Raw genomic sequence first — 72089 nt, 5'->3', positions numbered from 1 at the left:
CCCATCTCATTAAGTTTTGTTCCAGGGAACCATGGAATATTGTGTGTGAAATATACTGTATTCAATGATTTGCGCCACATTATCACGATTTCTCAATAACAGCAGATATACGGTGCCACGCTACAAGCTTGTAGATCTGCTATTTTTCAACAGCTAAAGTTTGAAATGACGATAACAGTGGTTAATAGCTAAGGTGACACGGATTGCGTTCCAGGCCTTGGAATGCTTGATTCTGATTGGTCATTCAAAGGTCAAATTCAGCTGTGTGTTATTCCTGGATAATGACCGCTCCACTCTATAACAGAACGATGCCTAATCAGACCCTAATGGAGCACCTGATTTACTCATGCTGTTTCCAGTGGTGTTTCAAAATCGAAAAAGTTGAATTTTATGTTATAGGTCCTTTAATATTGGTATCCGGTATCGGATCGGATTGGATCGGGATCGGATTGGGACATCCCTAATAAAAACCAAAATGCGTTTTAGTGTAACGTTACCGAGGCTCTGATCCAGTCCACGCGGCCCTTCAGGTAGCACGGCAGCTCGGCCAGGTAACCCAGAGAGGAGCTGTCTGGAGGGAAGCTGCCGTCCACAAACAGCTTCCCGCCGCGCAGGTAGCTCTCCTTCAGCAGGGTGTAGTCCTGGTTCAGGAAGGGCTCCGGGTTGGCCAGGCTGCCCACGGCCACGCTGGAGGAGATGACCGTCTCCACCACACTGGAGGACCCCTCGAAGACGCTGCTGGACATCATCATCTCAGACATGGTGAAGTACACTGGGGAGGAGAGGGGAGGGGAGAGGAGAGGAGGGGGGGAGGGGAGGGGAGAGGAGAGGATTATTGAAGTTTTTTTTTAACATAAGACAGGACAGACAACAGATACAAGACAGATACAGGACAAACCAACGGGGAGGAGAGGAGAGGAGAGGGGAGGGGAGGTGAGGAGAGGAGAGGCAGATTATTCTCTCAAAAGCATCAGTCCAAACATGTACAGTAACATGAACAATACAGTCTTATTTTATACTTATTGTATGCACGTAAAAAATAATAATAATTTTAAAAAAAACTCTACAAGCTCACAACACATCCTGATGTGACATTATCCTCTTAAACCCCAGGGGGGTCCAGGGGAGGGAAATCAAAAACATCGGAGTTGGAACCGGAGACCAATTGGGTCTCCATTTACCCGCTGAGAGCTGTTCATGAGGCCGGCGGGGGCAGAGGCTTCTTTGATATAAATCTTTGTTTTGATATAATCAGTCACATGGCCCAACAAACATCCCATGTTGGGATGCCATGGTATAGAAAGTTCAGTAGCACAACAGGGATGCCAGGTAGTTGAGAGACTATGCCCCTATAGAAGTATGCATCTTTGTGTTCTAAGAGAGCTTCAGAACACCCATAAATTACTGTATGACGGCTGAAATATGACTTTTAATCAGAGGCACGGTGTTGACAGCGGTTTGTCAGCATGCCAACGTGTGTCTGTCAGGGTGACGTGTGAGAGAAGAAATATGGATCACAATAATTTATTTGTTACAGCACATATTGTACTTTTGTTTTTATGTTTTTATATATTTTTATCCCACGATTTTGTAACCCATTTTTCACCCCTGTGTCAATCATCTACTGTGATCCTGGGCTCTACACACCCTCCACCAACCTAGTCCCCATATATGGGGGACAAGGGGAGAGCAACGGACTTGAACTCATGCTTCCTTCATGCCTGAGTGTCCAAGTTGCTCCTTTACACCTGACAGGGGGGAGTTTCCCTGGTTGGATGTAGCGCGTGGAAGGAACACGTTATTCCAACCAGTTCCTTTCCCCTCCATCAGGCGCCCCGGCTGGCCAGGGGGAGGCAGTTTCGCGGTACATATTGTACTTTTAACTGCACTACATTTGTTTGACCGTTGCAGTCATAAAAGTTAACCCATTAGCTCCTGTAGGAGGTGCTGTGGAGGTGCTGTACTTTTTGAGGTTTGGCTACTGGTGTACAGGTTCAGCCCCTCCTGCCGTTTTACCCGTCTGTAAAACCAACTGCCCTCTCCAGCAGTGTTGTTTTTTTCGACTAAAACTATAGGACCCAATAGAGATAATTCCGGAGGTCCTCGACATGACAAAGGTTGAGCACAACTGACATAGAATAGAAGCATGGGTTTTTCAGAAAACTATCATGATTTAGAAGCCTTTTTTGTTTGATCGCCATCAGTCCAAAATGGGTTAAGTTCAAACCCAAAAATCAGTGTACTTGTCCCAGACATTGAATCGGTGACTCTGGACCCAAAACAAAAAGTGTCTGTGAATGTTTTTTGTAGTCAGCCCAGAAACAACATAATGTGATTAAAATACTGGAATATTGGATTCTGACTTCATGATGACTCTGACTCATGAAACCAATTTAGAATCAGTGATCTGGTGTGACCGTTTAGCTCTGGTCCATAGCTATATAACTGACCAAGTTATGACAAACTGAATGGAAACTAATTGAATACTAAGCCATGATGGCTAAAACTAAGACTATACATACCGGTATACTGACAATTTCCTCAGCAAATAAAAACTAGACTAAAATGTTAGGAAGGCACAAGTAGATCCAGTAGAAGTAAAATACACAAGTCATTTTACACGTGGTTGCATGCTGAAAATAGCAGATCTACACACGTGTCACAACCTGTGACGCGTTGTGAGCTTGTAGGTCGGCTATTTTCAGCATGTGTAAATGAACTGTAGACACAAAAAACTGTAACACAAAAACATTCCGGATGACAAAAATGTGACTAAAACTAAATTAAATCTATTGAAATCAAATCAAATCAAATCAAATCAAATGTATTTATATAGCACATTTAAAAACAACTCTCATTGTACCAAAGTGCTTCACAAATGCAATACAATACAATACAATTCAGAAGACGTCAATAATAAAACAGGCATAAAGGACACAGTAATCTAAAAGGAAAGGTGTAAGATCATGTCGGTGATGCAAAGGCTTGTGAATATAAAAATATATATAAAAAGTTGTGATTTAAAAGACTCAACGGAGGGCACAGACCTAACGGCGAGGGGAATGCTGTTCCACTGAGTGTGGGGGCTGAGACAGCAAAGGCGCGGTCGCCCCTGAGCCTCTTATTTTTGTGTGCGGAACCCCTAAGAGACCCCTGTCTGCTGACCTGAGGGTTGTAGACGAGACAGGGATGACTGACTAATCCCAGTGTAGAGGGCATTACAGTAGTCTAACCGGGATGATATTAGCGTAGAGGGCATTACAGTAGTCTAACAGGGATGATATTAGTGCGTGGATGACTATTTCAAGGTCGTGTGTGGAGAGAAATGGTTTGATTTTGGAGATGGAGCCGGAGGTGAAAGAAACTGGATTTGACTATTGCACTATGGGTTTCACTGACAAAAACTAAAATGGAAACTAAATGAATACTAAGCCATGATGGCTAAAACTAAGACTATATACATATACTGATAATTTCGTCAACAAATAAAAACTAGACTAAAATGTTAGGAAGGCACAAGTAGATCCAGTAGAAGTAAAAGACACGAGTCATTTTACACGTAGTTGCATGCTGAAAATAGCAGCTCTACAAGCTCACAACTGTGACGCGTTGTGAGCTTGTAGGTCGGCTATTTTCAACACGTGTAAACTGTAGATTTAGTCAACTAAATATCGTATGATATTTTGTCGATTGAAACTAGAACAACACAAAAACATTCCGGATGACAAAAATGTGACTAAAACTAAATTAAATCTATTGAAGAGACTATAAATGATAGTCTCTTCAATAGATTTAATTTAGTTTTAGTTTTTTCATGTCATATGAAATCAGGGAATGATAGCTTGACATATTGGTTCTTCAGTTTGACCCACCGGTTTTGTAGATATGATTTATAGAGCAATGTCTTGCAGAGAAACAGCGAGTTGAGAAAACAGCATTGAAAGGTTCACTTCTGTGGAGTCTAACATTACACCTATATGCATGTTTAAGCATTTATTTCATATTAAATGTCGATTTCAGCTCTGACACTTAATTCAGACACGCTCTAATATGCAAAGAGTCTGCCTCAGACTCATTAAAAAAAAAAAATCTCCTCTGGTGAAAAGAGTCAAAAGTCAAATCTGGTCACATTATGACTAAAATTTAAATCTAAATTTGGTGTCAAAATCAACACTGCTTTAAAATTATCCTCTCCACCTAGTGTCCCTCAGATCCAGCAGATCTGCCTCAGACTCATAAAAAATAAAAATAAATCTCCTCTGGTGAAAAGCTGCAATTTGTGCGATGGCAGGCTCTCAAAAGTCAAATCCGGTCACATTATGACTAAAATTAAAATCTAAATTTGCTGTCAAAATCAACAGTGCTTTAAAGGTCTCCTTTCCACCAGCCAGTGTCCCTCGATCAGATCCAGCAGCGTGTGTGTCTTACCTGTCAGGAGGGTGGATTAGTTCCCTAGAAGACCGATCTGAGACTCAGTTAGACTCAGTGTGTTTTATTTTTAGATTCCTTTTTTAATTTGAATTCTGAAAATGTGTATGGGATGTAGGATTTTCTTATTCCGTAGCACTATTATATTGATTAGACAATAGTGATACTGAACACTGTATGTTTATCTATATTTTTGTATTTCTTCTAGTTCTCTATGGTGCCTTGCTGCCCTATCGCAGTGCGACAATAGGACTCCACGCCAGACCACTCTATACAGACTATACAGGCCCTACCCTGACAAGGAGTGGTGGTGAGTGAGTGTTTCTGCTCTATACAGACATGTTTGATGCCTGGCCCTACCCTGACAAGGAGTGGTGGTGAGTGAGTGTTTCTGCTCTATACAGACATGTTTGATGCCTGGCCCTACGCTGACAAGGAGTGGTGGTGAGTGAGTGTTTCTGCTCTATACGCCTATTTTAGCCTGTGACCCAAAACAGAGATTCAAAGATGAAAGTCATACGATTTGTCACACACGTTAACAGCAGTGACATTTGTTCTCCGCATTTGACCCATCCCTTGGATCGGTGAGCCGCAGCCAAGGAGCGGTGAGCTGCAGCCGTGCCGCGCTCGGGAATCATTTGATTAGTTGATTTGACCCCCCCAATCCAACCCTTTGATGTTGAGTGTCAAGCAGGGAGGCATTGGGTCCCATTTTTACTTTAGCTTGTGTTTCTCTGCATGTTTGAATGAAGTCTTTGACAAATCCATATACACACCGAACACCGGAGGGCACTGTAGCACACGAGAAGCTGGAAATTGCTCCTTTGTGTTATAACTTTCTCTCCCTTTTGAGGTTTATAAAATGTAGAAATGTGGTGTTCTATAAAGAGGTGGTGAATGGTGGAAAATAAATTCAAGAACAATGAGTAGGTTTTCTGTGTAAATATTTATGTCATGCTGTTACACAACATCTTGTAGCCTATACAGTCTCACTCATTCACTCTACTGTATGTAGGCCTACCCCTCCCAACCTGGAGTCCATGCCCCCCCCCCCCCCCCAATGATCAAAAGGAGGGGCGTGAGGCCTCGCTGCGTGTTCTCATCGTCAATAATGTGATATTAGTCCAACTTTATCATAGCTAACTCCCAAAAGTAGGCTACCATTGTGTTTGTGACTCGTGAAATACAGTAATGACATTGTTGGATTAAAATATTATCTAAGAAACTTCAGCTTTTGTCAGATGTATGTCAGGTTGGGAACCACTGCGTGTACACTATCATTTGTTTTTGGCACAATTTAATAAAAAAAGTATATTATATATAAACAGTATACTAAAAGATAATCCACTCTGCTCTGGCATTTAAAAAAACGTGCTCTCAGGAGTTCATTCATATTATGTCCAAGCCTTGTCTGTCTGTCCCCATAGAACAATGGTTCTCAAAGGGGGGTCCTGGTGAGGGGGTTTTACAGGAGGCCCCCAGCTATATTATTGATAGTTATAGGAACTAAATGGAACTAAATGAACCATTAAACACTACAGGTTGTCAAAGTGGGGTCCGCCCGGGTACCCCCGACGGTCCTTTGATGGCGTTCCATAGCTATAAAGGCCGATACATGCATACACCCATGGCCTTCCGACGTTGGGAAAATCCTCCGGTCCGGACAGGCTTTCCGAACTATAGTTCGGAGAGTCTGGACATCTGGGCTGAGACCAGTCGGAAATTACGTCAATTTGTATTTTTTGTAGGACGTCGGAAAGGGGCATGCATGCACTGGCTTGAATAAATCATATTTAGGAACCAAAATGGACCCTTACAAGGTCTGTGTAACTCTGAGAGTGTACAAATGGAACCAGAATAGACTCTTACCTATACTGTACTTTACAGGTCCAAATTGGTTCCACCTGCACAAAACGAACATTAACCCATTTTGGGGCGGAAACCCCTTTTGGTGTTAGCATCGTGTCATGCTTTAGCTATTGAAAAATAGCAGATCTACAAGCTCATAGTGCGCCACCGAGTGGCGCGCTACAAGCTTGTAGGTCTGCTATTATTTTTTTTAATCGAAGAACGACTGACATAGAAAACATAGCTTTTTCAGAAAACTGTCAGGATGTAGAAGAAGACATTTTTAGAAAATCTGATCTCAGGTCAGAATGGGTTAATAATAATAGTTTGTAGAACCAGCGCTAATCATAGCACTCCCTCGGTGCGTTTGCTCCTCCACACCACCAGGGCGGTGACGAGCAGCGTGACCAGCACCGGCACGGCGATGAAGGGCCCGAGGATGGCGACGGCGGGGTCGCGGAGCAGACGGCCGGTCGGCGCGCAGTCGCGGAAGTAGAGCCGGTGGACGTCAATACTCTATGGTGGACGTCCGTGAAGAAGCGGTCGATGACGTGATTGGGCCAGAAGCAGTCCATCCCCAGGGCCACCACGTACGTGCAGTTGGTCAGTTCCTCGTAGGGCCTACAGGGGGGGACAAAAAGCATGATAATTACCGTCATTATTATTATCATTTTTATACTGTATAGTTATAGCCTGGGTTCCATGCAGCCTGAATCGCTGTGTTTTCCGTGAATCTGTTTTTGTCACTCTGCTACTCAGCCAGCAGTGTTGTTTTTGGCAGCAAATTTTGATTTTTTGTTTTAGTCATAGTCTCTCCTGAATGGTTTTCACTTAGTTTTAGTCACATTTTAAGTCACCTGGAATGTTTTAGTTTTAGTCGACTAAATGTCATATAAGATTTTAGTCTACAGGTGATTTAGTCGACTAAAATGTGCTTTGGTGGGCCTTGATGCCGTCGTGATGACTGATTTTACACTTGCTGAAAATAGCCGATCTACAAGCTCACAACGCGTCGCGCTTGTATACTGGATCTTATACTGGATCTCTTGTCCACTAGTCCCTTCCTAACATTTTTGTCTAGTTTTTATTTGTTGACGAAATTGTCAATATATTTAGTCTTAGTTTTAGTCATCATAGCTTAGTTTTCATTTAGTTTCCATTTAGTTTTGTCAGTGAAAAAAGGTAGTCGACGAACATTTTTCGTCTTAGTTTTAGTCGACGAAAACAACACTGGCCAGCACGCAGCAGACTCACCCGTTACGTATAGCCACGTTGTTGCTGATAGCCAGCGCCACTCTGTCCATGCTGTTCCTTTTCTCACTCGAGAATCGAGAAATAAAAACAGAAGAAGAGATTATAAGGTTAAGTTGCCTCTCACAATCGCTGCGGTGCATTGTGTGAGCTTGTAGATCAGCTATGTTTGGCTCAAACATTTGGTGTAGGGAGAGAAATTGTGGTCCAAAGTACAGTTACAACGATGTTTCACTAAGAATAGAGAGGGTTCAAGTGGTTAACTGTCTGACTCAAAGGAATACACACAAGACAAGAGGGTCAGATCAATTTCTCCTTTGGAGATGACCTATATGCTATTTTAAAACCCATTCTGACCTGAGACCAGATTCTAACGCACAGAAGAATGGTGGTTCTTTAAAACCAAAGAGCTCTAATCTGTAACTCACAAAAAGCAACACTATCTGCCCAAATTAGGTGCTCTCTCTCTCCCATGACATGAGTGGTCTCTATAGCATACTCGTATAGTTTCATTGTACAGATATTCTAATTTTAGACGTGTTAGGTTCTTAGCTTATGATTCTCGATGACTATGTATTTGATGTATTGCCATGTGTTGTTCTTGCTTACTGTAAGCCGCTCTGGATTAAGAGCATCTGCTAAATGCCTAAATTGTACAAACAAAATTGTAAATTGTAACCTTTGTAATAATGGACCTGCTCCACGCATGCTGGCAATTCCATATGTACAGTACTATAAGGCATTCTGAGTTCAGACTGAGAGCAATCCCTTAAAACGTGATGAGAACTCACCTTCTTCACACTGGAAATGTCATATGTTAGGCTAGTATATAGGCATATATATACTAGTTATGTCTTCGGCACATTTTTATGTGATATTTGTAATATGGTATATGTATAGGTATATGTATCTATAACTATTTTATAGGTGTATCATGTGCAACTGTTTTGTGGGTGTTCCATACACAGTATGTCAGGCTTCTCCTAACATTGTTCTGTGCTTTCCTTCCAAACCGAGATAACCGCACTATCACATAACGTATAGCCTCGGAAACCCAGACATCATTTATAATCACAGCAGTGCCGGATTTACAGTATATGGGGGGCCCCCGGGCTAGACAAAATTATTTACAGTCAGTATTAGGGGCCCCCGGGCTATAGAAAAAATGTCAGAAAAATATGTCCCACAACACAGCAGGCACTGCAGAGAAGAAGCTCTCAATGTTTTAACCATAATACAACAAAATATACGTAGCGCGTGTTCCAACCAGTTCCTTTCCCTTCCATCAGGCTGACTGGGGGGAGGCAGTATAGAGACCAGGATTACTGCATGTTTTTTGTGAGGGGTACCATACCTACCCTAGAGCCAAATTCCAATACCCAAAATCTCGGCCAATTTCACCATAATTTGCCATGCTGGAGTGACCGAGTGGGAGTGAGCGAGTGGCCGAGATTTTGGGTATTGGAATTTGGCTTAGGGGACACGGGGAGAACATGCAAACTCCACACAGAAAGTCTCTTTCGCCCGACCCCACCTATAGGGTATGTGCGCTGATGACGCGGAGGAGAGAACACACCCCCAGTGCCCACAGCGCCCTCGGCGGGAATCGAACCCAGGAGCTGTGAGGCGACAGCGCTATACCGACTTCGCCACCGTTCCCCCAGGTTGGTTATGGCATCCCAATAAAACAAAATACATACATTTATAATTTAATGCAGAAGAAGGGGTCATATTGCCGCTCCACCCCCCCTTCCAACATGCATACCCAGTGAAGTAGTTTGGGAAATCCGACTTCAAATCAGTGGCACGATTATTTCACATTTTTGATTACTATTAATTCATGATTATTTAAAGAAAATTAAATGCCGGTATGCCAATCTACAAGCTCACAACGCATACACCACCGCATGCTTACCGTGGTGCTTAATCTGGTAATCAATGTAATTGATTGTAAAATATAATAATAATAATAATCACACCTGTGTGAAGTGAAGGGCACTCTTATCATCATACATCATCTCATTCTGGCCAATCACCAAGACAATTTGCACCCTCACTTTTGTCTTCAATGTTTGTGTTTACACAAAGCTGGACCCTCAAAAAAGGAAAAGAAAAAAAAGATATAGGCCTATATCACAAAAAAGCCTACTTTAGCACCACTTTGATTGATTGAATATGGAGTTTTGATATGCTTTCAGTTAATTGTCTAGTGTTGTAGCCTACAGCAGTGGTTCCCAATCATGTCAAGGACCCCCAAATTGACACTAATTATCCCCACGGACCCCCATTTGAAAACACATGCCAAGGACCCCCATAAGAGAAGCTTTGTACGGCTCTAGTAGAGATTCTCAACTCGTTTACTTTCAAGGACCCCCATTTAATGGCATTTCTCTCTCTGGGGCCCCCAATTTATATCTTAAAATCAATGTTAATTTACAGTAAACTCTGAGAGTGTACAAACGGGTCCATTTGGTTCTATTTGTTATACACTCAGAGTTACAGACCCATAAGGGTCCATTTGTTTCCAAACTATCATTTAGCTGGGGACCCCCTGGAACTCCCTCAATGACCCCTGGGGGTCCGGGGACAGTTTACTCCTCCCATGGACATCTCTCACAGTTGGCCTTTTAAAGGGATAGTTCAGATTTTTTTAAACTTTAGCTGTATGAAATACTTGCCATCAATATAGTGGTTGCAACTGTATTCATTGATTGCCCGATTGAGTCCCGTGGTGGGAGTTCTGCTCTGTTTTTGTGACATATTAAGTTCCGGTCATTTTGTGTGGGGGGCACTGCAGGGGCCACGCATTAAAAGTAAATTAATCCACAACATAATTTCTATTGTTCTAAAATATTAGTGCAAAATTGTTTACCCCTCTATCACACGGAACTATGTTTTTTGTGTCTGTATCACTACGCCCAAAAGATAGTTCCATGTGATAGAGGGGTCAAAGTCAAACTAATATTTTAAAAAGGTCAACAATACAAATTATGTTAGTTTTGTGGATTAATTTACTTTTACTGCGTGGCTCCAGTGCCCCCCCACAAAATGACCGGAACTACTTAATATTGACAAACCAGAGCAGAACTCCCACCACGGGACTTTAAAATCCGCATTAAGGAGAAACCGCTCGAGAATTAATCTTCATCATTTCATCAATGAACAGCGAACAGGTAAGGTGCAAACTGCAAAGTGGGACGCTCATGTTAGAACTTCTTAACCAAGTTAGCATTGATGTTTCAGTCTGCATTGATTACAGCAACGATGTTATCAGTATGTTTAGTTATACATTTAAAACATGAAAACCTTTAAAGTCAGTTGGATTTCCATCGACCAGTTATAACGTACTGTAATAAATGTGGGTTTTCTATAGTCCATAAATATCAGCCCTGGAAGCACCACAGACAACAAGGTACAAATAGCAACCTTTATTATAATGCTGGATGAATACATAGAAATAGTATGCAGAATATAACGAATACAGTGAATACATGAACCCATCTGTTGTATTATAGTGTTCTGATACTTGGTGCTGTGTTCGGATACTCGGTACTGATACGTGCAATGTACTTATATGTATGGTGTACTGCCTGCCTGAATGGTAACATACTGTGGAGCTGTGTTAGAGCACGCTGAAGGCCGCTGCTGGCAGGCAGTGATTGTGATGTCTAGTCTGTGACGTCATTAGGACATGAAGTATCCAAGCTATATGCTGCTGTAAGTGTAATAAACCTTGTGAACGATTTAATGTGACCAGGTCTCTGTGTCATGTTAATCTCTTCTCCCGGGCCGGCCTGTCTGTCTGTCTGTCTGTCCTCCGCCGAACCATGGAAAAGCCAACCGGGTCGTCACACACCAGAACCAGAAGGGTCCAATACGTAGAACACAGTTAATCATTACAGAGAGTGGAGACAACAAACCGGAGTCCGGAGATAGCCGATAGGCTGTAGAAGTGTAGATCGACCATTTTCGGCATAGCGACACCGTCGTACGACGACGGAGAGAAGCAGCCACGCACGCGCGCGCACGCGCACACACACAGACACACACACACGCGCGCACCAACCTGGAGACTGCGCAGTGTTGCGCACAGCGGAGAGCATCGAGAAAAGTGCGTGTGCAGCAGACTGCAGAAGTGACGGAGAACGGAGAGAACTTTCATGGAGCTGCTGAGGTGCAGGATGTCCCGTTAAAGAAATAAAGACAAAACTATTGCAGTCAGAGTAGGACTTCAGAGCGCACGGCATCTATCCTCCTAACCCTTCCCCCAAAAATCTATTTCCAACCTGACAACAACTATGGGGTGTTTGACGATATTTAGCGTGTTTTTATTGCAATTCATCGCTTTTCAGAAAAGCTATGCTGCCCCCTCGCCTATTATCAAGTTTCCCGGAGACGACACCAGCCCCAAAACGCCCCAAGAAGTTGCCCTGGTAAGTTGTATTTGTTTGTTTATTTTTTCTTCTCTTTTTACTAATCACTAGAACACCCAATATACCTAAATAGGCTACTGCGGTGAAGTTGCAGTTGATCAAATCAAATACTTGCGAGTTTTTATTGCATTCTTTAAAACATATTTAATATTGTTCATATGAATGTGGAAAAAATATACCTTTGTCATCGTCAGGAGAACGGAAACCCCCCACTTCATCAAAGCTGCACACATGTATATTATATATTTATTTATAAAGGCCATTAACTACACGTTTCTCTTTCAGCAATATTTGAACAAGTTTTATGGATGCCCACAAGACAGATGTAACCTAATGGTGCTCAAGGACACTCTGAAGAAAATGCAGAAGTTCTTTACTCTGCAAGAAACTGGAGAGATTGACCAGAAGACTGTGGAGATCATGAAGAAGCCTCGTTGTGGAGTACCAGATGTGGCCAATTACAACTTCTTCCACAGGAAACCCATGTGGCAGAAGAAAGACATCACCTACAGGTCAGCACAACACAACACTAAACATACCATAACACAAATGACCATGCAGTTTCAGATAGCCTACAGTAGGACTATAGTGGTTCCCAGGGTGTCACCAAATTCCCTGCATGATTAGCTTAATGTGCAACATTGTTCTCTCACTGTAAACAAACCCATACAGTATAAGTATATGCTGGGTATCTGTGCAGTTCTAAAGTTACAATTGAATTATCCAAATGATAAAATAGCCTATTACATAAGAAAGAGGCACACATTATGAAAATAACAGTACAATACACAATATGTATCTATTGAACTGAGTCAAACAAAAATGTAATGCCTACAATTCCGAGTGCTTGTCAGGGTGTGTGTGTGTGTGTGTGTGTGGGGGTCCCCCAGTTAAAAAAAATATTTATGGGCGGGCGGTCAAGCCCCTAAATGTGATGTATGATGATAAGAGCGCCCCTCACTTCACACAGGCGTGACTTTTTTCTTTTTTTGTGAAAACATTAATTAATGTACAGACAGAAAAGTGATTCAAAGTCCAATTTGCAGATCTAGTTTACTAAGTCTAGATGAATGTGAAATAAAGCATATCCATCTTAAGCAGGGCAAAGAAACACTAACAACAAAGTATTATACTGGTCCTTTTAAAGATTCTTCTCCTATTTTAAATATTTCGTGTGCCCGGCCGGATCTCTGCCTTTTTTTCAGTTGATGTCCTATCCCGATTGATCCAGGAGCACCTTTTTACTATTTATTTTACATCTTTTATCTACCTGCATGTCTCCGTTGAGCACCTGGTTGGTTACTTGGCTTCTTGCCTCTAAAGTATTATCCTGTTTGTCCCAGGTGTGGCTCACATGAAAACTCTGTCAAGTACAGGTCTGAATCTCTTTCCCCTAACCAGTGTTTAACCGTGTTGTTGTTCCATAAACTGCTGAGCAAAGGAAGGAAACTATAAAGAACACCCCCAGAGTCTGTTTGCTTTGAGAGATGGACCTCAGCTATGCCCCCTGATTCCTTTACACCCAACCCCCATCCACACAATCTTTGTGTTTGAATTGTTTCTTGCTAACGTCAGCATTCCTTCACAGGCTCCTGTCTTTGATCTTTATTTCCTTTTATTTTTTCCCCCTCCATTTATTTGATGTGGCCGCCTGACCACTTTAGCCTGTCTCTGTTTGTCAAGGAGGATAGCAAGGCTATTAAGGAAAACAATAATAACTAATAATCTCAGCTCAGCCCATGTCTAGAAGAATCCACAGCAGAAACAGGCACACATTTTATTTTTTTGTGGTTGAACTCTTTCAGGAAAGATTTTCCTCAGATGACTCATAGTCTACTAGTAATGGGAGTAGTGTCTGAAGATAACAGTAGTACTACAACATGGCTGTATTGATTTCATTGTCTCTCTGACCCTGATTGTATTCTACTGACCATATCAAAATAATTCATAGTCATTGTCTTGACCAGTGGTGCAGAAACTGTGTGCCGTAAGACCAGTTTAGGTGTGACAACCACACATTAGTATTAGTATTGCAACATATGCTACTATATAAATATTTATGAATATATACACACTGTAAATATATTACAAAATGGCAAATTATAGATCCTAATGATTTTCAAAGAAATTTAAATACCACTGGTCTTGAGGATTAGTTATGTAAAGTCTGAAGGGGGTGAAGTGTTTAATTCAATGTGCAGGATGGAATCATCCGTACGCTTTGACCCATCCAGATATACACTGCATTTCCTGTTTTGGTGAATGAATCCCTGCATGTGTCACTCTTCAGAATACTCGGACACAGCCCAGATCTGGATGAAGAGACTATCGACGATGCTTTCTTCAGGGCGTTCAAAGTGTGGGCTGATGTCACTCCACTCACCTTCACACGCCTTACGGAAGGAGAGGCTGACATCATGATCAATTTTGGCCGCAACGGTACAGTACAACTCTTTTTATTTTCTGTCATAGTCAGGTTTATCAGTGAACACAAGTGTTTAACTTGCTTCATGAACATGAACAACTCCACCAGGCCGGGTTGCCCACCCAGGACTGTGTAAGTCTTGTGGTTCAGCCTCCAGTACCAGAGGAACCTGTTGGGGAATAGAGTTTCTACATAACATACTGTTAATTTTTTTCCATCTGTTGCACCCCTGATTGTCAGAAAAGAAAGCACCCCTGGGGGTGCGCTCTATAGAGGCCTATCAACATGTGATTCCAATCTGGGGGTTGATTGGATGCTGCGCTCAAGATATAAAGAATTGTAACGGCCCGGGCGGCTAGGGTAGTGGTCTGGGCACCTGCAGCCTGATAGCGTGTCGCGGGTTCGACTCTCGATCCCGACAGCCTTTGCTGCGTGTCACTCCCTTTCTCTCTCTCCCCCCATTTCTACTCTTTCTCTCTACTCTCTTTCCCAATTGTCTACTGTTATCTATCTATGAGGGCAAAAATACAAAACAATATCTTAAAAATGTAATAACAATCCTACTATAAATGCGCCACGTCTCTGTCTGCGTGCGTGTGTGTAATGCACGTAACTCGAGAACCGTTTGATCCAACGACTTCAAATTCGACACATGCGTTCCAAACCACCACAGGGAGTGCAGTGCCCGGCCTCGGTCGGACGCATGGTTCTCCAGAACCACCACAAAAGGCTCTGTTCAGGCTCTGCCAGTGGGCATAATCAGCCTAAATCCCCTCACCTGTGCAATTTCCAGCCTCTGCCTCAGCCAATTGATTGCCATGGCAACCCCACACCTGACAATTGATTAGCCTACTTAACCATTCCACTTTTCACAGTCAGCCCTCTTCAGACACAGGCAGATCTCCATGTGGGACACAGACAGACAGTTAAAACGGGTGCTATGACAACGGGTATTATTAGGTTCCCTACAAGTTGCATCGTTCTCAAGTAGGCCGGTGGCCCACGGGCACATACAGGTCTAGGATTAAGTAATAACACAAAAGACAACAACATCACTATGTGTAATCACACAAGACAGAATTATTTTTGTGCTGTGGGTACGATGAGGGTACACACTTGTTTAAAGGACATAACACTATGTCTACGATTGAACATGGCTCTACCTGTGGTCTTGAACAGCACAGTCAGTATTTGTGAGTATGTGCTTTATGTGTGTCTAGTCATCCTGGCTGGCAATGGTCCTTTTTCCATCTTTTAAATATTCATTCCGTATGGAGTTGCACATAATTTTGGCGTAGCACATTTAGGACAGGTCGTTGCAGGATAAACTCTCATGTCTTGTGTGGGCTGTTAGAAATTATCACGGACAGACCTCCCAGTTCTCCACAGGGAATAAGAGTGACATGGTGAAACTCTGAATTTCATTGGTATTCCCCACTGAGGCTTAACACGTATTATAGGAACCCAGTGCCAATAACTCTGGCAAGTCATTTGTAAACCACTTATTCCCTTGAGTAAGGGCAGTTACCATCAGACCGAACCATAAGGAAGAAAACGGTTCTCCAGAAGACTGCCTGGTTGACTTATTGTCAAGTGTAACATTTATTATGTTATTATTATGTTCTTATGACACTATGCCACACATAGCCTATATTTTGGACAGATTTGGGACATGGTTGAGGATTATAGTCTTTTGAGAGGGGTGGGTTACCAGGGTAATTTCAGTCAAGGTATCCATTAGATTAGACAGTTATCATAACATCATGGTACTGCCAGAGGTGTCTGTCTGGCTCCAGGTAACCCTGTCTGGAAAGACATTCGTAATTATGATGGCACACAGGCACACAAATAAAAACAAGCCACCTTGGATGAACTGGGAGAAAATATCTATAAAAAGGTTTAAGGGGCATGTTAACATTTGGAGCTTTTTGTCGGTTGCATAACTTGCATCTTTTCCTTCATCAGACAAACAAAACACATGAGAAAAATGTCAATATATTTGCTGTGTTACAGTTGTTTGCATTTCCCTGTGAAATCTGCTAACAAGCTAGTTTTATGTTTAAAAGTCTTGTTGCTTATTATTACTCTGTTTTATTTTATTTACCTATTTGTATTATTGTTAATCTTATTTTACCCCCCATTGAAGTTGTTTATTAACCATAACCATGTGATCCCTTTCTTTGTATCTTAGTATCTTATCTACCTATTGGTTTTATACCTGTATATTATACTGTATGTTGTGTGTATTGTTTTGTACTCAAACTATTGTTTTTATACCTATGTTTGTATGTTGTTTGTATGTCTGGCCTCGTGGGGAAAGATGGTGGGTGAGTGGGGAGGACTGGGAGAGGAGTTGTGGGAGAAAATGTAAAAAACAGAGTCGTATTCTCTTTCTGTGGACATTGCATATGATGTCATACTCTTTGAATAAAATTTACTTAAAAAAAAAAGAAAGTATTGATGTTGTTTACAATAGCATCTTTGTTAATTAAACAAATATTATAATGCTAATGGAAACTTTAACTCACAAGGTTCCATAATACTTTGGTAGTAGTTTCCACTAGGCATGTAAATATATATTGTATATCGATATATATCAATATTAATCCCGACTGAATCGATTTATTGAAATAAAAAAAATTGGTAGTAGCTTTTCAGTACATATAGGCCAAATCTTTTTCATTGCCTAAGTATATAGGTATTCAATATAGAAAAAGGAAAAAAATCTTCAAATGCAGTTTATTAAGGGAACATCAACATGTCGGTCTATTTAACCTTCATCAGGCCATCTTTATTGTTATTTTTCAATAATGTGTAAATTGTGTCACCAACAGAGCATGGGGATGGCTACCCCTTTGATGGTAAAGATGGCCTGCTGGCCCATGCCTTTGCCCCTGGACCAGGCATTGGTGGAGACTCCCACTTTGATGATGATGAGCAATGGACCCTCGGAGAGGGTTCAGGTACGAGAGAAACACAACATATCGTGACTTGATATAAGAAAAAGTAAATTCAAGTTAAACTTTTCATGAAAAGTGCATATCCAGGTGTGGATTCTAAAGCCTTTACTATTTTCCCACTCCAGGCAATAATTAGCATTTCTGTTGATAATTTTTGCAAATAATTGTAAAGTGTTTGTTTTAGCCTGCTTGTACTTTTCTGCAATTGCCTAAACATTCCAACACAATTTGAATTACATTGCATGGCAAATAACCACACAACGTTAGGAGGATCAAAAACCAAAACCAAGTAGCCTATGTATTTGCAAACGTGCACTGTATATGGGCTGCCCATAAGTGTTAAGAATGCTTTGTTTGAAATGACAATTATAGAAAATAAATATGATAGTGCACTCTTATCATGTAGTAGTACTGCAAAAGTTGGAGAATTGTAAGACATCTTTTCTGAACTCTTTTTGGCAGTGGTGAAGGTGAAGTTTGGCAACGCTGAGGGGGAATTCTGCAAATTCCCTTTCTCCTTCCAGGGGAAAGAGTACACCAGCTGTACGAATCAGGGCCGTGATGATGGCTTCCTGTGGTGTTCCACCACTTACGACTTTGATAAAGACGGAAAATACGGATTCTGCCCCCATGAGTGTGAGTATGGGTCACTGTTCTGTTTCCTGTTCTAATGCAACAAAATAATATTCTGATCTCAACTCAATGTTATTGTTGTCAACTTGTCATATCACGGGTTTGATGTGACAGGTTTGAGGTTTCACATTTGTTTATGTGTATACGTCATACACAAACATGAAAACATTTAAAACTATTTTTTACCCTGATATGTAGTGGTGTAAAAGTATACAACATTGGAAATACTCCAGTAAAGTAAAAGTACCCCAGTCAATTTATATAAGAATAAGAAGGTTTAAGTGGTTTACCAACTGCAGCATTGCAAGTGTGCACATTTGCAGTAGAGATGGCCCCATGAGAAATCAGACCAACAACTTTAGCAACGTTAAAACAACATGCTCAATTTCATTGTATCTGAACCTCAGAAATGTTCAATAAGTTGGTGGTAAGAAGCTATTTTTCTTCGGATGGCCAAGTGCTACTTCAAATAAGATTTATTTGAAGTAGTTCTGTTTATTTTGGATGGAGAGAAAATAGGCTGGAATAACTGCCAGGAAAGCCATGTTGTTGTTTGGAACGGCATATGGAATTTGCTAATTTGCAAGGTATTGTCCCACTTTGAAAATACTGGGATTTGTCTAACATGTTGTTTATCTGTGTTAAGTTGTTGTCCATGGTACTGCTGTTATCAAAGGCTCATTATGATCTGTTGCCAAAGTACACATGTACTGGGTTGTTGGAAATGATGTAAACACAAGTTGAACCAGTGAGTTCATGTAATGCGATAGGATAATTGGGTTAATACCTGCATATTTGTGCATTTTCATATGGAACTGAAATCTAACAACTGCAGCAGCTGTACCATTATGTATCTATTGCAGTGTGTGTGTGTGTGTGTGTGTGTGTGTGTGTGTGTGTGTGTGTGTGTGTGTGTGTGTGTGTGTGTGTGTGTGTGTGTGTTCTCGTATAACTTACCTACTTAGGACCAAAAGTCCTAAAAGGAGCTTCCATATTAGGACCGTTGGACAAGTTAGGACCAAAATCATGGTCCTTATAAGGATTACCACTGCAACAGATACAGGGTGCCATTTTAGCATGCCTGGTGTTGAAATTGGGATGGTCCTAAAAAGTTGTCATTTTTACATTTGAGATCGCCCCCCTCTGACCAACCCATGTAATTACAGGTGTGTGTGTGTGTGTGTGTTTGTGTTCTCGTATTTGCTACCTACTTAGGACCTTTATGAGTAAAAAGAGCTTAGGCACTCAGGGAGGCACTGGGGAGGCACTGGGGAGACACTGGGGAGGCACTTGGGAGAAACTGCAGCCATTGGGGAGACACTGGGGAGACACTGGGGAGGCACTCAGGGGGAAACTGGGGAGGAACTCAGGGGGACACTGGGAGGCACTGGGGAGGCACTCAGGGGACACTCAGGGGGACACTGGGGAGACACTAGGGAGGCACTGGGCAGACACTGGGGAGAAACTGCAGCCACTGGGGAGACATTGGGGAGGCACTGGGGAGACACTGGGAGGAACTCAGGGGGACACTGGGGAGGCACTCAGGGGGACACTGGGGAGCCACTGGGCAGACACTGCAGGGCAGACACTGGGGTGGCACTTGGGGAGGCACTGGGGAGGTACTGGACATTTCATATCACCCTTTTTTGGCAGCTTGGCATGGCATATATGATATGGGCATACAAGGTTTCTGCCCGACAGCAGCAATATGTTACACTCCGTTTAAATGTTTTTTTACTGCTCAGCAGAACAGATGACTTCAAATGGACGACGCTTAAAAGGCAAAATGTACACAAAATACAAACACATTGTTTTTATACAAATACAGTATGCTGCTGCCCTATATGCTCCTACATGAATAAGTCATGCACAAATAGTACATATACAGACTTATTGGATTCCATGTCAAATTGGTTTGTGTTGCTTTGATGCATTCTGGATCTGTTCATAGCCTCTGCAAATGGGATACCCAGGTCATCACTTCCTGTGTTCAAAAGTGTTCGAGAGAGTGAATTTGTCCTACTGAAAATGGCTCTAGATAACCTCCTAGATATTCACCCCCAACTTACTGAACAATATAAATATCAGATCCTACTAGAGACCATCTTCAACACTCAAATTGGCCAGATTCAGCATGCAAGACCATATTCCACTGCTTGTGACCAACTTTTTATTTAATTTGTCTTTTAAAAGCTTTTCAGGGGAGGAGACATTACATTATTTATCTGAGCATGTACATACGAAATCACAATAACTTACAGGAGTAAATGTTTTTTTATTTTTAGAACACAAATTGTCCTTATGTGATTGTTTATGTACCCGCATGGTTTGCCTACTGGCAACATTTTTTGTCTCTTCCTCCGATAGTGGCGGTTCTGTGGTTGCTAAGCAACCCAGTCCGCTTCTTAACCCCCCCACCTTACCCCCAGGATCGCACAGACTTTTTTGGAAAAGGGAAAAGGGAGACACATGATGTACATATGCATATTACACACTTATTTTTATCCATATTCCACTGCTCTCTGAGCACTTCAAGAACGATATGGCCTGCCAAGGCTGCTATTTCAGAGTGAAATTGTCACATTATTGAATTCCCCTATTATTCGCATTAGTAATGTTAAGGCCTTGGATGATTTTTTCCCTTATCCATGTTCTGGTGGGAATGTTGCTGTGCTTAGAGGGCCCTAATGGCAAAAACATGTTGTAATGAGGATATCCTTAACTCTGTCCATAGTTCTTATGTTGATAATTGCCTTTAAAATTCCCCTTCATCTCACAAAGCCAAGTCCCTAATTGACAAAAATGAGACCCCTACTTGCTGATGGTGGGTTTGACATCAGATAATGAGCTAGCAATGACACAGCTGCAATAAACCATCTCTCACCAGATCCGAAAAGTGAACCGTGGCTATCAGAGAATGGAGGAGACCCCAAGGAGCTAACATTAGGCCTCGAACGGAACTGCTCTACTGACATACTGAGTTATAAGAACAAGTACATTATTTACCATCAGCCTACAATGAGGAACATTTAAAAAAAATAGTGTCAAGCCATTATGATCCTCTGGGCTGTATGACTCCTTTCACATCTCGTGCAAAAATCATAGTGCAGGATCTATGGAACCAGGAAAGAGGATGGGATAACTTCATTAAAACGTATAGCTTGTTGGAGAAATGGCACGCATGGGAAATAGGGTTGCAAAATCTCCCTGACTTTCACTTTGCTCATTATCTGTCCCCGGACCCTCTATCAATGCAGCCACTTCAGAATCCCACCTGCTTAAGCCTCGGTTCTGTAGCCTACCTTCATATTACAGACAAACATCACCACACCCATGTCAGTTCTCCAGTTAGAACTTTAAAACCTCACACTGCATATGTAACTCAGAGTGCACAAATAGGCCCTCCTCATTCCTACAATAGCAACATATAACAAATGCAGGTAAATGCAAGGTTATCAATTCTCCTGTATAATATACTGTATAGGTACATGACACTCAGACTGGTGTCCTGTGATCTGTCACAGGCCCCAATTGCTAAATAATTAGCACTGTTTGGCTGGAGCCAAGTAACTTCCAAAAATCACATTCCTACCTTTTGATACGTTCTTTCAGGGGTAGCATATAATGTGATCCTTTATAGTCAACCATAATAACGTCGTTGTGTTGAGGAATGCAGACTTGTTTATTTATTTGACTCACTCATTGACACAGAGAAATGTGTTTCCTGCCACTAAATGAATGAAGTGGAACCTTACTGTCTTAGTGTATCACTCCGCCAGCTTTTTTTATTTAATTTTTTTTATTCGATGCAATTGTGAACAATAGCCAAGTAATACATAGTAAGATACATATCCATTGGCCAATCAAATGGTTCACTGCAGCTCAACAGTCAGTGTGAGGGGTGGTGATTGTTTACCCACGGGGCCGAGTCCCTGAGGGTGGCCTGGTCGCAACGAGATTCCCCCTGTCCGAAACGGACCAGAGACGGCTGAGATACGCCGGGGACCCCCGCGGACCCCCACCCGGGCACGAGACCCACTGGGCCGAGTCCCCGAGGGCGGCCCGGTCGCAACGAGATGCCCCCGGTCCAAAACGGACCAGAGACGGCTGAGATACGCTGGGGACCCCCGCGGACCCCCGCGGACCCCCACCCGGGCACGAGACCCACTGGGCCGAGTCCCCGAGGGCGGCCCGGTCGCAACGAGATGCCCCCGGTCCAAAACGGACCAGAGACGGCTGAGATACGCTGGGGACCCCCGCGGACCCCCGCGGACCCCCACCCGGGCACGAGACCCACGGGGCAGAGTCCCCGAGGGCGGCCCGGTCGCAACGAGATGCCCCCCGTCAAAAACGGACCAGAGACGGCCGAGATATCCATTATTTATGGAGCGCCAATAACCATTTGAAAATATATTTAAATTTCAATAGCTGTCTCAGTAGAAATTTGTAAATGGCTTTTGGGAGGAACTGGTTGCTGGTCCTAAGAAGACCCATGGGGGAGGGTAACACATCACACACACACACTCGGTCCTAAGAAGAACCATGGGATTTTTTTTTCTTCTTTTTTTTTAAGGGGGCTAGTGAATCATGGGGTGTGTGTGATATGAAATGTCCAGTACCTCCCCAGTGCCTCCCCAAGTGCCACCCCAGTGTCTGCCCTGCAGTGTCTGCCCAGTGCCTCCCCAGTGTCTGCCCAGTGCCTCCCCAGTGTCTCCCCAATGTCTCCCCAATGTCTCCCCAGTGCCTCCCCAGTGTCTGCCCAGTGCCTCCCCAGTGTCTCCCCAGTGTCCCCCCGAGTGCCTCCCCAGTATCCCCCTGAGTGCCTCCCCAGTGTCTCCCCAGTGCCTCCTAGTGTCCCCCCAGTGCCTCCCTGAGTGCCTCCCCAGTGCCTCCCCAGTGTCTCCCCAGTGCCTCCTAGTGTCCCCCCAGTGCCTCCCTGAGTGCCTCCCCAGTGCCTCCCCAGTGTCCCCTCAGTGCCTTCCCAGTGCCTCCCCAGTGTCCCCCCAGGGACTCCCCAGTGCCTCCCCAGTGTCTCCCCAGTGCCTCCCCAGTTTCCCCTCAGTGCCTTCCCAGTGCCTCCCCAGTGTCCCCTCAGTGCCTTCCCAGTGCCTCCCCAGTGTCCCCCCAGTGACTCCCCAGTGCCTCCCCAGTGCCTCCCTGAGTGCCTCCCCAGTGTCTCCCCAGTGCCTCCCCAGTGTCCCCTCAGTGCCTTCCCAGTGCCTCCCCAGTGTCCCCCCAGTTCCTCACCATTGTCCCCCTGAGGGCCTCCCCAGTGTCTCCCCAGTGCCTCCCCAGTGTGCCCCTGAGTGCCTCCCCAGTGTCTGCCCAGTGCCTCCCCAGTGTCTCCCCAGTGTCCCCCCGAGTGCCTCCCCAGTATCCCCCTGAGTGCCTCCCCAGTGTCTCCCCAGTGCCTCCCCAGTGTCCCCTCAGTGCCTTCCCAGTGCCTCCCCAGTGTCCCCCCAGTTCCTCACCAGTGTCCCCCTGAGGGCCTCCCCAGTGTCTCCCCAGTGCCTCCCCAGTGTGCCCCTGAGTGCCTCCCCAGTGTCTCCCCAGTGCCTCCCCAGTGTGCCCCTGAGTGCCTCCCCAGTGCCTGCCCAGCGACTCCCCAGTGCCTGCCCAGTGTCCCCCAGTGTCCCCCCAGTGTCTCCAATAGCAATACAAGAGCAATAATACAAATTAATCTTAATTTATTAATGTTATTTAATCCTAATCCTAGGTTTAGTTTAGTTTATTTAGGATCCCCATTAGCTGTTACAACATTACAGATATCACAAAATAAATACATTAAAGCATAACAACCACGGTTAGTGCATTCACTCTAGATTACATTAACTGGTATATTGACAGGGTAAAATGCCTTTACCCTTAATTTCTGTGATGCATACTGGTAGAGAGTTCCAGAAAGGCATTGCCCTGTACATGACTGTATTCTTCATTGCATCAGTTCTTGGCTTAGGCACTGTAAATCGACCCATTGCAACATGTCTGGTATTACAGTATGTACATGTCTATCACTGGTATAATGAATATTTTTATATAAGCATTTTGTTTTTTTATTTGAACAAATGTTCCTAAAAAAATCCAGCCAGACTGGCAGCTAATCTCTGCTCCACCAACAGCCATGACAGCTTCTGATGATTTAACAGTACTAGATCTAGTATTGCAGTTCAGGGCAAGGCGAGCTGCCTTATTCTGGGCTATTTGTAATTAACGCAGGTCCTTTTTAGGACCACACAACTGGACAATAGTCAAGGTGGGATATCACTAGTGCCTGGATGACCTGGACAGCAGATGTTGGAGTTAAAAACTCATCTCCTAATCATGGACAAACCCCCTCCCATTTCTTAGTTATGTTTTGAATACGAGTAGACCATGTTAGATGACTGTCTAATATAACCCCAATAAGTTTTGTTTCATCTACCTGCTCAACTGCTAGATTGCTCAGATTCAGATTCAATTTGGGTTTTGACTTGAGCATATGCTGTGATCCAAATACAATGGATTTAGTCTTTGAGATGTCCAGGACCATCCTATTGTTCACCACCCACTCTGATATGTTCTGTAGTTCCTTGTTAAGAGCTACAGACAGATCTTCCACATTAGTGGCAGACATATACAAAGTAGTGTCGTCAGAATACATGGCTATATTGGCCCCGACCAGTGGCATGTCATTTGTAAATATAGTGACCTAAGCAACTTCCTTGTGGAATTCCACAGTGAATATGTTTAGTATCTGAGAGACTCCCATTATAGTATACTCTCTGTGATCTGCTGGATGAATAGCTTTTTATCCACCTTAGTGCAGATAAGGTAAAACCATAACATGAAAGTTTGTCAAGCAATAGATTGTGATCAATAATGTCAAACGCGGCACTAAAATCTAACAGTACAGACCCCACTAGTCTCTTAGAATCCACATTCATTAGACAGTCATCTATTAACTGTGTCAGTGCTGTACATGTAGAAAGCCCATCTCTATAGGCGTGTTGAAAGTCAGCTTTAGCTTCCTTCCATATTTGTGGATTTTTGCCTTTCTCGTAAAAGCTACTATGTTGTGGTCAGTGCATCCAAATTCAACAGAAATCACCTTTGAGCATAGATCAGCTGCATTTGTAAAGATATGATCAATACAGGTGGAGGAGATGCCATTTATTATTTGTGTTCTTGTTGGCTTGTTTGCTAACTGTGTTAAATTGTATGTATCTGCAATAGCATGGAGGGTTTTCTTAAGTGAGCATGTTGGAGAGAACCAGTTCATATTCATATCTGCAGGTATATACAATTCCCTATTACTGTCTGATGCTCTGTCCACCATCAATTTACAATTTACAATTTAGGCATTTAGCAGACGCTCTTAATCCAGAGCGATTTACATTAAGCAAGAACAAAAGCACCATCTCACATACACTGCTGACTACTACTGAGAATTGGAATCCGGTAGTCTGTAACAGCAACACAGCAATATAGGTTTAATATTAGGCAAGTGGACTTAAAATATAAAAAAATATAAAAAGCCACACCCCCACCATGAATATTTCTGTCTCTCCTGTAGATATTATACCCATGTACCATAAATTCCTTATCACATGTTTCATCTAAATGTGTCAGATATGGCAAGTATTCTATATCAGGGGTGCCCAAACCTTTTTCACTGAGGGCCACATACAGAAAAATATAGGAAGGGCTGGGCCACTCACTAGAGATGAGGTATATCACCTCACCTGTCGTGTATTAAAGCAGGGTTTACTGCACAATGTTGTTGGCATGGCGCTGCGCCATGCTTGAAATAAATCGTGCCATGCCAAGCTGCCAAAAAAAAAGAAAGAAAAAAAAAAAAGAAGGGGGGCTATTGAATCATGGTGTGTGTGTGATATGAAATGTCCAGTACCTCCCCCAGTGCCACCCCAGTGTCTGCCCAGTGGCTCCCCAGTACCTCCCCAGTACCTCCCCAGTGTCCCCTGAGTGTCTCCCCAGTGTCCCCTGAGTGTCTCCCCAGTGTCCCCTGAGTACCTCCCCAGTGTCCCCTGAGTACCTCCCCAGTGTCCCCCTGAGTACCTCCCCAGTGTCCCCTGAGTGCCTCCCCAGTGTGCCCCTGAGTGCCTCCCCAGTGTCCCCTGAGTACCTCCCCAGTGTCCCCCTGAGTACCTCCCCAGTGTCCCCTGAGTGCCTCCCCAGTGTGCCCCTGAGTGCCTCCCCAGTGGCTGCAGTTTCTCCCCAGTGTTTCCCCAGTGCCTCCCCAGTGTGCCCCCAGTGCCTCCCCATTGTCTCCCCAGTGCCTCCCCAGAGGCTCCCCAGTGCCCCCCCAGTGTGCCCCTGAGTGCCTCCCCAGTGCATATAGATGATTAAACTCATAAGAGCCAATGCAGTGAAGTTACTGACCAAAAGGTTTTAGCTTTCTTTTGTTTGGAGACGGTCCTAACATAAATCGTGCCATGCCAAGATGCCAAAAAAAAAGGAAAAAAAAAAAAAAAAAGGGGGGCTATTGAATCATGGTGTGTGTGTGATATGAAATGTCCAGTACCTCCCCCAGTGCCACCCCAGTGTCTGCCCAGTGGCTCCCCAGTACCTCCCCAGTACCTCCCCAGTGTCCCCTGAGTGTCTCCCCAGTGTCCCCTGAGTGTCTCCCCAGTGTCCCCTGAGTACCTCCCCAGTGTCCCCTGAGTACCTCCCCAGTGTCCCCCTGAGTACCTCCCCAGTGTCCCCTGAGTGCCTCCCCAGTGTGCCCCTGAGTGCCTCCCCAGTGTCCCCTGAGTACCTCCCCAGTGTCCCCCTGAGTACCTCCCCAGTGTCCCCTGAGTGCCTCCCCAGTGTGCCCCTGAGTGCCTCCCCAGTGGCTGCAGTTTCTCCCCAGTGTTTCCCCAGTGCCTCCCCAGTGTGCCCCCAGTGCCTCCCCATTGTCTCCCCAGTGCCTCCCCAGAGGCTCCCCAGTGCCCCCCCAGTGTGCCCCTGAGTGCCTCCCCAGTGCATATAGATGATTAAACTCATAAGAGCCAATGCAGTGAAGTTACTGACCAAAAGGTTTTAGCTTTCTTTTGTTTGGAGACGGTCCTAACAAGTAGGGTAAAAATGTGGTAATTTATAGTTTGCCCTTCTTTAAATCTGATGTGATTGTATTAAAATAGATTTTTTTCCACATTCAGGAGTGTAGTTTATATGTTTCTACTATGTCTAGAAAGTGTGGTCCTAACGAGGTAAGCAATAACCTGAAAAAAAAGTGTGGTCCTAAGTAGGTAAGTTATACGAGTATGTGTGTGTGTGTGTGTGTGTGTGTGTGTGTGTGTGTGTGTGTGTGTGTGTGTGTGTGTGTGTGTGTGTGTGTGTGTGTGTGTGTGTGTGTGTGTGTGTGTGTGTGTGTGTGTGTGTGTGTGTGCGCGTGCGTGCGCATGCATGCATGCTTCTCTGGGGAAAATCACAGAAACCGCTGGACCAATCAGTGCCAAACTTCTTGTGCACACTGGCAGTAGACTAACTTTGTATCACCATTCACGACTAACCTTTTTCCACATATGCTTTATACTTTTTTGAAATATTTAACTTTTGAATTGGAAATCAAATAGGCCTCTGATTTGGTTGAACCCTTGCCCAAAGTTGAGAGTCATACACATCACAGATACAAACTGACTACACGATTACTGACGTCACAGACTGGCCTCTTGAAGTCCAAACCCCACATTGGAGCCACACCGTTCCCATTAGAATAAAAGCTTTATTGTCACATCACGTGTTTACAGGTGTGAAAAAGTGATGAAAGTTGTTTCATCCACGATCCACGAAGCTCCATTGTTTCTGTTGTTTCCAGAAAGAAGAAGAGGGGGAGGGGGGATTTGAAAGACAAATCAACAAGCATATCCATCCGGTACACAGTATGTACATGAGATATTAGACATTAAGGTGCAAAAAGATACAAAACAATTACTGTACATGGCAACAACAACCCCAAAAGAGGTTCACGGATTGAAAGGTATAGTTACGTATAGGGGTTCCTGGTCTAAATGGGTTAAACCTTAAACCGTGTCTCTGCAAGAGGTTAGCCATCTATGAGAGGGTCTGTGTGAGTGTCTGTGTGCTGTGTCTGTCTGTGTCTGGAGATTGTCATCAAAGTGTTGACATACCTTGCTTTGTTCATGTGTATGCACAGTGCTGTTCACCCTGGGTGGAAACGCCAATGGAGCTCCGTGTAAGTTCCCCTTCAACTTCCAGGGGACCAAGTATGACGGTTGCACCACTGAAGGCCGCGACGATGGCTACCGCTGGTGTGGTACCACTGATGACTACGACCGCGATACCTCCTACGGGTTCTGCCCTGAAACCGGTGGGTTGGATAGACTACTCTCTGTCTCATGCCTCTCACTTGCATACGCAAGATCATTATCGTATTTGACAAATTAATTCAGATTCTTCTAAGCTTCTTTTGGAAATACTTCGCCCATCCATGATTGACTTGCACTGTTTTGCTATAGTAAAAGAGCTGTTGCATGGAAACCATAATCTGAGAATTAAATCAATATTCTTGTATGCTTATATGTGAGTGAAAGTTGTGTGTATGTGTTTGCGCTCGTGTGCATGCGTTTGTGTGTATGCGTGTATGTGTGTAAGCTATGTTTGTGCATGCCTGAGGGTGTTCTTGTGTGTTTATTTGCTGTACAGTGCACAATGCTTCTCCGTACTGCTTGATAGGAATGTTCCATCTGTGGTTTTCATTCTTGCTAGTGGTTTACTGAACGGTTGTAAAAGTATTTTACTGTGCAATAGCTCCGTCATTTTCCATTTGGTCACTGGGGCTGGCCGCTCTTGGGTTGTGATGCTGTGGAGAGTATAGGCCAGAGTGAGAGAGAGAGAGAGAGAGAGAGAGAGAGAGAGAGATATTAAAGGTGAAATCTTTCAAGACCTTTCAAACAATTTAAACATTTTATTATGACAAACACTTTGCAGTACTTCAAATATATAGGGAGAGAGAGAGAGAGAGAGAAAGAGAGAGAGAGAGAGATGGTATGAATTTGATGTGCATGGTGAATAAACAAAAACCTAAGAGAATTGGGTCTGAACAGCTTAACCACTTAACATGCAGTGTTGATATCTAGTGCATGTAATTAAAAAAAAACATGGTGGTCAAATAATTGGAGGGGGGTCTTCATAACTTTAGGATTTTGGACACGCAACTTGCATTATTTTCAAATGGGGTAGTATTACAGTTCATCTGCAATTTTGTGTGTGAAATCCAGTAGCAGTTGAGAGCCAACATCAACATCCTCAGCTTTCTGCAGTATAGTAGACAAAGTATATGCTCAAGTAAATACTCAAGTATTCAAAAGTACAAATTACAAAGTACTGTACATTTTCAGAAATACTGACAATAGTACATATACAGTGTGTCACGTTGTGAGTGGTTACGTTTCGGTCCCAAGAGCCCCTTCCTAAAAAATGTAGTGGACGTTAAAGTACAATATTATTTCTATTTGAGCCCAAGAGAAAGAGATGGATACAGGATGTAATACTATTGGGATCTGATTCTAATTGCCTGGGATTGCAGCTGTATATATATTGTGAGCACTGAGCGGACACCAACACACAAGGCAGGATCAGAGTTGGCCACCACGGCCGTTTATTATGATAAGTGCGCTTCAGGCGCACGGCATTAAATGCAAACTCAGAGTGTATCTTTAAACAACAGAAATCTCTGCCGTCTGTCACACAGGCAGGATTGGGCGGTCAGTTAGGGTCCTTTTCCCTAACTGGGCTTAGTGCGCCCTAATATAAATCACACTCAGAATGTCCCCGGGTTTGACAGGTACTTCGTTCCCTGTTTGTCAATATTCTCCCGGGGAAGTGGAACTCTCTCTCTCTCTGTGGTCACTATAGATTCGTCCGGGGCGGTGGGTTACCTATAGAGGAGGAGAAATACAGACTTTAATATGACGCTCATATTAATATGGATATGTGCCTGGTGTGAGAGGATGGGTGAGATATCGCTTACCGCCGAGCATGCCCGAACTGTCCCTCTCAGTAGTCAGTGGGGAATGAGCTCAGAAGCAGTCAGTCCTTCCCCCTGGAAGGTGGCGTAGGCGCGTTCACTTGGCCTTGAGCCAGTAGGTAGGCGGGGTAGTACGTCTGTTGAATGACGAGGCCGAGTAGGCGTCTTCTTCTTGGCTGCGTTCTGCCTCCTCCCCACTGGCTGTCTGGGCTACTATGCTCACCTGGTGGCTGGTTGCCTAGCGACACCCCACAATATATATAATATAAACAACGACAACATCACAAAACAGATTTTGCCAAACAGAAGATTATCTGTCTGTGAAAGAAAGCATGTTGGGAATTTCCCTTTTTCGTTTGGTGCCTGGCATATTAGTTATTGATTCTGTGCGCCTTGTGTATGCTTTAATGGTGCCATTTCCAACATCTGCAAGTATTTCACAGTGCAATACAAAATGTCAAAACACTCTTTTGGTGAGCACTGCGGCATGAACAGCTATAGTTCAGACTGGTGACTAATCTGAAACGTGTCTCTGAAACGTGTGACTGGATGCCTCCATACAGCCATGTCAACAGTGGGAGGGAACTCAGAGGGAGCTCCTTGTGCGTTCCCCTTCACGTTCCTGGGAGACACCTATGACGCCTGCACTGCCTCTGGACGCAGTGATGGCAAGATGTGGTGTGCCAGCACCAAGAGCTACGATGACGACCGCAAGTGGGGCTTCTGTCCCGACCAGGGTAAGAAGCATGAGCCACGGGTTCAAGATGCATATAATGCACATCATTGTCTTTGTTGTAACTCACTTTGAGTCCCAGGTGGGTGGGATTTTCCAATTAGGACACAAGTGAGAATTGCAGAAAGTTAGACTGTCACAGGAAACAAATTTCAATTAGATTTACAGTACAGTACAGTACACACTTGTTTTGGATGTGAGAGTCACAGCAAAACCAAAACCATAAGCGCCATCCATTTGGCATTCCAAGACCCAGACTCACCACCACTGTGGTACCAAGTACATTGTGTTATATTCTTTTTTTTTTTTTTATCCCACGGTTTTGGAACCGTTTTTGTTCCAGTTCTGTCATCTGTCATTTATTTTAGCCCTTCACTATATCCCACCCCAAAAAGCAATTGTCCAATGCTAATCCAAATAGTTTAACAACTGTTGCTATGCAGGTCAAGCTTTCACCACCTCATAGCTGTCAGTGTTATTTTGCATGGCCGTGTTGTTGAACATATACACTTAACGTCGGGAAAGTTTCATGCGTGACCCACCCAGGTGATGGCAATAATACTAATGACTGTAGTCGCACGGTTGTGCAACACGGTTGCACGGTTGTTGTTAAAAGTTGAGTTCTCCCTCTTTAAATAATGTCATGCAAATGTGTCCAGTGCATAGCCTACTGCAGGCCTTGTTGACTAGATTTAGAAGAGCATTTTGATGCTCTTGCTGCTGAAATGATGATCGATTAATTGTATGGAGAAATCCCATCATTACTTGCGCAAGTACTAGTTTCGCCCAGGACGATATTTGATGCGTATGCACCGTCCCAGCAAATGATGCATATGCACCGTCCCAGCAAATGATGCATATGCACCGTCCGTACCAGCAAATTACGTAATGACTACTTGTGCCTGATACGGCAGTGGTGCCAGATTACATACATGTTTACATAGGAGCATTACCTTTAATCCTCCCAACACTAAAACATATCGTCATTACGTCACCATCGAAAACCAATTACACTCTGGCATTGGGTCCTTTAATCCACATCTTTATTACGTCATATGCTGGGACGGTGCATACGCATCAAAAGTCAGATGAGTATACGTGATAACTATTTTATTTCAGTTTATATACCTTTTTGTTTCATCGGATATCGATGATTTATTTTTCTTTGAGAAACTAAAAAGGGATCCAGAATAATTCTAAATTGATTAAACTGTAATTATTTTATAGATAGAAACTTGTACCATACTTCATAATACTACTTTTTTACATGCATAAAGTAGGTAGGTAGCAAATAGCTAAACCTAATAATTCAACATTTCAAACGTTCCTTCACAGAGAAGCTGAGATTTGACAGTTTGTAGCGGTCGACAGTACTTGTGCAACAAGCAAGTAGGCACTCGACAGAGTGCAGTTCTAGTTTAACATGCATCTCTATGGGGGAGAAGGACAGCGTGCCCTGTCTCCTCGCTCATAACGTGCCTATTGGACAAGAACGGGTTGGGGAGGGACTTAGCGAAGGGCTAATTGCTTTTTACATACAGTAAATGCAGATTTTGTAAAAAAGTTTAAAAATTCTTCAGAAGCTTGGGATGCAAAATTAACATATTTTTACATCTCTGGCACAAATATGCAAGAAATGTGAAGGTAATTTAGTTGATTATTTCCAGGCTACAGTTTGTTTCTGGTTGCGGCCCATGAGTTTGGTCATGCCCTGGGCTTGGAACACTCTCAAGACCCTGGTGCACTGATGGCTCCGATCTACACCTTCACCAAGGACTTCAGGCTGTCTAATGATGACATCAAAGGCATCCAGGAGCTCTATGGTGGTGAGACAAAATTCTTCGTTTAACCACTTAAACGCTAAATACTTCACTGAAAGGTGTTCTGTCTATGGCCCCTTCAAATCGCTTTACCAGAAAAAGTTAACTATAACAAAAAACTATAACCACAACCCGTTGGGAACATCTGCTATTATTACCTAATATGATGCCCAGGCCAGAATATAAATGCTAAGTTCAAGTGCCATGTGTAAATAAGTAAACCTTGCCAGATCACGTGGCCCATAGGGTAGGAGCCTATCTCCTGTTTCTGTACCACGAGGCGGCTTGATGTCCAAGTACAACCCCTAGTAGACATGACTCTAGTGCACTGTCTGGTTCCCAAACTTCCCAAGCCTGTGCCCCAAAAGAGAAATTTGATGTCTCCTGGGACCCAAACTAGTGAAAATAGCAGATCTACAAGCTCACAACTGAGGGACTTTGGTATGACCTGGGTAAGGAATCAAACCATGACCTCCCAATCTCAGGGTGGGCAGTGTAACCACAAGGTCACTGAACTGGTATCATCGTTGTGTGTTATAAGCATAAGATTTGTGCTCCTTAGAAACGGACAGTCTGGAGACTAGAGATTGCAACATTGTGTTGCTCCCAGCTGTTTTGGGTTTTAGGTTTGGGCGTGCACAGGGAATGTAATCTTGTCTGTGGAAAATGTTTAGTCAGGCAGGTTTTGTTTATTTGGCAATAACGTTAAGTAACTTATGTTGAGCAATCTGTAAATTAAACTTGATGATCAGGCACAAAAAGAGTAAATTATTACTATAAATTATTATTATTATAAAAGATTATTTGCATGCTTGGCAACAAAACTAAACCAAAGAGCCATTAAAAACTCTCGTATGAAACCAACGTTTTTAAATTAATATTGTCGTGTTGGAGCATGAATGTATCGTTCAAATTGCTAATATTCTGGGCTGGCCAATGTTTCACTGATAGGTGGTGGTGGTGGTGGTGGTGGTGGTGGAACCAATCCAGACGAACCCCTGCCCCCCACCCAGGGTCCTGTCACTCCCATGGACATCTGCAGTGAGCCGGTGGTGTTTGATGCTGTAGCACAGATCAGGGGAGAGACATTCTTCTTCAAGGACAGGTAGGCCTAACAGAATCAAAGGAAACTCCAACTAGACTGTAGGTGGTTGTTAATATGATGCAGTTTAGGTCAAGGTATAGGTGACCAATGACAATACTACAGCCTACTACATTTGTGGTTTTATCATATCCAGTGTTTCATTTTGTTAATATATATATTTTGAAACTATTCCACTGTCTCATCCTCTGCATCAAGCATCTTTATGTCAATTGAGACAGGAGGTCTATCCACGGTGATTACTTGCTGGATGTTTTGCTTTGTTACAAATACCAGACATGTAGTTATGTTAAAATACAGAATACTTGGTAAACCACTTTAACCCCGTGTAAATTGTTTTGGCCAATTTTAAAGTACAAGCTGTGAGCTTTACAAAGTAAAAATGTAAAATGGTTAAATAGAAAATGTGGGTTTTCATACCAAAGTACTTTTTCTTACATAGATTGTAACAGTAATATATCAAATACAGTACAGCCCCAAAATTGCACATGACTCAAGCATCTTTCTGGTTGGCCCCAATATGACAGCGATGTCGGTGTAACGCAGTGTCTAAGTATATTATGTCTATGACCTGACCAACCTGTAGAACAGGGCTCCAGAATACATCCATTTTGGCCGCACATAAACCCAAATATCTGTCCAGTGCACTTTATTATTATACATTCTGGAAACTGCCAGCCAATGGAGACAGTCTGCACTCCAGTTTGCACTCCAGCGGCACACCGGGGGCGTGGCTTGCCCAAAGTTACCATATGCTCCCAAATCCCGCCTCATTGACTGTCTGCCAATCAACTTCTGTGTCTCGTCTTGGTACGATTGATGCACAACTACCGTGTCACCCCTCCCACGAGTACCTACCCCAACTCTACCCAGAGTCATGTTAGTCCGCGTCAGCCAGTCCATGGTAATAAAAAGGTTGGGAATCCCTGGTCTAGGCAGCCCTCAGAGGCACCGTGAAGGAATCTAACCGCATTGTCCACAGTGGTGGGAAGGAACGTTAACTCTGCACCCGGGTTGAACCCTCTCTAAACTTATCAAGACGTTGGCTTTGTTGTATGTCTTTTCTGAAGGAACGTTAACTCTGCACCCGGGTTGAACCCTCTCTAAACGTATCAAGACGTTGGCTTTGTTGTCTGTCTTTTCTGTAATCTATGCACAGGAAGAAACACACAATCACAACCAAATGTAACATAGCAAAACAAAGAAAGTGGGATTTCACAACCCAGATCATAGCCTAATCATTTCCCCAGGAGGTAGGTTTATTGTTGTAGATGCTTGTAAGCTTGTGTTTACTGGGCTGACTTCAACTCGAAGAAGAGGCTTTCTTTGTCAATCTCTCTCAGTTTCTTAAAGCTTTGGTCTAAATGCTTCCTGACTGTACTTCCCCCTTAGGGAGTTGAGCTCTGCCAGCCACCACAACAGCTGAATTCTTTTAAATGACAAATCGTTTCTGATCAGCTCTAACCCAAGCAACAGTGTGACTACTGTCCTGAATCGCGGACCCTATTGTTTTTGTTGGAGCTCCTTAACTAGCTCTTGTGTTTCCCAAACAGTGGGACGGGATCCATTATGTGGGTCACCGACCCATTGTTTTGGGCCTGGAGTAATATCCATTTATTTGTGTATATCTCTTTGTTATTATTATGCCATGCCTTACCCGCCAGTATTAAACATCCGTGAAATACTCATTTAGGAGCTTCCACTATGGGCTCCATTGTACGCCATTCTTTATCTGCAAGTAATAGACATTTTCCGTGAATTACGCATTTAGGAGCTTCCACTGTGCGTAAACGTTATCTTGCGGCCACACAACCCACTATTCATTTTGCGGACACCTATATTTGCGGGTGGAGGTGTGACTGCAGGCGTGTCGATGCGCTTTCCCTATATTTGCTATCTTATGGTGCTAGCTCACAGGTTTAGGACAACGGAAAGTGCCTTTTCAAACCACCCGTAATGCGAATCCGTTGAGCTGCCTTGGCTTGACGTATGCATGTTGATGCAATCCGTTGAGCTGCCTTGGCTTGACGTATGCATGTTGCAAATTAACATTCACAGCTCAGAGGTCTCGTTCTGTCTTAATTCTCCACAAATCTGTGATTGTAATTTCCCGCAAGTAATAGACTAATTGTCTTTTGACACGCTGTGGAACTCCCTCTCACCAATACAGTTCTTGCCATAATCCAATAAATATTTCATGTGTCAATATTTAAAACAATAACCATGCAGTACCTTTGTGTGCTACTGTAAATGCATAAAGCTAATTACTACAAAGTATGTAATGAAACGTCATCAAGGTTTAGTTATGAAATCTGGGAACCCATTGGCAAACTAGTTGACGTGAGTCAACAGTCTGTCTCAGGAGACTAAGTTATGATCGAATTATGACACACAAAAGAAATTACTTCATAACTGCATTATATTTTCACCCCAGGAACGGGACTTTCTGCTAATTCAGGGCAAGGGATTACTCCAGCATACTGTTATTTGCAGCTGGACCGTTGTGACAGATGTTTAACCACTTAAACCCCTGTAGTCTGAGAACTGGACTTGAGTTACAACTATACTTTGACCATTTTTTCCGTCTATACCAAATCTCTTTGCCAAAAATAGCTGATTTACAACCTAGATCGGCTATTTTTGGCTAATGTTCCCGCAATAATATGTACACCGGCCGTTCAACTGGTTAAACTTGCTGTGAGCTCTGGTTTTCTTATTTATTTTTATTTTTTTAGCTGAAAGATATTTACTGAAATTTAGAAAATTGTAACAGAATGATTGCATTTAATTGGTTTGTGTTTTCTGGCTTTTGTAGAATCACACAAGGCTTTTGCGTGACAAGCTATCAAGCAAGCTGTGTGATCCCCGCTATGAAATGTGAGAAAATAGGGCCTTCAAGCACGCTGACCCAGAGGCACTGCGCAAAATGGGGAGAAGAGAGGGAGTCTGGAGGCAATAACATTCCCCTTTCCAAAGTTAGAGATGAGTAACGTTTCGGTGCATTGCCTGTTGCTGGAACCGACACTTAGACTGAGTCGTAATGAGCTGCCTCAAGGCCATGTCAGGTCCTCTGGCTGTAGAGCAGCAAAACAAGTCAACTTTTATATCGGCAGATAAAAGCCAGTGCACTTTGGGCTTCAGCGAAAGTTCACAGGCGTCTGTGATGTTGTAAAAGAACATTCAGGATTCCCCCTCTCTGTCCTGGCTCTGCGTATTTATGTTTGGACAAATCTGGACGTGATGAGACAAATAACACTGAAAGTTCTCACTGAGCTCAGTATAAAATACCATTTATGTCTGTCTGGAGGCTTTAGAGGTGAGATGGTATAACATCTGCTGTCCAACCAGCTGATTCTGTTGACTGTGTTTATTCTTACAGGGACAGATACAACCACATGTTTCCAAACTCTCTGATGCATTGTAGTATGGGTTACATGTCCTTGCAGTTTTAAGAACTGTTGGATTGGACCAAAAACCCTTTGACTAATCAGTTTACACGCTGTTGATGCTATAGCCAACTACGGTTTTGGACAGTTTAAGGCACTGCTCTTACACAATTCACAGGTAACCCTATCCCTAACCCTAACCTCACACAAAGCCACGTAGTCGGAATTATCGGCAGTCCCTGTCTCACACTGTATGTCGGGAATTAACCACATGAATCTTAGCATCCCTATTCTTGTCATGTCATAATAGCCTACTAGCCTAGGCAAGTTCACAACGCATCAAATTGCAACAAGTTGTGAGCTAGTAGATGAGTTATGTTTCCGTGAAGAGATTTGGTATAAAGGGGACACTAAGTATAGACTCCTGGATGACCTTGGTCAATTGAGTACTGTATATATTTAAATGGTCAGACCACGAGTCACATCCTCCTACGTAGATCTTGTCTACTCTGCCAGACACATACCGTAAGTAGCAAGCTGACCCATCATTTGATGGTCGGGTTTTATGTGAAAGAGGTTGGAAAATCACTGGCTGACACTCGCTGGCTCACACTTGTGGTCTGAAGACAAAAGTTTTATTTCCCCTTAAGCAACTATCAACCAGTTCTCTTGATTCCATGTGACGGACTTGATTAAAAACGTTTGGGGATATCTGCTTTGCGTCTTCATATTTATTCATTATCACAACTTAACCCCTTTGTGACGGGCAGCGCTTGCTCTGTAAAATAGGTCAGTGGAAAAGATTTTGGGAAGCTGCTGTTGTTGTGCAGCTGTGTATTGGAAATCCGGGCAAGATGGGTCTTGTTCCGCTGGCGTCGGCAGCCCTGGCCCTAACGAGGACCAGATGCTCATGAATCAGGCCATTGTGGCTGACTAGGGCCAGTGAAGCACTTGTACTAACCCCCTGCCCCCCCCCCCTCATCCCTCCCTCTCTCTCTCTCTCTCTCTCTCTCTCTCTCTCTCTCTCTCTCTAAATGGTCTGCATTTATATTGCACCTTTATCCAAAGCTCTGTGCAATGTGCATTACACCCAGTTACACCCAGATGGGAGAGGCAACCATGCAAGGCACCAATCTGCTCATCGGGAGCAGTTAGGGGTTCAGTGTCTTGCTCAGGAACACTTTGACAGGAAGGTCAAACCGGGGACCTTCTACTTCCCAGTTCCCAAAAGCTCTTCTTCCTGCTTCACTGCCGCCCTTTGTCTCTGTCTGTCATTCTCTCTGTTGCTCTTTCTCTCTCTTGCTCGCTCACTCTGTTATCATGCCCTCTTCCCCAAGGGGTGTAGTGCTGTTTGTTTAAGTACGGGAGTGCACCTATGAGGAGTACTACGCATGCGTGGCTGCTTGTTTCGAAGGTTATGTAACCACTGTGTGGTAGTAGTCATACAGTCGGTTGGGTTAGAGAATTAAAATAATTCAGCTGTTGTGGTGGCTGGTAGAGCTCAACTTCCTAGGGGGAAAGTACAGTCTAAGAGAGTTTTTAGACCAACTCTCAGTGCTGAGAGAGTTTGACAAAGAAAGGCTCTTCTACTTGAAACCAGCCACTAAACATTCTGTAAGAATATAAAGGTCATTCAAAAGGGAAAAAGGGTATACTGGCTTTATTAGTCATTTCATAATGTTGAGTATGGAGATGACGTGATTATATGAATACGAAAACATTGGTGACAGTATGCTTTATTTCCAACTGTAGGGTATCATCATGGACGGGGTAACAAATCATAATAAACACTAATCAGTAAACTACCACTGCTAATATCATGAAACGTGTTTGATTGAAAGGCCTTGGCCTCTTTAATAATAATAAGTAATAACTTCCACTCATTCCTTTCATCCACTCTTCCTCTTCCAGGTTCCTCTTCAGGTCAGTGAACTTCAGAAGCAAGCCCAACGGACCCATGCTGGTGGCCACCTACTGGCCAGACCTGCCGGTCAAGGTGGACGCTGCCTACGAGAGCCCGATGGAGGAGAAGACCATCTTCTTTGCAGGTACACAACAGATGAAGATGCTTTCATTCCAGAGCAATGATTCTCACCCTTTTGTAGCTTAATTGTTACAGGAATCCCAGTTTGATATGCATTAAGGCACGGACCACCATCTGATATCTTGGGAACCAAAACTACTCCATAAAACCTGGGCCATACGTTGATAACCAGTGTACTACAACAGGGTTTTCCAAACACTGGGTTGGAGCCCACGTTTGGGTCACAGACTCATTTTTATGGGTCACGACTTGAGTAAATATGTTTTTTTTTAATCTCTCCCTTCAAAAGATTTTCAGGAAAGAAAATAATAAAATAAAAATACACTTCATAAATTTAAAAAAAGTAGAAGAATAAAAAAAGGATTCACTTTGCGGGTCCTGGAGAGACATCAACTTTCTCTTTCGGGTCTCTTGTTAAAATGATTGTGAACCAACCACTGTTCTAACAGGATCTAGTTGCTTTTGCGTCACTTCAAGCTCTAAGGTGACCAGAGAAACAGCCGTTATTCCATTTCCATGACTAATGGATGGCATTCCTTTGTCTGATTTCCCCTGCTGTAGTGATGGTCCATTTATAAGAACTGTAACATTAGGATGAGTAGAAACATTAGCAGGGTATGGTTGTATGTGGTGCTCGCTCTTGGACACTTTAACCCATTTTGGACTGAGGTCAATAAAAAAAAGGCTTCTAAATCCTAACATCTTTCTGAAAAACTATGGATGTCTTGATACACTTTTTTCGTTCCCCATCCGATCCCGATACCACAATTTCTGTAACATTAAAAGAAGAAAATCCAAGGCACTCTGTTCCAGTGAGGTGAAAAAAGGCTTTTTTTTATTTAAGAGGCATGGCAAAGAACATTACAAAAAGGACCAAAGCGTTTCGGCATTTCGCCTTCGTCAGGGTCCCACCACAATTTCTGTGTTAGCCGATACCGAATACCGATACCAGAGAATAATATGTATACGTACGTATATACTTATTTTATCTTGTGTTGTTAATAGCAAACGCCTCACTCAAATGTGCACTTGAAGTTTGGGCAACTCGAAAGCAAACTCCACCTGCCCCAACATTTTATTTACCTGCCATAGTGTAAACCCCTTACCCCTGTGTCGGATCGGTGGTTAGACTGGTATATTACCGATACCAATATGACCAAATAGGGCCGATACCGATATACTTTTCCGGGACATCTCTATGAAAAACCTATTTGGACACGGACCCCCATCTCAAAATATGTAGTTTCAGGGACCCATAAGCAAAGATTTTAGTTAAAAATGTTCTCTCTGAAATATATATTCAAAGATTTGAGCCACATTTTCACATTTTTCAATAGCTAAAGTATAAAATAATGCTTAAAACACAAAGGGGTTCCCGTCCAGAATAGGTTAAGACATTAGAGTTAGACTGTGGTTATTACTAGTGGTTTAACATGCATGCCTTGCATCGCAGCATCATGACAACCTTCCGGACTCTTGACTCCATTTACATAATATCTTTTCCAGATTGCAGGACACTGAGCGCTGCCTCACTGTATATTTTCCATCATATGTATGCTCAGGGTTGGCTGAGCAAAAGGCTCTCAATATATTCTCCATTTTTAAAGTTTATGTGACATAACCTTTTTTGATTACATACCCAGCCCAAATTATTTAGGCATTTCAGTGTGTCATACACCTTTGCAACATATCTGATTCTGAATAGAGTAGATTTGATGAATTACACTGTAATTCATGTATAAATGCATTATTGTTTGTACATGTCAGTTGGAATAATTCTGCAGGCATTTCATGAGACAAAACACGCACACACACACACACACGCACACGCACACACACACACACACACACACACACACACACACACACACACACACACACACACACACACACAGACACACATTATATTCATTCATTCATTCATGTATTTATTTTGGCTCTGATTTGGTGTCTCAACACCCCTGTCTTTATCCCAGGCAATGAAATGTGGATTTACAAAGCGGACCAGCTGGAGAAAGGCTACCCCAAGAGTATCTCCTCCCTTGGCCTACCCAGTGATGTACAAAACATTGACGCAGCCCTCAGCTTCAGGAAAAACAGGAAGACGTACCTGTTTTCTGGGGACAAGTTCTGGAGGTGAAGAGCAAAGCCTAAATGCACGTCCATAAGCATAAAGGTTGTTTGTTGCAAAGTCCAGGCCTGCGTTGACGATGTTATCATATGTTATTGCTGCCCAGAGTCATGCCTGGTTTCGGTTAGGCTCTTTAGTATGATTGATTTACACTGAACTCTCTTACACAAATACACAATTTCAGTATGGACTTCCTGTAACTCTTTCACTTCCAAGGAAGAGCATGTTTGCTTGCTGAGTCCTATGTTTACATTTAATACCTCCGCATCAATAGGCAGTGAGGCACTTTTGTTGTGTAGTTGTGCTATAAAACTAGGATAACCGCCTATGTAGAAAAATAAAAGAGGAAAAATGTCTTGCAGGTTAGAGGCATGGGGGATGAATGAGAGCAGATAGGTCACTGAGGTCCACCGTAACTAATACCATTTAGATTGTAGAGCCACCCACTTACAGTAATAAAGATGTGAAATATGGTCATACCTATTCAATATACAAATCCATGCACTTCATGATGATCCCTTAGGTACAATGAGGATAAAAAGAAAATGGACCCTGGATTCCCCAAGCTTATCGCTGACTCATGGAATGGAATTCCAGACGGCATCGACTCTGCCTTCAGTCTGAATGGCATTGGTAAGAACACATCTTCATTTATTATCTCCAAATCAGGACATCTTTGTAGGTCTATATATATTTTGTATGTATTTAATGTAGGCATATTACCATGTGTTGTTCATGCTTACTGTAAATCGCTCTGGATTAAGAGTGTCTGCTAAATGCCTAAATTGTATAAGATCAGATAAGAAAGAAAGAAAGAAAGACTGGATCTGGCAGTAAAATCTGTAATTGGTCTCTCAATAAGTGTATGTATAACCCTGCAGGGTTTTTGTGAATAAATTCTGTTATCAATGTTAGACAATCTGACTGTAGCAGTCCCGAGTGCCATATATATAATTAATCCAAGAGCCATATAGATATATTTCGATATGTATGGCTATGACCATAGTTATAATTAAAAAGGGTTAATTAAGATTTATGCAACAAACCTACAGTAGCTACAATATTGATCCTGCAAAACACATACATCCTGCCATATCTTGGGGCATGAGAGGAGTGATCAGGAGTGATTTTTTTCCCGGACCAGCCTTCGGTAACTAACGCTTTCGATGAGCAGAGCAGAGTGAAAGGGCAACCATGAGGAAATGACCACTGGACTTCTGTCTGCATGTGCTGCATTGTCTGCCCATTCATCAGCAGCAGCCTAGCATTCCAATCCTTACCCTGCAATACAATAGACATACAGTAGAGACATAATACTTAGACAAGACTGCAATCAGCGAGTACATACAGTATGCGGCAGGTTATGGTTACAGGTATAATACAAGAAATGTAATGTAATGTAATCACAAGTCAGTGTGTATCATGCTTCGCTCAACTAGAGACTGAGGACATACAGGACAATCTCCCAAATTCTGTTGCTAAAACTGCTCTATGCACAGTATTGGAAAGAAATTGGGCCTCTTTCTTACTTACTTCACAGGTCTTACCACTTATGCTAATTAAGGCTCTGTTCCAGTGGCGAATGGACCTTGCATTAGGCCCCGGTGCAAATACTTTGTTTAGGCCCATAATGGTCCATTTGGTTCCATTTGGTTCCATTTGTACACTCTCAGAGTTACCCATAACATAAGGGACCATTTGAAACCCCCTTGTGTAGCAGTTTTTGCACAATATTATGCACAATATTAGCAACCTGACTCTGTTTGACCAGAATGGAACCGAGCCTTCATTAGTATAACTGGTAATATAAGACCTGTGAAGGAAGTAAGGATTTCTGTCCAATATTGGCTGCTGTGCATAGAGCCTAATGTTGCTCTTCTTAGGCTGTATTCAGCCTAAGAAGATGTAGATCAGATGTAGATAGGTATTTTCTGCAAGCGACACCATCATGCAACAGAATACAAGTTAAGCATTACATTATTCACTCCTGTATCGTTAGCGTGTCGTTACACCAACACATGTAGTTTGATAATGTGTCTGGATACACAAATCGGATCTGATCGCTTGCAAATAAGAGTGTTGACAACAAACCAGATTTGTCTAAACTAAGCCTTTAGGGTCAGTGCTGTCTGATCCAGTTCTCTGCCGTGACATGCCTTGTTTCCAGAGCCCAGGCCGATCTAGCCTAGCCTCTTCATCATGTCTGGCACCATGCCTCCAACAACAACACTGCTCATATACCAGAACTCTTGCGTTGCCATGCAGCCAAAAATGGACTCTTCAGAAGAACTGGGTTGCATAGTGAAGATGTGAAAATAAAACAGTTGACAAGAAGTAGCTCTGAAGCCGGATGGCCTTGTGTCGATCAGAATTTAGATATAGTAGCACATTATCTTGGTTTACTTTTGTATTGTTCATTTAGGATTAGACTTCATCATCATAATAATAATAATAATAATAATATTACTATAAATGCACCAAGTGTGTGTGTGTGTGTGTACATATGTACGTCTGTAATCCACGTAACTCGAGAACCGTTCGCCCCACCTACTTCAAATTCGACACACGCGTTCCACACCCCCACAGGGAGTGCAGTACCTGGTGTCGAGTAGGTCGGAGGACCCACAGTTGTCCAGAACCGCCACAAAAGGCCTCTGCCCGGGCCACAGCTGACATCACAAGGCCTCTGCCCGGACCAGACTCCATATTTGGGCATGCCTAAATACGGGTTCGTCCCACCGACTTCTGACATCATTCTGACATCGGCATAGACTCCATATTTGGGAATGCCTGACAAAGAACTCCATATATGGGCATACCAAGGGATACTGTGTAACTGTGAATGTAACAGCGAGTCGGTACAGTCAGACATTTGGGCTAAAAGGGTAACACAATAAAGTCCTCAAGACTTTTTTCCATTGTGGTCCTATGTATTCAATGCATCAATATAACATAAAAGGCACATGTATGTCTGTATGAACATGAAACTTGAAGAACCCCTTCTGATGGCCCATCAGAGGGACCATCCCCTGCCATAACCCCTGCTCTGTGAGATGGTATGCACAATTTGGCTGATGGCAGTCTACCAGGGATTTTTCCATTACTGCTCAGGCCATTGCTCCTGACATACATACTGTAAGCATCACATAGCACCTCCCCCACATGGTGAGAAAACACATTTATATAGAGAACTTCTGTGCCCCTCCACAGTGGCGCCTCTGTACACTGCCTTATATTAACATTTTGAAAATGAGGACGTCCAACTTTGTGCCTGATTTGTTTCTGTTTTTTCTCAGACGGCAAATTATGTCATATATGCCCCATATATGCCCCATATTGAAGGCTGATTGTACTCCGAGCCTATACTATAAGGAATATTGTTTTTGTCAATTCAAACAACCTTTGTTCCAGCATAAGCGAGAAACATTATAAATTGTTTTTTGTCTTAAGATTAGGTGAGATGAAAGAAACATAAATCCAGAGGTCCAGTGTGGTTTAGGCAGACTGCTCGTTGGCATTTCTTCTGCAACAAATGTTTACAATGAAGAGCTTTAATGTGCAATGCTTGCTCCTTGCTTTCACAGATTACAGCTACTTCTTCAAAGGTGCCCACTATTTCAAATTGGAAGACAGTAGCCTGAAGATTGTCAAGTTGGGAGAAATTACAAAAGACTGGCTCGGGTGTTAAACATTGATGAGATACAGAGCCACTGCCGGCTCTTCCTGGGATGACCTTTGTCCTCATGAGGACCTTGCCATGGAATCGCGCACAGCTAGAGGTCACCAAAGAGTATCCTGTTGCTGGGCTTTCAGGCCCTGCTGCCCCCTTTGCCCTCATGAAGGGACATGCCCTACCCCCTCCAGTGTGTAATATTAGGCTACCCTGAGGCCTTCTACACAGGCTGAACATATGCAACTGGATATATTGATTTATTATTGTGTGATGTTGGCATTGTATTTGTTATGCTGATGCAGATGTGTTATTACGTGGGGCCATCCCCAACCCCCTTAGTTTTTTTTTTTTTTTTTTTTTGTCATAAATTCAGACATCAGGTATGTCCATACTGTGCTGTGAGATATTGCCTATTATGCTAATTTGATTCCCAAGGGCTGGTCTTGTACCATATGAGGGATTTGTGTTGGCTTAGAATTACTTCTATGTCCACAGTGTATAAAGTGCATTTTCTTTTATAAATGCCTTAATGTTTTATTGATTATTAATTGTCTCATTGTTGTGAAATACATTTGAAGTAAAACATGACTTTGCACAATGTCTCTCAACCGAAGATGGTGCTTTAGAAATTGCTAATTTGCATATTAGTATGTATTTTATACTCTGTAACAATGTCCGATTTTTTTTTTTTACGTCAGAAGTTAGTATTCATAGGCACATGTTATTCTTCATTTGGCTAGCACTTTGTATAGACATATACAGGGGAACTGCACAATATGGAGACCCAATTCATTTTCATGGAACCTCCATTTTGCATTTTCCTTCAGTAATGGTACAGAAAAGGAAAAAAAAGGCACAGGTTTGCCTAGAGGCTGTATAGGTTTGCTGCATGATGGAATCATGACCAGAGTACCAGTAGTATTGTTTGATAATCATTTTTATATTCATCTTTATTTCCTTAAGATTTTACTCTGCAGTCATTAGGGTTGTGTTGTGTTTTGTTTTTATGCTTATGCACTTTGTCATTCTGTCGTCAATAAAGATTAATGGTAAATATTGGTTCAGTGATGTGTGTGTGTGTGTGTGTGTGTGTGTGTGTAGTAGACTATTTGTTTATTTATTTATTATGTAATTGCGCCATCTTATGGACATTTCGTTGAGGCCATTTACTCAAATTCAGTCCCGTTGTCATTGGATACATGTTCATTTTTGTTTTAGTGACAGTCAATACACAACCTTATATGATTACAACAGTGTGCACTGCAGCTGGTGATTGTCTCTGGACTCTTCTCATAGGCATACCAAAACAAAAACTTTATCATTAATTTATTGTAGGCCTATTTATTAACACAAAAAAACCCACTTAAATATTTTAACCCTTGCGTCCCTCCCTATATTGGGTATGTCCACAACCCTCTATTTTAACTAAGTAATCAAACTGTAAATAAATCACTGATTAGAAAAATCCATTCCATTAGTCAACAATAACCGTCAGCCGCCCATAGCCCAGAGGGTCGAACTGTGATTGGCCAGTCAGATGTCAAACGCGTGTCCATGTTTAGCGGTTGCTAAACAACCAGACAGCCAATCACAACTACACCAACCCACAAGGCTATGGGATTTACAGCACCTAGACTAGACCGCTAGCTAAACCATAACAAGGATATAATCTAATCGTCCTCTGTACGGTCACCGACCACCTCCATGTGAGCGATGTCAGCGTCTATAATGGCGACAGATGGGAGGTTTGCGTCGTAGGATGGCGATATAATAAACACAATAAAATATAGAAACTACGAAGAAAAAGAGGGGAGAACAACAGCAACCTCAGCATTTCGAACAGCTCCGCCGCGGCACGCCGTGTCAACATGCCGTCGCAGAGGGTGTGCGCTCTACCACGGCAGCAGTCCCTGCTTCTGCCCCCTGTCATCAACCCGTTCATACAAGACACCAAACTGTGCAAGGCTGACATCATTAAAGTGAGTGCTATTGTCTGTACGTCTTCTGGTTGCATCAGGATTCTGTTAAGAAATAATAAATAGCCCAACACTAATTCCAAACTGAGGGAATTCGTGCAGTACACAGGACAGGTAGCCATGCACATTGTGTGGCAATGACTTATAGCTTATCTATGGAGTATGGTACAGTGTGGCATTCCTTTCGCAAAGCCTGTGTGCCCCACACCAATTCATTTTTCTTTAAAAGAACATAAACAATAGGGCCGTTGTTGTGTGCTTTCTAGAAATCCTTTTGGTGTGGTCTCTAGAGTAGACTAATCGTGTGCTTACTAGTTCTGGTCTGTGCAGCCATGTACTATGTATGTCATAGGTCAGACTGTACCATTCTTTGCATTGTGTCTGTGACTACATTATGTTATGTTATGTTATGTCGGGGTGTGTGTGTGTGCTCCCCTTCTCTTCAGTGTGTTCTCCTTGGGATCATCCTGGTCCCTGTTCGAGCCATCCTGTGTTCCCTGGTTCTCATGGTGACATGGCCGGTGGCTGTCATAATAACATTAATGTATCCAATGAAAGGAGCAGTGGAGCCCATGACAGGCTGGAGACGGTAACTAAAAAAATTAAATGCCCACCCCGCCCACACATATTTTGAGAGGGATCCAAAACGCCCCCGAAAAACACTCAAACTCACAGCCCATCATCAAGACCACCTAGAAATCAGAGTACCTGGTCATAACGGTCAAATACAACACACACATACAAGAGCATGCTTGTAACATTGCTGATGCAAGACACGAAAGAACAATCTCTCGATATTTGCACTCTACTTGCAGAGGTACATATTTATTGTACTATTTACTGTTATTTGTGGCTGCTAAATGATTACATTGTACCACCGTTGTAACAACATGGAAACTACTTAATTAGGAAACACTTCTGAAATGAGAAAAAATATGAACTAACCAGTAACCAGGTGCTCAATGGAGATAGCAAAATGTGATAATGATAAAAAGGTGCTCACACAGATCAAAACGGGATCAGGACATAGATAAAAAGAGAAGGATCCGGGACAGGTCTTCACCTGATGAAGATCTGTTAGGTCGTAAACATGTTGGCAGTTGCCCTTTTTGATTTAATAAAGGCGTTCCTCATTTTTTAACTTTGTGTGCCCGGATCCTTCTCTTTTTCTCTCTTTTTATCTACTTCTGAAATGAGTTCACAGGTATCACTAAAGAAAACCCATGATGGTGTATTTCAACAGGAACAGGGGTTCATGCAATTGCAGACTGAAATTTCTCTGCTATCACCAATTATATAGTATTGGCAGTTGGCACTGTTGCGTCAGGGTGTCCTGGTTGCTCAGCTGGTTAGTAGCTTCCTCTGCATCATCAAGTGTGACCATGACATTTATTGTCAGCTGGCTGGTTTCTCAGTTTCATGACATTGTGCACCTTCAGACTGTTGTTTAATCTGGAGTGTTTCTCACAGACCGAATTGCCACACCATAGGTCTGTGCTGTACTGTATTATAAAGCAAGAAATCCAATTGTTGAGTAATGCATCTGCAGACCTCGCTGTGAACAATGATAGACCACAAACATATTTTTTACTGACACAGTGAGGAAACGTTGTGTATGTGACAGCCAGGGAAGAGAGCGCTTATCTGGGTCAAGGCCTTATCTGTTGACTAATTTACTGCTGCAACCAGCTCATACGTTTTGTGTGTTGACAGTTAAAGTTGTACTGAATATTCATATACGTTTGAGATAATGTAATATCTGCTATCTTGATAGCATATACTGTCTGTCACACATCCATGTGTGTTTTATATTGGCAGCTCATATTTTTGTACATGGTGTACTGAGGTTCTATTCACAATAATTTATGTAGTATCATGGTTTGTGCTTGAAATGTACTGCAATTCTGCAAACTGTTAATACATAAATCAATCAATCAAGTTTAGACACTGGTTAATTGTGGCTATCGTAAAACTCTCGTAAAACTGCCACTTCCTTAACTTCTGTTATAGTTATTTCTTATTTGAGGAAGTCATTAAAGTTGACAGGGGAAATTCCATACACTTGCATACTTAGTAAAATCCAGTATATCTGGTTATCACAAAGGTTTGGTTAAAGATTATATGAAGGACAAGTATTGCTTCCCTGCCAAGTCATGCCACTGCAGGATACCAAGTTATTGAAAACACAATTTATAATTGACACATTTAACGGACACTCGTATCTAGAGCTATTTACAGTACAAAGTGTAAGGTTGGAGTAAGTCGCATGAAACATAGTCTGTCTTCGGGTGGTGGCATGCCCACAGGCGTCGTCTTGTCACCACCAGTGTTGTGCGAGTGCATACACCCAGAGGTGTGAGGGATGTGATGTCGTTCTGCATCAGTTGTAGAGGTTTGAGATTGCAGTCAGTTCCTCACTTGCGGGGTGCCCTATGTACTGACTTAAACAGATAAAGCCCGTGCCATGCCACATTAGGCACAGACCTAATCATGATCTTCCTGGTATTAGAGTCTGGCTCTTAGCCAGTGGTGGCATCTTCTTCCTCTACCTATTCTGCCCTGCTTATCCCCACTTTACTAATGAAGCAGAAAGGCCTTGAAAATGCATTCAATGACGTTCTCGTCCTCTACTTCGTAAACCCTGTGTTGCCGAATAGGCTGCTGTTGCTTTGATAGCGCTGCAACTATTGAGTATTTTTGTTCCTTTTTTGATTAATCAAATACTGAGAAGCATGTTTTTATACTGTAGGCTAGTGTGTATACTGTATATATATATCAACAAATCAATGCAAAATAATTCTAATAGATCTTTTTTTAATAAACGACCGAATCGATTAGACTGATCAACAACTTAACTTACTGTATTCTTCATTGAGCAACAGTGTCACACAATAATAGCTGTGCGACACTAGCACACATTCCAACATTTTCACTTATACTGACACGCCCAAATAGGAATGCCAGGTTGAATGTGGTTAAGTGGACTTCTTGACTGGAATGTGGCCCTACTGGACTTCACAGTTAGGGGCAGGGCTATCACGATTACAATTTTTAGTTGATGATTAATTCTCACACGATTTAATTGTGTATTTTGGCATTAAACATTGGAACATATGAATGCAACTTCTATTTTTTATTTTTATTTTTTTGGCTTCATAATCACAAATTGCACAGGCAGATATGACAAATATATAATATATAATATAAAAATAAATTACTGACACATTTATTAATACTTTCAAGATTTATTTTTTAAATGGAAACTATTATGACGATTATGCAAAAACAATTGCGATTGTCTCAAATAATTTCCATTGGGCGACTATGAAGTCCGTTCATCTTGGATGTGGTTCTGTTTGTTCAGGTTCATGTGTCGGAGAGTGATGGCGTTCTTGGGAAGGGCCTACTACTTCAGCATGGGCTTCAGAGTGGTGGTGAAGGGCAAGCAGGTAACCAGCAACGAGGCCCCCATCCTGGCAGTGGCTCCACACTCCACCTTCTTTGATGGGATCGTGTGCGTAGTGGCGGGCCTGCCCTCCACCGTGTCCCGCACCGAAAACCTGGCGACACCCATCTTTGGCAGTGAGTGCTGTCATTGTTATTCCTTTTCCTATTTACTTTTTTTATAAATGGTTATGGCTTTGTGGGGGCGTAACTCTGGTGTCAAGGTTTCTTTGTCTGTTAAACACAATGATCGTGTTTGGACTTGTGGGATGTTGGAGAGTTCAGCAGCAGTAGTGTGACAGAATGGAGAAGATCGTGGCATTTTGTTTTGCATTATGGAACTTGAAGAAGAATTTAGGCTTGATGGCTATTGTTTTGGTACAGCCTGTCTTGTTTCAGCTTGTCCTTGAAGCAGTTAGAAGAGTATTACTATGGTCTGATCCCTGTGCTGTGCAAGGGGTATGACAAGGGGTATGACTGTGCCTGTGTGTATTTTCTCTCACCCCAGGGTTTATTCGTTGCCTCCAGCCGGTGCTGGTGTCTAGAAAGGATCCAGATTCCAGGAAGAACACCATCCGAGAGATAGAGAGTAGAGCCAAGTCACAGGGCCACTGGCCACAGGTCAGACACACACACACACACACACACACACACACACACACACACACACACACACACACACACCGATCATAGGGTCTCATAGAACAGCCCTGCCATTTATAATCTGTTCATTTTGGGAGGAGGTACAGGTACCCGATGAATGTCGTTGAAACCGAAATGTTGTAGCCAAATAAATTACTGCTGTAAGTGAAGATAGTGTGCAAGACTTGTGTGCTTCTACGTACCTGTCCCAGTAGGTGTGCAAAAGGACCTTTTCTCTACAAAGATAAATATGCCAAATTCATGTGGCGCTATATTAATTTCCTGCATTCAAAATACATCTAGTCAATTCTTGTTGTAAACATTTTGTGGCTCCGCATTACATAATCCTGGTTTGCCACAAGCTTTGTGAAGTCCCCATCTTCCTCAATGGAGATCAGCTGCTTATCCGTGGCTATCCTTTTTACAATCAACCTGGTCACGCCTTCTTGCCAAGTTTTAAGTAGTAGGGCTTGGACTGATGTCGCCACCACTAGCATCACTCGAGGTCACTACCGGGTGTTTTAAATCAAATAAAATGATAATGAGTAAAACAACTCACTATCGCAAAGTTACATACAGTACGCCCACATTATCACGTGAGAGATAACCTTTCTCTGTTTAAATGGCTAGAGATTTTTCTACATGTTTACAACTTTTGTTAATGTTTAGCTTTTGAACATTTAGAAGTCACACCCCAAATTGCACCATTATCAGTTTGTTGGAGGAAACGGCGCTGGTTGCTTTTGGTTTAAAAGGAAGGAAGTGGTGAGAAACGTAGCACAGGGTGTAGGTTTGGTTTTCCACATTCCTGTCTTCAGACTGAAGAGCTGCTCATCCCACTGCACTCGCTTGATGGAGATGAAAGAATGACGTAAGCAGTTAGTGATTATTTTAACAGATAATCTAAGGTCAGCCTACAATACATTTTTCAGATCATGCCCACTGTATTCGTCCTGATGAGCGGGTTGGTTGGCGTGTGTGGTTGGATCTGGGGTGTATACCTGCCAACAATTGCGCTGTGAAAAATAGGGAGATTTTGTGAGGTATCGGCAAATGGCCTACCCTCAACAAACCCTGCGCCATATCTAATCCCTACACCATAGCTTCTCTAAGAGCCATAGAATAAAATAATAATATTAGCAACATAACAAAATTATTCTCAATTCATTCTGTGCGTGGCAATAGTGGTAATATGTATGTGTATTAGAGGTCAAAGGGGGAAGTTCTCACACGAAGTGAACTGCAATTGATCAGTGTATTCATGGGAACTGATTCAATTCAATTTAAAGATCTCAGCAGCAAACTGAGTAGAGAGAGTTTGAATGAATGCAGTGTCAAGCAACACACGTCCAACAGGGTTGTTTGTGAATGCTTTGCACATTAAATAGGGAGATTATAAACTGAGCTAGAACCGGGAGTGTTAGCAGGAATGTGAAGGGGTGCATGTTACACACATTGTAAAGCGCTTTGGGCAAAGGTGTTATAACAGAAAAAAAAATAAACCCTACCAGTTAATACCCATGGCCTTTTACATGAAATGCATGTTAGATTCTATTCTTTGTTCCAGGTGCTGATTTTCCCTGAAGGGACATGTACAAATCGCTCATGTCTTATAACTTTCAAACAAGGTATGTTTATATACTCCTAATATTAATAAAACCTGCACCTGACTCGAATAATGTGTTGAGGATTTATATATACTGTAGATATCAGGGACGAGCTTTCCATAAGGGACAATTCAACTGCCATTCTGGTCGTCTGTGTTTACTTAAATATGGACCACTCAAACCTTGCATCATGTGGGGGGAAAAATATATGTGAATAATTGCTTTGAAAATACTATGTTGTAAAGAAAAATCAATAAACATATGTTTTAAAAAAAACAACCTTGCATAGGGAAAATATACTGATCTACAAGCTCACGACTCAGCACATTGTGAGCTTCTAACCCTAACCCACCATATCACTCTGTCATTGTAACTAAGGTGCCTTCATCCCTGGGGTCCCAGTACAGCCTGTCGTCATGAGATATCCCAACAAGCTGGTAGGTACAACGCGTTTTTTTTCGGCGTGCGACAAATACACACAACTACATATGATACTCGGTGTTATCGTTGCACAGAAAAAACTGAACAGATCTTTTGTATTATTTCATTCTGTTTTATGAAATACCTTTCACTCATGGATCTAGCATTTTGCTATTATTATACTAGAAATATCTGTCTATATGTCTGTTTATATGACGTGTGTGTGTGGTTTTTTTTTCCCCTTTTCTTTCTACCAGGACACAGTGACATGGACATGGCAAGGCTTCAGCTCGTAAGTGTCCACTCTTTTTGTGGTGTCATTGTTTGGACCTGACCTTGAAGTCGTTGCGTACATAAGAACACTACCATATACAAAAGAAAATCGCCACAAAGTATAGACTCATTGTTTTCAGATGCCACCTATTTAACAGATATGAACCTTTACCAGTCCTTACTGGTACGAAACTTGAATTAGTGGAGTCAGTATTTTTTAGCTCCAATCCCCAAGGTCAAGCCATTACAGACTTGCATTGTTTATTCAGCGCCAATATTAGAGGAAGTTGAACCACTTCTCGGATCTTGTGCACTTACAAAATGATGAAACATACTGCAGCAATAATGAGGAAGGACTTCGAAGTTCCTTGTTAATGGCATGGCATGATCAACATCTTAATGTTTTTGTCAGCATAGCACAACAGCATTAACACAAAAAACAACAACCTTTGGCCTCTTTTCCAAGATACCACTAACTATTCTGTTGCTTTTGTTTTCATTGATTTCATTATTCAGGAAGAGTCTCCTGCTTCTTACATTGTCACAGCTCTACACTACTGTAGAGATTGAGGTAAAATGCAGCCTTTCTTCCGATATTTCTTTATAAGCAGCACCATAGAATATATTTGCACATCCATTCATCGTAGGTTTTCTAATAATGTCCTACATTTTAGAAAAGTAGTCTAGCGAATGAATGATTGCCAGTTAAAATCCCAAGGCTGATGGGGGAAAACCTGGACTGGACTATGCTAGTAACTAAAAGGGTCATACAGTGGTTCAGGAAGTAGAACGCATCTTTGAATTGGAAAGTCCTGGTTCCATCTCCCGCTCCTCTGTCCTTGTGCAAGACACTTAACTTAACCAATTTTATTCTGCTCAGAGTGAGCAAATTGCTGGCTTGTATGGTTTCCTCTGCTGTTGTGGTGGTGTGAATGGGTGAATGCAATGCACATTATAAAGCACTTTGGAGGAAGGCCCTCCCTGAACAATTATCTCTGAGGTGCCATTGAGCAAGGCTTTTGATGTTAATGTATGAAACCCTTTCCTTGTAACTCTGGTATTCCCCCACAATTTAAGGAAATGAGAATTTGCTTAGCAAACCCTCATGCTTCAATGAGGGTCAAATGGTGGTTCTATAGTATACTGTAGCATTATGTTGGAAACTAATTATACAACAGGTAAGAATGATTCTAATTAGAAATCTGATTGGTTGAAATCGCTCTCTACCCGTGCTTCAAACCAGCATCACTGCACACCTAATCAAAACAGCTGTATTGGGCAGTCCCCGCAGCCAGTGGCTACTAGCTATTAAAGCTAGGCGTTGGCACGGAAATCTTCAGTCGTATTGGCTACATCGGTCATTAAAATAAAAATGTTTTAGTTATAATAAAATTGAGTTGACGTGTGTTTTTTAAGGGTAACTGTTTTATAGCAATATTACACTCAAGGGTGTGTGTTACTGTCATTAATGGCACTTCTGCGCTGCCTACAGAACTTGACTATCAGCTCGTTCCTGCAGCAACGCAGGCATGCCATTAATGACGTTAATGGACACCCTGTGCAGCACAATTGTAAGATTAGCGACCACTTTATGGAAGCTACTGTGGATACGAATAAAGAAAGAAGGAATAAAGAGATGATCTAAAACGCTTTATCACAGATTGCAGTGGGAGTGCAGTGGGACTCAAACTTCATTAATAGCATGTTTTACCCGTTGAGCTGAATAAAATCATGTGTAAAACTCACTATTAATCAGTCTTAGTATTTGTACATATATGAAGATTTACTCTTTAACGGAAATATTTGTTTGTGTTTTAACACAAGATGATGAGTTGTTGGAGGCTTTATTTGTACTGGTCTTGTCTCTGTTCCTCAGTTCCTTCCGACACAAATCCCCACTGAGGAGGAAAAGAAAAGCCCACCTCTGTTTGCCAGCGCCGTGCGAAACACCATGGCTCAGTAAGCATCTTCTGACCTTGTTTGGCTGAGCAACTAGATATGTGTAAAGGGTTATTATCGTTAACTACGAATAAAACTAAAAAAGGAAAAGGTAATTTAGATTATGATACCTTTATTATCCCTGAAAAAAACAACTAAAACTAAATAAAAAAAACCAACAGGAAGAAAACAAAATCAAATGAAAAGGAATTGCATGTTGTTTTTCCAACATTCTATCATGAATCCGGTCATCCCACCCTCCTATAAATGAAGACTATCCTCACAATACCTAAGAAACTAAAAAAAATCACTCCCCTGTGAAGTGATACGTTTGGGAAACACAGCCAATAACTGATATGTTGTGATGCAGAAACTTACAGTATATCTAATAATGACGATAGCCCCCACTAACCTGTTTATGAAGTACACAACACCACCCTGCCCATACAGATGACTCCCACATGCAATGGCATGCACTGGCAGACTGCCACTGAGGAGTATAATGAATGTCTAGCTAGTAGCTGAATAAACATCTTTTGGACATGACGTGAGGATCACTGGCGCCTGGCATGCTGGTCTCGCAAGCAAAATGGAGCTAACAACCCAAAAATATCCAGTCCTTGGCATTCGAGTGGGAAAATGGAAGAATGACAAGAATTGTGCCAAAGCACACAGACAACTACACAAAAATACTACTGTAGTAGAGGAACATCCCTGCAAAGTGTTATCGAAATCACACATCTTCCCTGATTGCATAATAATAGAAATAATAAGGGTATTCCTGGGGCCTGATAATGGGCATACAGCACTGCATGTGCCTCTGTGTGTGATCAGATATTATCTTCCTGTCTTTCTGTAGGTGTAGGGGATGGTATCGCTGCTGTCAGGTGGAAACCTGTCAAAAACGGTTACTTCTCAGGAAATTGATCAAATTAACTGTGTTCCATGGATCCAGCTTGTAGTTATTATTAATATTTAGTCACAAGCTTTTGAGTCTTGTAAATATATAAAACCCACAGACACACTTAACAACTTAACTTAACTAAAACTGAAATAGCACAAATAGCCGATCTGCAAGATCACAATGTGCCGCGTCCCGGCTGATGCAATTGTGAGCTTATAGATTGTCTATTTTGCTACTTTTCTGTGACATAATAGTATAACGACGTAGGGTGTGAATTTATGGGATTTATGTTTTAGACATTAAAAGTAGGTTTTCTCGCCCGACTGCAACGATATGTGATATATTATTCGTGTGTCTGTCTGTCCAATGCTCTTCTAATGCGGTCCTTGTTCAGGGCTCTGGGAGTTCCAGTGACGGACCACACATATGAAGACTGCCGCCTGATGATCTCTGCTGGGGAGCTGACACTGCCCATGGAGGCTGGCCTGGTGGAGTTCACCAAAATCAGCCGAAAACTCAAGTATGAACTAGGGTTGGAAAATCAACCAAATGTCATCAAATGTCACACAGGCTCACTGTGCCGAAGAAGGCGTGGCTTATTTAATTTTTTTATTGAACGTGATTAGTTTTTAGATGTATTGTTTGTGTGAGTGCTGCTTTCCAATTTCTGTGTGCATTTCTAATCCCTGCAAATACATTTGTCTTGCCAAGTTGCCATATTTTAGAGCTACATTGCAGTTCATTGCTTGCATCACTGACTTTGAATCATAATCCCTTTAACCACTTTGTACATGGCATTCTTATTTTGGGCATGCCATTATGGGCAGAAAACCTTCAAAAAGAGTAAAATAGGCTGCTAAGTACACTAATACAATTGCAGATGTACACGCTCGCAACACGATGTGAAGTGAAGCTTGTCGGTCAGCTATTTTATTAATCAGAGCAACTAGTTACATGAGATGAATATGTGTTTTAACTCGTTCCGGTTGCTTTGGGGCAGACATATCAGCAGATTGCACAAGAATACTGTCACACAGTAGAAGGACTGAACATGGCATGCAGTACAGAAGGACAGGCCAAAACATATGAATAGTGTTCTTTTAACACTTCAAACAAGAATATAGTACAACAAAAATGACATTTGGCTGTAAACCTAACACTTTACCTCACCTACTGTACGCCCACCACTTCCTCAATCCTCACATCAAGTCATTGTGTCCTTGCTCTGTCTCCCCATGCAGCCTGAAGTGGGACAACATGAAGGCGGAGTTGGAGGGCTTTGCGTCCATGGCCGCCTCCTGTCAAGGGGGACGCATCAACATCCAAGAGTTCTCTGCCTTCCTGAAACTGCCCATCACTCCGGTGCTGGAGGAGCTCTTTGCTCTGTTTGACAGGGTGAGATACTAAAGCAATAAGCCGCAGTAGCGCTTACCGTAGATTTTACAATTAGCTAAGAGGCTACCCACTAATTTGTAAAATCAATGTCGTACACATGGTGACCAACTTGTGTAAAATTTATATATATAATATTAATGCTAGTAACCCATGTAGACCTGAGGCCTTCTAAAACCTAACCTAAGGCTTTCTGAAAACCTTCAAATTCTTATGAAAAAACCCCAATTGCTATAATGATACACAAGAGCCTGGTGTATGAGACAGAGAGGTAGCTTCCTCTCATGAATGGCAAAATAATGTATAGGTTTGGTAACTACATTTGTTAATTTAACCACTATACTTTGATTGGGGTCCCCAGCACTCTATACTAGGCCTATATTTCCCTCTACACCAAATGTCTTTGCCACTTGTAGATCGGCTATTTTCCCAGAATGTCCACACCAGATTAGGGACACTACAGGTTCATGTGACTAACCTTTTGACCTTGTCCAGGATGGAGATGGCACCATTGACTTCCGAGAGTATGTGATCGGTGTGAACGTCCTGTGTCGACCAGCCAACACTGAAGAGGTTCTGCGCATGGCTTTTCAGGTGGGAAACTCATATTCTGCTGTCTCACTGTTGTTCGACTTTGCTGTTTCTTGAGGGGTGCCAATGTGGCAGCCAAGTTTAATGTTTGCTTGTGGGTGCCGTTCAACTTCACTTGGAAATGTTAGTTTTTGTTGCGTTGTACTGTATGCATCTGTATTTTGATAAATCCTAAATCTTCTATCCACTGTTGGAATAATAATAATAACTTTATTGACCTGGAATGACCTGACCACATTTCCTCTAGGAAGTCATGAATATTTTATTTCCGTGTCCAGACAATTTCTGGACCCATCCCACATGGATTATCAGACACATCAGATAAAATAATAAATTGCATTCCAACCAGCAACGCATAATACAACCTGGTTTTAAACAAGACACATGTAGTACATTCATATAGACCTGTACATAGAATATATAGTTAAAACAAATACTGTTCATCGATAATACAGTTAATCTATAAATCACCTTTCTCCTATGCCACGTTTTATAAAGATATTCTGAAAATTACCAAAAACATGACTAAAAATTAATTAAATTAAGAGTACTACAGGTTTACAGTAGCAGGGGTGTGGACCTTTTACATGTTCATCTACTAAAGACTAGTTGGTAGATGAGGTTTTTGCTCTGATTAATGTCCAATATGAAATAAACTAATAAATAAATAACTTGAAAGTATAACTCAGGATTTTCTATAGATGCGTAGAAGGATGGACTAGAATTGTACAGATACTGTAAGAGGTTACTGACCTCTGAGATTGTAATCTTGTGTTTCTGTGTGTTATCTGTCAGTTGTTTGACACAGACAAGGATGAGAGGATCACTCGAGAGGAGTTCAGGGCTCTACTGCGCTCCACTCTGGGCGTGTCTGATATCAACATGGCCAAGCTCTTTAAGGCCATCGATGCCGACGGCTCTGGCTTCATCACCTTTGGTGTGTACGCACACACTCACACACACACACACACACACACACACACACACACACACACACACACACACACACACACACACACTACACACAGTTCAGATCACTGGTTCTCAACTTGTGGGCCAGTGGGCCCCCCAAATCCTTGGCTTAAGATTCTAATGATGGCATTAATATTAAAAAAGTGATACCAATAAATAAGAACTTAAAGTATTCAATGTTGGTTCCATTGATCCAAGCCGCAACACAATCGATTGATTGATCATTAAAATATCCATGCGCTAAAAATGTGTGATGCGTCCTAGGGCCTGCAAATGCTTTCAAGGTTTTCAAGTTGGCCCTGATCCAGAAAAGAACCACTGGTTTAGATCCAGTTAACATGTATATCATTGCCGTCTTGTATCTCCATAACTTCAACTTTTAAGGTGCGTTGTGAGCTTGTACATCATCTATTTTTGGGAGGTAAAATTGGTTCAGTCTGTGGGTTTTATAAATATTGAAACAAAGAACATATTAGAAAGAGCTTGTGATGAAATAAGTGTATTGGATCCATTGGAACTGTATTTGCATTCCACTTACACAGAGACATACTCAGTGCTTCACTGGACGATAAATGCAATGCCGTGTGAAAAGGGTGGGGTTCAGCTTTGCTTAACCACCCGTCAACCTGGCATCTGTATTTCGGGCATGACATTAAATGCAAAAAAAATACTAATAATTTAATTATTGTAATTAATGACCCTGTCTTTGTCTGTGCGTCTGTGGTGACAGCTGAGTTCCAGGCCTTCGCCATGAGTCATCCAGAGTATGCCAAGCTCTTCACCACATACCTGGAGCTCCAGCGATACCAGGCCCTCCAGGAAGCCGGGATGGACGATGAGGAACAGGCCAGTTACGCTAACCAATCAGTGGACAAACAGGAAGAGAGCACGTCTGATAAGAAAGATGACTGAGATTTAGGAGGGAGTGGGGACGTGGGATTTTTGCTTTTTTTTTTGGACTGCACTGAAAGTTAGATGGCCGTATCTGTTGCATGGAGATGGACAACTCAAACAGTTATTTGCACTGATTTTTATTTTATTTTTATTTTTTCTGGAGAAGCAAAATCTACTGGCTATTACCACAGCAGTGCTAAGTGAACATCACTGTATAAATTGGCAGGTGCGTACTTGCCTTTTTTTATTATTATTATCATGACGTGTGAGTGCCTTATTAAGATTAGCAAGAGCAGGTGTGCCACAAGCCAACGGTTTTAGAAACGGACGTCTTCAGTGTCTGTTAACATCATTAAATGCTAACGGACAAACACATTGTGTGCGTTTATGAGCAGGTGCAAAGTTCATGCCCTCCATCAGGCACACTGGGGTTCAATTCCTGCATTTCCTCACGGGAGAAAAATATTATTATTGATATTATTATGATCTCTGTCACTGTACTTGCGATTCCTACAGTTTGGTCTAGGAGACTAGGAGGCATAGCATGTTTTAGTGCATGCGTTTACATTCGTGAAACTCCTCCCTGTCGGGTGAAGAGACCCAGAAGTGTGGAGACGTGTGGTTGTATACACATTCATAACTGGTTCCCAAACTGGGGCGGGACCCATTTGTGGGTCCCAGACACATTTTTATGTGTCCCTTTTATTATTATTTTTTTCCTACATTTTGTTTTTAATTATCATTTTCAAAAAAACTAAAAAAAAAAAACTAAAGTTCAATGATTATTTTTCAGTAATTTCGTGAAGAAAAATTAAATAAAGATAAATGCCATAAATTGGAAAACAAATGTTTAAGAAGTAGTGAAATTAGGAAATCTATATTGAACTTGTAGATCTGATATTTTCACAGTAGTGTGGGTCCCAGGCAAACATCTAATTTCTCTTTTGGCTTCTTGAGCTAAATTGTTTGGGAACCACTGCTCTAGACCCCAACAGTACAGGTTGTCAGTGACAGAGACTATTTTGACATGAAGTGATTTTAATAGGATACAAAACATGTAGGAACTTGAAGTAGTGTGGGAATAATTATTCAGGAAGTTGGGTGTCAAGTCAGTTGACAGTGTTCGGGGTGTCTTCACCGCATATGCCTGGCGTCCCTATTTTGGGCATGTCATTAAAGGCAAAACATTCTAAAGGAGCTAAAATAGCAGATCTACAAAATAGATTATTACTATTTTTGCCACATAACACCTTTGTACGCTGAGGTATAAAATAAAGCTTACGTGGTTAAATATTGTCACACTGTATTATACATTTTACCTGGACTTGTATATTTTTTAGATCTTAGTGCACTGCAACCTCAATAATCATCTACACTGTGCTTACCCTAGCATGGACAACAGCCAGACTTCTAGCTCTGTATTTCTACATGCTAGCCATGTAGTCGGTATTAACAGTCTATATTGACTGGAAGTTGAGAGATTTCCAAACCTCACAATTTTATATAAGCAAAACATTTCACTTTTTTAATGTAGGAAAGTCCTTTTGACAATATGTTGCAGAATTAATTACTGCACTTCCTTTTTTCTTTTTTTTTAAATGCCCGATCTGGCAACCTCACAGTGGTGCCGTATGGAAATAATGTCTGCAAAGAGCATACATGCTGCGCTTTCCCCTGTTTCCCCAGCGCTCTGGGACATGGACCTTGTAAGACGCCGGTATAATTAGCTAAAGGTTTTGCTCTGCATCTGTATCTATTTGCATTTCCATTGAAGAAGAGTGTTGTTGCTGATGCAGCAGTGTGTCTGCACAGCGTTAAGTCGACTAAAGCAGAGCAACCAGCTGAAAATAGGGCAATTTGTGAGCAAAAAGGCAACAGTGTCTATTCACCAGAGCATATTCCAATGGGGGTATGCCTTCGAATTATCTCGGCCGCATTGCTATTTATTTAGGATGCGTCGCAATTATGATTTTTTTGTTAACACAGCAAAAGTTTGCTTTCTTGCAATAAAACGAGTACCATTTTAACTCTGCTTTTGTTTGTTGTGTCCTTTGTGATTTTGTATATCACAGTGAGGAAACTTAATCAGTAGTTTCTTAGACTTTGTAATTGCTTGTAATGAGGTGTGAATGCTCGGCACTGAATACCTTTTCTACCCCTCCTGTTCTTCAAACGGCCACCAGGTGCCAGCAGTTCTCCATAGAAATGATTATATGGATCTGCAACACAAGTCCTGAATCTACACAAGTACACATGGTCAGTACCTGTTGGTGAGTTAGCAGTGCCATTTACAGGAATGACCCCCAACTTGAACATTCAGTACCTGTTGGTGAGTTAGCAGTGCCATTTACAGGAATGACCCCCCAACTTGAACATTCAGTACCTGTTGGTGAGTTAGCAGTGCCATTTACAGGAATGACCCCCAACTTGAACATTCAGTACCTGTTGGTGAGTTAGCAGTGCCATTTACAGGAATGACCCCCCAACTTCAACATTCGGAGGCAAGGGCCAATTATATTTTATTAAAGGAAATGCATTGGTGAAAGAAAAAAAAGTGAAAGGCTTCAAGAGACAAATATCTGCATTTGAATTTGTATTACTTGCTCATTACAAAAGCAAATGGACAAAATGTTAGCTAATGTCCATATACATATTGGTAGGATTGGCTATGGTTAGAATTGTATTGATTCTGATTCTGTTTATCAATTCTGGTTCTTATTGATTAGGGAATAAATAAGAACCATAATTGATAAGCAGAATTTTGGTTCCATAATGGTAAGATAAAAGAGGTGAAAATGTTTACATATCACAACTATCTTCATTATTTTTAGCATTAACTGAAGTAAATACAAATAGTAATACTGGTATCTACATCAACCGAACACAATTGTCCCTGTGAATTTATTTAATCAATACTACAACTTTGGAAATGTGATTGATTTAATAAATTAACAGTTTGCGGGAAAGTGCAGGGGAGCAGACAGTTTTACACCACAATGTATAACTGTAAGAGTTAAATCTTGTACACAGTTTATTAAAACATGGGACCATTAAATGATTAGGATTTTTATTCTGATTGAATTGCTTCATTTTATATTTGAATACTGAACCCTATACATATTGAAAGTTCAAAACCATAAGCAACTGTACCATCTGCTCCAGTTTCAGCATTGAGAGGTGAGAGGCACTGAAATAATTACCGGTAGTCGAATGCAGGTGAAAAGTAAATGATATCGATCTATGTTTCTGATGTTCCACAGGCTAATTTGTCGGACAATACCAGCTGTATTGAGTCTCTGAACATCACTCTTTAAGTTTCAAGCTTAATCAGCGCAAGGTGCTGTAAAAGTTGTACAATGGAAATGTAATCTGTTGGTTTGTGCTTCACGTCAGACCTTTTGTCCTCCACTTAGCTGGTCTTTGTGGAGATACCTGGGAAAATAACATGATCTGTAAATGACTTTCTTTCCAGGTTCACTGACACACAGACCAAATCAGACATGTCTGATTTGACACACTCCACCTGATGAGGCATGCTCAACACTTTAGATACATCAGCTAGCCCCTAGAGACCTCTCTCTCTCTCTCTCTCTCTCACACACACACACACACACACACACACACTGGCAGAGGAGCACAGGATGAATGATGGAGAGCAAAGCGCTTCATTAAAAGCCTGTGTTAGACTGTGATTACCAGTTGTGATTATCCACCTTCAATTTGTTTTAACCTTTTCAAACGTACCTGGCCCCATTTCATTTTAATCACAATTGATGAGATGGCATGGAATCAATTAAGTCATGCTGTTGTCACACTTGTTTTTCCTCCCACCCACAACACGTCCTCCCCGTCCGGTCACTCCATCTCTCTCTTACTCTGTCGTATGATGGTGTCGCACGCCAGAAATAGCCGATCTGCAACCTCGCAACGAGTCACGTCCGCGGCCTGTTGTGCGCTTATAGATTGACTGTTTTCGGTTCGCAACACCGCTCCACGGAGGGGCATAAATCGCACTCCTCTCCTCTCTCTCTCTCTCCTCTGGGTTGCTGTTGTGTATTGCTGTATCCATTTCAGCCCCTGCCCCAGGGCTGATCCTGTCTTAGTAGATTGTGAGAGTTATGCGTTCGTAATCTCATTTGGTCTTCTCAGGTCCTGTGAGAGTGAAGAGGCATCCTGTGTTTTTGTTTGTGGACTGAGGCTTGTGTGCAGGCGGCCTTCAGATGGATCGAGGTGGGGAGAGCTGGACGGAAAGGTCAGGGCAGACAGGCCGCGGCTATTAATTTGATGCGACCGATAATCGAGGGCCTCCCAGACTCCAAAAGGTAACTTGGCTCTCAGGCGAGGTGGAACATGGAAATGTGTCTTTCAGTTTTCAATGCACAAATTAACGGGGTCATGCCTCAGACATCTGTTTCCTCATCCAAAAATACACCATGTTCCCTCAATCCTACTGTATGTTCCCCCATCCTATGTTCCCTCATCCCAAAATAGACCCTCAGCATCGAATTGATGCTGTTGGGGTCATCTGTTACAACATTTATAATGCATTATAATGTGCTTGTAAGGCATTATAATACTCGTTATAAAGGTTTATAATATCAATATGGTTATGTAGATGAGTGTTTCGAATCTTGAGTCAAGCAGATATAAGGTCATACTGTAGGTAAGTCAGAGAGTCTGTATCAGCCAGGGTGCAGGAGTTTATCCCTGTTTCAATCCGCTAGACCTCTGGGAGATGGAAAGCTGAGGTGTAACACCTACCATCAGCTCCCGGCAGTACTTACCGCACAAGATCAAGCCATGCTACTCATACGCTGAGTTGGTGCTGCCCGGGATAAACCTGTAACCTTGCAGTCGAAAGGCGAGTGCTCTACCCGGACACGAATCATGACATGTTTATAATGTATTAGCCTGGCCCAGCCAGCGTGCTTTCTTGTCTAGAGGAACGGGCGCGCTTGGAGCAAGCGCTGGAGAATATTGGTTCGCCAATCAGAGCAATTCCCCCTCCGCCCCCTCCCTGGTAGAAAACAAAGGAGAAAACTGTATAACATAAACAGCACACAAATATGCAGCCAAAATTATTTTTCTTTTCTTTTCTTTTTACTGTAAACCAGCCTGCTCAAACTCGATAATAATAATTACCGGTATATGATTTACTACATTTAATAAATACCCTTTGTTTATATTTATGTTTATTTATATTTTTTCACAGAATCAAACATTTCATGGGCATGATTCACCAGGATCCTGGGTGGCTTGATAGACTTAAAATAATTGATCACATCTTTTTGTAAATCTCTATGGGAAACATGAATGGCCGATTTTTCAGTGGAACTAGAAAACCATGCCCACTGCTATGCCCTACATACTGTATATTAACAATCTACAAATGGTTGAATTGTAGATTGATAAGAAGGGATTTTGGGGAACGTTTTTGAGGCTTGACAGTTGCAGTGTAGACTTTAGAGAGAAAGGAAATGAGAGAGAGAGCAGAGGTGTAACTTTATTGCTTGTTTAGGGCATGTATGATTTACATTTTTGCCAGCCAAGTCTATGGACAGTAATGCTTGTTTCGGGCCGTTATGACTTCTTAAATTATTATTATTATTTAAGATTTGTGCCTTTTATTGATAGTTTCAAGTGAAGACGGACAGGAAAGAGAGAGAGAGAGAGAGAGACGGGGAGAGACATGCAGCAAAGGTTGTCATGAACGGGGCTCGAACACGCAAAGCGCTGTCAGGCCAGAGCCTATATATATGAGGCATGGGCCTGGACCGCTAGGCCAGCAGGCGCCATGTTTTGATGTAACTTTTTTGCCAGCCAAGTCTTTGGACTTTAATGTTTGTTTAGGGCACTAAATGACAATGTAAGACGTCATCTGGCTAATATACTACCCTCGCTGTGCCCCTCACTTCACACAAGTGCGAGTTATTTTTGCCTATGTCCGGTTGAAATTGGTTAAGTGACAGTGGTTTCACCCACCGCAACAATACCCCATATCTCCATGCTGGGCCATCATATCGCACAGCGGGTCACCGTGACACTGCGTGACAGTCCTAAACGTGCAGCTGTACTGCTGCCTGTCAGCGTGTCCTTGGGTAGAGTATTGAGCACTCCACTGCTCCAGTGAACTATCGAGTGGTCAAGGACACACATGCAAGCAGTTTATCACTCACACACTCCCAAGTGAGAGCGTGTGTAACCCTTCTCTACGCCCTGTAACTATAACCCCACCCCCAAAGATGCAAAGCTTTGGGGCGTGAGTGCGTGAGTGCGTGAGTGCGTGCGTGCACAATCAATTTTTATGTACCAAGATCACACGATGCAGATATTTGAGGAATGCACACATTGATTAGTCTTTAGGGTGGTTCTGTTCCATTTGATATCCTTCTCCTTCAATGTGTTTGCACATTGTTGTACAGATATGGGAGTTTTTTGTCATTAGTCATGTTTTCAAAATCTCTGCAGGTGATTGTAATCTGTGGGAAGTATGTGTCTCTGGATGTCTTGGTGCAGTGGACAGATGGTTAGGAAATGTAGCTCAGTTTCCACTTAATTTTGTGTGCAGTGGGTGCATAGTCTGTCTTCTCTCGGGAGACAGGTCTGTCTATGGCAGCCTTTCTCGATCGCGAGACTGCGCTCACTGAGTCTGTACCTAGTTAAGATTTTTCTTTGTTTTGGATCGGTCACTCAGTTTGCATTCATTCTGCTACATGAATATTGGAAGCCGTGTCTGAGTGGGTAGAGACTGAGGCCACCTGGGTATCAGAAGGTCACCTTTGTTCGACCTAAAGCGCGTCCCTAAGTGCCAAGTGTCCCTGAGCAAGACACTTAACCGTTAACCCCTAACTGCTCCCCAGGCGCGTATCTCTGTATTAATGGCAGCCACTGCTTATAATAGTTAGGACGGGCAAATGCAAAGGACACTATGTACACTATGTGCAAATACTGTAGCCAAAACCCCAAGAACAAGTGAAGGGGACACAATTAATGTAAGTTTGACACAACATTCAAACCTGGGTCCCGTGTTGGAAACCAAACATTCAGAGGGAATCTGCCCATAGCCATGCAGGGGAGATCTTAGGTTTTTGAGCTTCAGGCTGAGTTACTCCATTACATTCACTCCCCAACCGGGAAAACCCGAGCCGGGTCATGGCACCAATTAAATACCCAAGATTCGAATTGTCGAGATATTGACTAGATATTTGGGTTTTGAATAATCCAGTTTGTGTCGTGCTCTCTCCTCCACTTTGAGCTTCTCTAATTATAAGAGAAATTATAATTCAAGGTTATCCACGGATGAGCCCTCCAGCGGCATCTCTATAGTCAATCAACTTGACTAATTTAGTTGGAGGCGACTGTAGCTTATTTTTAAGGATCTTAGGGACGCTTGTGTAATAAAACTTTGACATTGAACAAGTGCACCTGTCAATATTTCAAGAGCACTTCTATCTACTGTATAAAAGTGGACATTCTAGCCGGAAGTTTTACTTTTTGAGTGACCTCTGACAATGCTGTAAGCGTCTCATAATTCCTCAGTAAAGGAAGTTAGATCTAGTTAATCTTAAAAAGGGGGAAGCGGTCCCACCCAGCATAACATTGCCCAGCAAGCACGGTCAGGACCTCAGGATTCACATCATAACGTCATCATGAATTTGGCTTGCTGGGTGGTGCTCCCTGGTTCCCAATCAGCTGAATGTCCCTGGTCTAATGTGGAACTAGAGTAAGTAAGTAACTTCTTCTATTCCTGTGGCTGTAATTTTAAAGTCATCTACAGTACTTACTATCACTCTGAAGCCAGGACACGTCTTTAGTTGCATTAGACCAGGCCCAAAAGGTAGATTGCAATCTACCAGTAGATCACATAGTCTGTGTAAGTAGACCACATGACATGCTCCTAAAATATATAATATAATAAAAAACAAATTTTGGCATCTGCCACTTGAATTAAGGTGAGTTGATAAAACCTAGTCCCCAGGGACATGGGGAGAGCAACGGACTTGAACTCATGCTTCCTTCATGCCGGAGTATCCAAGTTGCTCCTTTTCACCTGACAGGGGGGAGTTTCCCTGGTTGGAAGGAACACGTTATTCCAACCAGTTCCTTTCCCCTCCTCCCCCTGCCCCGGCTGGCCAGGGGGAGGCAGTTTAGAGACCAGGATTACTGCATGTTTTTTGGGAACACGGGGAGAACATGCAAACTCCACACAGAAAGTCCCCCTTTCGCCAACCCCGCCTCTGGTATGGGCACTGATGATGCAGAGCGGGAATCAAAGGCGACAGCACTACCAACTGTGCCACCGTGCCCCTTTGAATCCTATGTCTGATCTTACATAAACACAAACACTACCTCCTTTCACGCTGGGCAAGACCTTCGCTGTAGACGGTATACATTTTTTTGGGGGGTGGAAGTTGTGGGATTTTCGCGGATGTACCGCTCAAGGAAATTACGTTGACGCTTTACAAATCAGTTTACATTCTCCGTGAATGAAGCAAGTGTTGTGATTGGTCGAAAGAATATCGTATCCGGGGGAAATACATCTGACGGATCTTCCGGTCCGACTTAGGTTGTGACCAGGCATTTCTCCTGGCAGATGACTAATGCTGGGACCGAGGCTAACCTCCTTTAGGTTTCCTGTATTTCCTAATGCCTGTAAAATGTCCTATTTCTGTCTCAGCATTGTTAATGAAGCTGTCCTCTTTGTCACACTGAGTCGGTTTGGTTGTCATCATGACTCCCAACAGTGTGGACATTAGCGAATGGGTGTTCCAGAACTGAGACGGCTGAAGTAGATTTGGTTGGTGGTTATAACTTTTCTTTTGATTCTCTGCAATCCATATACACACCTGTATGGCGGCGGACCACTGAGCTGTGCGTCCCATAACTCTATGGTTCATCCTCACCGCTGAGTCTGCCATGATCGATTGGCAGATCTTCCAGGAGCATGGCCTGGCTCTGAGCATGGGTGAACATTGACTGGGAACAGCATTTTTTTCCCCTTCGTATTTTAATCCTTCCTTTATTCTCTATTTCTGCGGTTTGACCAGTTGGGGGTACATCACATGAAACCACATTTTTCTTTTTTATTCTACATGCACGCACGTGCGCGCGCACACACACACACACACACACACACAAACACAATGACATACAGTAGCTTGTGTGCCTCCCACTGTTGCAGTGTGGAGTCTCTCAGAGTTCAGCCCTGAGGCGACGGCTTCCGAACCGTATTGTTAACGTTTGCCTTGTCGTACCAGATGACACCTTGTTGATCTGCTCTCCCCTATTATTCTGCCACGACAGTGATTGTTATTTGATTTCCTGAGTGATGGTTGGTGAGAACAGTGGAGGATCTGGGTATAGGGCAAAGTATTTCGCTCTGTATGCTGCTCTCCCAGGTTTGTTTTCACATCGTTGTTATGGGCGGGTTTCACAACTCATTCCTCATGAGTGTCGTTGATTCTCTTCCAGATGTCTGTTCGCAAACCTTTTCCTGTGTCATAATTCAAAGCCGGGTCAGTGTGAGGTTTTGGGGGGGGGGGGGGGGGGAAACCCTGCTGCTTTCATAAGAATGAATTGTGTTGGCTTCTGTGCAGCGAAACTCACCAACGCAGATGCAGTGGAGCGGAGCCCTGTGTGTTCTGACTGTGGCTGATTTATACTTTGTTCGCTCGTTCAAAAAGAAACGATTTTCAATAGAGTTGTGTGCCATATTTAAAATAATATTTAAAAACTTTTATAAATAAAATAGATAAACAGTATATAGTGCAGAAGAAGAAGACTCTGATTATAAGAGAACCCCAATTTTCAAGACTCATTTGTGGAAAAAGAACATTGAATGTCAAATAGTCTACTCCTCGATTATAATACGACCGCATTTTTTGAATATTTCCATTGGAAAAAAAACATAGTCTTATATTCAGGCCAGGGGTGTGTGTGTGTGTGTGTGTGTGTGTGTGTGTGTGTGTGTGTGTGTGTGTGTGTGTGTGTGTGTGTGTGTGTGTGTGTGTGTAAACTTTTTCTCCCCGATTTAGTCATTATGGCATTGATTCCTCTACCACACACATGTGCAAAAAATAATAACAGTTAATACAACAGTGAATTAAAGTTAATGTGTTTCTTGTTTTTGCTATTTTCTTACAGATCTTGTATCCACATCGCCATCACCAGCCAGGTGATGGCTGGTGACGCAAGTGTGGAATCTTTGGTATGAAGGGATACCAGAACAGGTCAATTACCTTGTAGATGAAGGCATGACATGTGGCAAAGGGAGCAATGCAGTCATTAGCTATGTACACCACATCTTCTGTAATTATGGGCTGGGAGAGACGGATGTGGATCTTCACTGTGACAACTGCTGTGGCCAGAATAAAAACAAGTTTGTCTTGTGGTATTGTGCCTGGCGCACGATACACAAACTGCATCATCAACTCGGGCTCCACTTTTTGATTGTAGGTCACACAAAATGTGCTCCTGACTGCTACTTCGGTCAGTTCAAGAAGATCTTCCAAAAGTCAGACGCCCACAACCTGGCTGACATCGCTGCAATGGTGAACAAAAGCTCAAAGCCCAACATTGCACAGCTGGTTGAAACAGAGGATGGCCATGCTTGTGATGGTGCACTGCTATGACTGGCAGCAATTCCTCCAACCATACTTCCGCCCACTGGAGCACATTAAACTACCAGCATTTCCGGTGGGTTTATTTTATATTTAAACAATGTATTTATTGACACTTTTCAATTATATAAAAACTTGTGTTTTCTAGTGGGTATTTATTGTCTTTGATTTTCAACCCTATAACAACCACTACTTACATAATGTTATATTTCATCACATGCAGCTTTGATGCCAACAAGCCTGGCATGGTGTTTGCCAAGAAACGACACAACGATGAAGAAGAGGTGAAGTTCCAAGTCAGCTATCACTGTATTAAGGTAAAGGCCTTATCGATGTGAGTCATGTTATTTATTTCTACCTTAAATACTAGCCTAAGTACATTACAAAATAAACATTAAGGCCTTCCTTGCTTGTTTTGTTGGAACAATAGGGGTTGCTGTTTTACCAAATATTTGCCGATGGGATTTCTCAGATTGGTTTTTATGATTCTATTATGATTAACGTTAAAGCATCATCAGAGTTAGCAAACTCCGTTTACTTCATGGGGCCAGTCTGTCTGTTAGTCTGTCAATCAATGGCGGCTCTTCTACATATACTTCTTTGTCCCTATTTGAAGGCCTCAAATAGGGACAACTGGACATTTACGGAATGAATTGCAGTCTATGGCGTGAATTCCGTTTGTGTCCGAGCATAGGCATGTTAACGCCCCGCCTTCCTGTGATTGGCCTGCCGACACTGTCCTCCGAGGTGGATATGCTGGATCATGATGCCTGGATAGTCTGATGCTTTTTTGATTGAAATATTTATTAACAGTACATTTGAAGCACAAACTCAATACAAAGACTGCATTATACTTGTTTACAAGAGGATCCACCATGTTCAATTCATCAAAACATTTAGAGACGTACAAATAGACACTTCTATATACTGGTAGTTAAAGAACAGAACAGGAATTCATCATAAAAAATCATCATAAAATTCATCATAAAAATGCGAGGTTAATCCGTGGTGGGAAATAATACAAGTAGTATGGTATGATACAAGAGAACGCTAACTTGTACGTTTTATTTTTGTAGAAGAGGCAAACTAATATTGTTTATTCCGTTTGCTTTTAATGGAATAATTGATTGAACATGCACGCCATAATATGATTTGATTTGGGTGTGTTCTAAAATAAAGTGTTTCTGTGTTTGTATGTGTAAACTTGAAACATTATTGTAGGCCTACTATAAAAAGGTCTATTTTCCCTTCATCTTTATAATTTTTTGTGTAATAGTATTAGTTTATTATAATTAGATTAATACACGATAATCAACACTATCAAAGCAAACCACATAAACAATAAGTTTGCCTCTTCTACAAAAAGAAAACGTACAAGTTAGTTACAAGGCTGCATTCTGTCGCGCGCGTCAAAATGTCATTCTCTTGTAGCCTATTATTTATTTCTCAATCTCACCACGGAGTAACCTGCGTCTCGGAGGACAGTCACGACGGACAGTGTCAGTAGACCAATCACAGGCAGGCGGGGCATTACCATGCCTCAGCCATGCCTATACTACGGAATTCACACGCTGACCCA

At 42.4% G+C, this 72089-nt stretch overlaps 2 protein-coding genes and 1 pseudogene across 4 annotated transcripts; 2 read left to right on the top strand and 1 right to left on the bottom strand.

The window, feature by feature from the left end:
- Nucleotides 1-6621: 6621 nt before the first annotated feature.
- Nucleotides 6622-7580, bottom strand: LOC308319567 (receptor activity-modifying protein 1-like; annotated as a pseudogene). The gene is made up of 2 exons: nt 7531-7580; nt 6622-6897 (listed from the first exon to the last, which is right to left on the bottom strand). The product of its transcript is annotated as a receptor activity-modifying protein 1-like (transcript).
- Nucleotides 7581-11447: 3867 nt separating this feature from the next.
- mmp2 (matrix metallopeptidase 2) lies at nt 11448-45897 on the top strand. Of its 2 annotated transcripts, none has more exons than XM_080767108.1 (13): nt 11448-11960; nt 12246-12472; nt 14251-14399; nt 17220-17348; nt 17808-17981; nt 28117-28290; nt 30513-30686; nt 32350-32505; nt 33454-33607; nt 38902-39038; nt 41011-41170; nt 41689-41798; nt 44750-45897. In XM_080767108.1, the coding sequence occupies exons 1-13, from the start codon at nt 11826-11828 to the stop codon at nt 44851-44853; spliced, it is 1983 nt and encodes a 660-aa protein (XP_080623234.1). In that variant the 5' UTR covers nt 11448-11825; the 3' UTR covers nt 44854-45897. The 2 variants fall into 2 exon arrangements, with proteins under 2 accessions (XP_080623234.1, XP_080623233.1); XM_080767107.1 differs by having other exon boundaries at nt 11449-11960; nt 32350-32508.
- Nucleotides 45898-46460: 563 nt separating this feature from the next.
- lpcat2 (lysophosphatidylcholine acyltransferase 2) lies at nt 46461-61918 on the top strand. Its single transcript, XM_080764768.1, has 14 exons — nt 46461-46817; nt 47261-47403; nt 50179-50396; nt 50767-50879; nt 52468-52528; nt 52886-52944; nt 53185-53219; nt 53717-53771; nt 55077-55159; nt 56437-56562; nt 57284-57437; nt 57930-58028; nt 58821-58962; nt 59728-61918. The coding sequence occupies exons 1-14, from the start codon at nt 46707-46709 to the stop codon at nt 59907-59909; spliced, it is 1581 nt and encodes a 526-aa protein (XP_080620894.1). The 5' UTR covers nt 46461-46706; the 3' UTR covers nt 59910-61918.
- Nucleotides 61919-72089: the final 10171 nt, after the last annotated feature.

Source organism: Protomyctophum bolini (assembly GCF_963924005.1).
Source record: "Protomyctophum bolini genome assembly, chromosome: 1".
Lineage (NCBI taxonomy): Eukaryota > Metazoa > Chordata > Actinopteri > Myctophiformes > Myctophidae > Protomyctophum > Protomyctophum bolini.
Note: the sequence above shows the minus strand (reverse complement) of the source record. Positions and strands in the feature narration are given on the sequence as shown.

What these genes read in the sequence shown, in the direction of transcription:
- lpcat2 (XM_080764768.1), top strand. Translation starts at nt 46,707, where the DNA reads ATGCCGTCGCAGAGGGTGTGCGCTCTACCACGGCAGCAGTCCCTGCTT. An exon ending in CCCATGACAGGCTGGAGACG is followed by an intron (nt 47,404 to 50,178) that starts GTAACTAAAAAA and finishes CTGTTTGTTCAG; the next exon opens with GTTCATGTGTCGGAGAGTGA. An exon ending in GTGCGAAACACCATGGCTCA is followed by an intron (nt 55,160 to 56,436) that starts GTAAGCATCTTC and finishes GTCCTTGTTCAG; the next exon opens with GGCTCTGGGAGTTCCAGTGA.
- mmp2 (XM_080767107.1), top strand. Translation starts at nt 11,826, where the DNA reads ATGGGGTGTTTGACGATATTTAGCGTGTTTTTATTGCAATTCATCGCT. An exon ending in CATCCAGGAGCTCTATGGTG is followed by an intron (nt 32,509 to 33,453) that starts GTGAGACAAAAT and finishes TTTCACTGATAG; the next exon opens with GTGGTGGTGGTGGTGGTGGT. An exon ending in TCTGGGGACAAGTTCTGGAG is followed by an intron (nt 41,171 to 41,688) that starts GTGAAGAGCAAA and finishes ATGATCCCTTAG; the next exon opens with GTACAATGAGGATAAAAAGA.